Raw genomic sequence first — 72,089 nt, 5'->3', positions numbered from 1 at the left:
TTAAAAAGGTTACAATAGAAAGGGTAGATTAAAAAGGTTACAATAGAAAGGGTAGATTAAAAAGGTTACAATAGAAAGGGTAGATTAAAAAGGTTATAACAGAAAGGGTAGATTAAAAAGGTTATAATCGAAAGGGTAGATTAAAAAGGCTATAAGAGAAAGAGTAGATTAAAAAGGTTATAATACTTAGTAGAAAGGGTAGATTAAAAAGGTTATAATCGAAAGGGTAGATTAAAAAGGTTATAATCGGAAGGGTAGATTAAAAAGGTTATAATAGAAAGGGTAGATTAAAAAGGTTATAATAGAAAGGTTAAATTAAAAAGGTTGTAATAGAAAGGGTAGATTAAAAAGGTTATAATCGAAAGAGTAGATTTGGGCAGTATAATCGAATCAACTTGATATTTTCAAATCTGAGTTTACGTAAACGACATTGATGTTCCATTTATTTTAAAATTTCAAAAAACCCATGTGAGCTTTTGTAGTGTCTTGACAATTCGAATATTTCAATAGGTCTGTCATTGTACCCAAACAAGGCCCAATCAGGTTTAAATATTCGGCGGAGTTTTTCCAGATCTGCTGTACTCACAGTAGCGTAAGCTTCTATCAATGCCTCTCGTCTGTTAGATCTACGGTACGACCTGGAGCCGGAGGATTCGTAAGCTGTGACTAGGGCGGACATGAACTCCTCTTTTGTCACCGTGTCTGCTTCCTCCCGTGTGAACGGTACACTCATGTTTATACCAAGATACCCGCGTATTTGCAGGTTCCGCCATGTTCGTTGCATAGCCTCGTAGAAGCTTACACATTTTAAAATGTTTTGTTTGAAACGGTACAAACGCATATTGTGATCAAACAAGCTATCATAACCAGCATCTTTGATGTCCTCTATTGAAATATTGACATTTGACCTACTAGAGATGATTTTTAGCAAATACGCGGCATCTGTGCTGAACGTTTCCATGGTGCCGATAAAATCGAAAGTGTGATGACACGGGCTGCAGTGCTCGTACATTGGTATAAAATGCGGGTCTCTTTTCATTTGAATGCGTTGTGTGTGTATGAAATATTTAACAAATTCCGCAAAGGAAGCATCATGACCGCAAGCAGATGTGGCATTTCTATTCAAAAACAGTTTAACATGTTGTCCGATCTTATTCCAGTACATGGGATTGGGTGAAAAAAGCTTGTCAACCCAGCCAGAAAATAGGCGCTGGTATGGATTTCTTACAAACATGAATTTGATTGAACTGTCGAGGAGAGACAGTGCTCTGTCCCCGTATTTCTCTACATGAGGAGTCTTCATATCATGCCACTTCACAGCAAACAGAGATGTATAACTCCGCCGGCCTCCAGTGTATTCTAACACTCGTCGCCAGAATGTAGACCCCACCTTTTGAATGGGGCAAAATCCGACTTGAAGTTTATCGTCTAATATCATGTGCCAATTCCTTCGTTGCAGAATTGATTCATGTCTCACACACATATTGCGTATTTTTCTTAATCGCTCCTCAGATGTCTGTTCGACAGTAGCATTTACCTAGATAAATGAAAAAATGGCTAAAGTGAAAAAAAAGTACACGTGAATATAAAATGTTTTTAATGAAGTATTAGAGTGTGAGTTATCTAAAAATTGCTCTGATGGTTATCCCTACTAACTTTCCTCGTCATGTCAACCACTGATGACAACTCACTCCCAGGCGCAAGGTGTAACCTACACTCTGAACAAATATATTGGACAGACCCATCGAACCTATCTAACGAAATTGGCAAAACATATCGAGTCAAAATCACTACGATGGAATCTTCACTATTAGTTGTCATTGATTATGAAATTACAAAGCATCAAAATGCGAGATTCATACATTAAAAATCGATTTTAATTAAGTAACTTTTAAAAATAAATCTTTTCACGATGAAAATTACACAGGCACTCTTATCAAATGCATGCACGCAGTGACGCTTTATGACCGTTAATTAACAATAAGTTGTTGTAATATACTTTCTAAATCTGTGAGAAGAAACCAAGGTGATACTAATTAGCTAAATGAAATGTTGATATGCAAGATTATTCTTCCCTGCGGTATCTTTTTGTTTCATTGTCATCTTCGCGAAATTTCAGTTCAAATTCTATTTCAATCTATTCAACATTGATGTGGAAATGAACTCATTATAACACCAAACGCTTAATGAGAAATTTGAAATGCAGCTAATCTAATACAAAAACACAATTATAAATCGGGAGCTACCTAGCAAAAAACTATTCCTTCGTTCCATTCAAAATTGTGTTGCATTGTTTCTCTTTAGTTATGGATACTTACCTTTAAGGAAGATTTTGGTGCCATTTCATCTTGTCCAACGTAGCCTTGGATACCTCGTTTCCGGGTAGGCCAGGGGGCGTGAGTTGGTTTAACAACTACTGTAATGTCGTAAAAAATCATGGATATAGATAAATTATTTTACGATCAACCTATATTTAACATGCTGATTGTCAAAATAAAAAAAAATCAAGAAAATACCAACATGACAAAAAAATCATGAACCAAGTTCTAATTTTATAAAACAAGTGCAAAATAAAATAAATCAAGAATTAAAAAAGATAGAATTGAATAAATAATCACAACAACGGAACCAACAGGCAAGTTAACGAGCATAAAACACGCCCAGCTTCATACCACACAAATATAACGTTCGTCAATGAGATCGGTGACCATAAAACGCCCCCCTAATTTTCAACAACCTGCATCGTCATCATTTTGAACCTCTGTGATACGAATTTGTCCTTCAGTTGAAGACTTCTTGCACGAAAATCGTGATAACAGGAACAGATCCCTGAATATTGAATCAAATGTGACATGTAAATAGGATGGAGATCCAGGAAAATTGCTATCAAGAAATGGAAAATTCACAATAGGGAAATCGAAATCATCAGTTTTATCATACAGTTTGATGGAAAGTTGTCTATGTTGGTTTCGTTGTAGGAAAAGAATGAAATAAGCAGTTGTTGTAGAAAAGTCTATTGTGCTTTGATTTCTAACTCTGGTAGGTATATACAATAGACGTGGTTAATACATTTCTTGTTATTTAAAGATAAGACGTCATCAATATATCTGAAAGTGAAATTAAACGACATTGCACCTCTTACGAAACACGCAGTGAGATACAGCGGGGATATTCATCCAGATCCTCGCCTAAGTTAAACATAGATATGTTATACATATACATGTAATACATATCCTCCATATGATACTCGGGATACAGGGGAACCGCGACAAAAAAGTTGGTAGACCGTCGGGATACTCAACATCCGGTGAAGATTCGAGGTGTGGTGCTCGACTCCCCCAACCAATGGCGGATGTGTTTCTCAAAAAGCTGCGAAAAATGGACCGGTTTGTGCTCTTGTCGTTGTCTCTTTGAGCTAGATATTTCGCTTCAATTGCTCTGAATGGCTTTAGCCTTTCGTTTATTGATAAATAAAATGAGGTAGCCGTCATTACTATACACATGGAAATTCTAACAGGGATATACATCGTTCTAAAGATCTATATACAAGTGTGTGGCACATTTTGCCGTTAAAACAGCTGTGTTGATAAATAGTTTTACCGTAATCCGCCTCGCTAAGACAGCCTGTAGAAAACAGCTGGTGTTCATAGACAATCGCAATGACATATTATTATAAAAAGAGCATTATCTTCATCTTACTCGAACTGTCAAAGTCCTATATATACAATACTAAATGGATTACGATAAGCAACAGTACAACTATATTGTGTCTGTACTGTACACACAGTCATTGCTGAACAAAATATGCAAAGATCCCTAACAACCTCAGCTCAATGGGGATTAAGTGATTCAATCATCAATAGCAAACCATTGATATAGTATACTGTATTACATACATTTCCTACAGCCTGTAAAACCTGATGTTCGAAAGACAGTAACATGCGATAGAAAGGTCAGAATGCGGCCAAGCGTACATTTGGTGCTATATTGTGTTATAAGGACAAAAATCAATGAATTGGGAGGAGAATCCCTTTATAAGATATAGCTCGTTTAGAACTTGAACAAGACGTTGAACCCTGTGGGATTCATCTTATATCATCATCTGATATTCAGGGATGTCGCCGATTAGTTATGCCTTGGATTTTGATAGCTCATTATTTCCCCAATTTTGGACATCATTATTCGATTTCCGAAAAAAAAAACGTCCAGTGCAGTACCAGGAGTTTTTCATGTTTTTGTTAAAGATTGTGAATAGACATTGATCTGCCTCAGATAAGTCAAGCTAAACTGACAGATGTCAGACAAAGTAAAGTGAACTTAAAAATTAAAGTCAGTAAAGAGGTCAAAGGTAGATAAGCTGTATTCGTTCTCGAACAAAATTTTTTTTTTTTTTTTTTTTTCATTACAAAGAGAAAACAAAATATTTACACTGACAATTAGATAAATAATTCTGAAGATGACAAAAGGTCTTCATTCAAGTCAATTAAAACATTTAAAACGAAAAGCTAAATATTAGATGTATATTATTTTATATGTCATCAAATTTTATTTCAAATATCAAAATAAAATAATAAAGAAAAATCGAATTACAGGCATTCGAACCGAAATCCAATCCAGTCTAATCACGTAAGTGAGCTCTTAGCCTTTTACAATAGTCCTAGGAATTCATGCTTGAGAGCTGGAAAGGTTTTCACAAACAAAAAACAAAAACAAAAAGGAAATTACTAAAATTAAATATTCATCTTTTCATTACAGATAAATATATTTGTGTTGTTTCATGGGGATTCAAGTACTCCTAAAATCATATTCTCTGTATCTTTAATGGTCGAAAGAAACAAGCTGCTGTATACGAGTTTTAAAACATAATGCTAGTTATGCAACGTGAAGTGCTATCTCATTATCTTTTAACTATTTAATGCAATTAATGATTTCTTTCTGAAATAGAAATTTATCTTGTTACTAGTTATTGAAAACGTGTCATTATTAGGATTAACCTAAATTTATGTGACGACCATCGACGTCCGGGGAACTTGGCCTTAGTATATTTTGCAGTATTCTCCTCGTATGTCTTTCGGGCTCAAATTTGCCTTCGACATATTCACTTTTGTGTCAAAATTACGGTTTGTTTCAAGAAACGTATCAGTACATTAGAGCTGCATAATAATTATCATGAACATTTTGTTTACATCGATCTCGACACAATTTCAAATCATTACTCATGGGCAATAGGAAATTGGAAATGAAAAACACTTTTAGCAATAATGATAAGTAGTAAACAACTAAACCACACCCACTTCAAAACAGACGGTGAACATTTATAATGAGCTGTAACTCATTTTATGAAAGAAAGTCGCACTACTTTCTTTAAATTTTCATTAACATATATCTGATAAGAAGATGAAAATCAAACAAACAACGAATACTTACATTGAATTTCGATGAAAATAACAACAACGATACAACCAAAAAGGGTGAAAATAGCCGCTTTGAGGTTAAAGAACATCATGCTCAGAGTTGAAATCTAACTTATGTTTGAAGTATCCCCTTCAGGTGTATATAAACCTACGGTATATACTGCTATTAATTTCCCGATTTTATTATTCTTTTAAGGTTTTATTTTCCAATGAAATGAAAGATAAGGCAGTTTTTAGCTGAATATCGATAGTTTAGTAGAAACAGATGTTTTGTTACAAAGGAGAAGCAAAATGTAAAGCGCCTATTGAAATAATAATTGAAGGATTTGTGACTGCTGCCAACTAGTCTGCTTCCTGAACCGCCTGCTCTATAATCAGAACAGATATGACGGTACATATCAACACAACACTTACGTAGATGGTAAACATTCTTTGCTTTATTTGCTGGGATTGTTCATTTTCATGTTGGGTCACTTTGTGATGACCTCCTTAGCGAACAGCATATATGAAGTCCTTAGTATGTCGTCCTGAGCAATTAGGTCAAAAGGGTCTTGGCCATGGATACAACTAAGTCTACCTAGACCGGTCCAATTATCATTTTCCCGAGAGACATAAGCCACCATAGGTAAGGAACGCGGAATCAGGCACGTTGGATCTTCACCTAAGGGTGGACTAGTATGTCAACGGTCGAACCGACTGAGCGATCGCTGCTAATAAGAAGCCATAGAGACGCTACACACAATACTATTTTGAAAATATCATTCGTAATCGAATTTTGCACTTGCTGTGTTTCTTTTTACATATTTGTTGATTTAGAAATAGCAAGGCAACAGATGCCGCTGGATTACGTGATTTGGATGTGTAACTTCTGAGGATTAGCAGCAATTACTTCGTATGTAAAAGAAATTCTCTCGTGGCCATACGAAGTAATAAAAATAATATATTCCATGGTTACACAATTGTTCCAAACATCGTTCGATCAATAAAGATAATAAGATCAGTGACTACTTATAAAACAGCTGTTACTTATCGCTCTCGCTATAGTGTAACTTTGACGGTTTTTGTAACTCTATCTCATCTTTATAAAAGTTTCATGGCTGATTGATCGCCACATGTTGGTTCCTATTGTGCTGTTTGATTTTTGCTCATTAACGCATTCATAGAAAGTGTATGTAGTGTATAATAAGTCTCTAATAATAATGCAACAATTTCCACAGGTTTTCAGTTTTGTGTCTCACGATCAGCCTATTTTTTTCATTATAGAATAGATTTCTTAGTGAAAAGTAAGGATTAATTCGATAAATGACAAGACAATAGAATTTATTTCATAATATTAGAATAAATAATCTTTAATGTGAAGACAATTTTCAATCTACCTATCCAACAAGTCCGTCCAGTCTGCCATGGCATTTCCATGATTAAAGATTAAAGTACGGAGGACAGTTGATTTCAGCTCTGTTACGACTGCATTCATCAACGTTATGTACACGTTATGCAAAAGTTAACAGACTGCATTACTATTGATGCTTTTTCCCAATTACAACATCGTATGCTATACAATAATTATTTTTGTCAAAGATAAATCAATGTGTTTTCCATCTTTGAGATATTGTGACTCCTATGTAAAATAGAATAATTTATTAGCATAGCAAACCAAGCAGAACAGGGTTTCTAAAAACCATGATTAATATAAAAAGAAACCGACATCCACTTCAAGTATCTAATCGTAACCGTTGATAATCTTGTATGTATCGTATAGTAGTACATCAGTAGATAAAAAGGAGGGGGAACAAGTATGTTCCAATGAACAGTTCTGCACTGTGTTACTTAACCGAAAAAATAAAACATTTCTGTATAGAGAATACTATCCACACAAGAAAGGTACTGTATTAATGTTTATTCCCATCAGTAATGTTCAATATCTTATTTGAAATGAAGAAAAAGACGCCTTTTTACAGATGTACATACGTGAAGTGAAAAGTAATGAAAGGCATTACTGACGAATACAACGGTGATAAGGCCTTGAGTGTCACAATAGAATTTAAAAAGAATGCCACAATATGATTTATAAAGAATGCCACAATAAGATTTGTACAAAATGCCACAATAATATTTTAAAAGAACAGCAATTGTTAATTGTCATTCCATAAATCGAAGTAATTGAAGGAATTCGTCCCTCCAGATGTATCAGTACGATTAAAGATGTAGTCAGGTGAGACATCGTACCCGAACAGTTCACAATCAGGACGCACCACTTCCCTAAGTTTGATAAGGTCCTTCATTGGAACTTGTCCGTAAGCCTGTATCATTGCCTCTCTCTTCTGTTGACGGAGACCTGCTCGATCGGTGACTCCCTTGATAGCATTTGTTAAAGCGTCTATAAGTTGTGACCTGTCAACATTTACAGATTCTGATTCTGTAAACGGGAGACTGGCACTTTTCGGTAAAATACCTCGAATTTGTAAATCCCTCCATATTCGTTGCATACCAGAATAAAACGACATACATTTTTCGAGGTTTTCGCGCATGCTGTAAAGACGCCCAGTATGAGATACAGCTCTTTGTAAGGCCGTCTCGGCCTCGAAATCATCAAATGCGATATTAATACCGTATCTCTTGTTCCAAGCATTCAGCAGTATGAGTGAATCGTTCGCAAAGGTTTCCATCTTCCCTATAAAATCATATGGTATTTGACATGGTCGGCAGTGTTCATATATAGGAGTAAAGTGTCGGTCAGTATGCCGACCAGTTTTTTCTGACTCAATAACGTATTTTATAAATTGTGGAAATGTTATATCATGTCCACATGTGCTTGGAGATTTATTTCCATGATTCAAAATTTCATTTTTTATGTACGTTCCTGTAATTTTCCAGTAAAAAGTGTTTACCGTGAAAAGTTTATCTGTATATCCAGAAAAAAGTCTGCTGTACGGCTCGCGAACAAACATCATCTTAAAAGAGCTTGATAAAAAATAGTGAAATTGAGTAAGGTCTTGAGGTTCCTTTTTATTCACAGACTTCCATCGGTTGTCAATATTTTTCACTCCCTGACTGTTTACAATCTTCAAAAGACTCCTTAAAAAGGTTGAGCCAACTTTTTGAACGGCACAATAAACAAGGTGATGACGATGGTCGATGACTAATCTTTTTGCTACTGTAGATCCTTTCGACTTTCCATAGTAGCCGTGTTTGCTTTTGTCACACACCCGTTCAATAGTGTTCCTTCTCTTCACATGAATCTCACCTAAGTCATAATGTCTATCGAAATTCTGAAACAACATCATCAAAAAAAAGTCAAACAATTATTTTTATTTTAGTTTAGAAATTACTACAGAAAAAAATAAGAAAAAGAAAAAAAATGCAAGAAGAAGCGAAAAATTATACAATTATTTATGAATCTCTTCAGAACATAGTTTTTTCGGAAAGCATTCTCAGGAATCCAAGATGGTTCACCTCAGTATACTTTCCTACCCCTGACCATGACTGGCAGAAAATAACATGCTTATAGACAACACACATTTTCAACCAACCACTATGTTGAATGAATGTGCACACGTTTGATAATAACTGTAAACGTTGTTTTCTGATAGTCAAATACGGAAACAAGACAAGAACACGTTTACATGGAAGTTGTGTAACTGACTGCCTACTTACTTAATTATCCGCGTATTTTCGATATTATTTCGTCGTCAAAAATAACAAAAAAATATTGCCCCTCGAAAACTAACTAGCTTCCTGTATTCACTATCTTTCTTTGATCTTTCCATTTTGAATAACTTAACGTTTAATCATTTAACCAACAAAGCATAGACATTTTACAAATGTGGATCGGTCACTCTAACTTTTCTATAGGAACCAAATATGATTGGTTTTTTGTTTAAATATTTGTATAAATTCTCTATTTGTTGTTTGAGAGCTTAACGCCTTCACAACAGTTATATTGCTTTGTAGACAATGATCACTGGTGAGTGCAGCAATCGCTTTCATTTTCATTGCTCGATCACATGACAAATTCATGACACTTTGTCGATCAGAGGAACAACATAGAACAGTCATTCTCTTATCTTGCACAGGTTAATCCACGCTTTTTACCTTAGTAGTTTCTTTTTGGGACACTTCCAGTGTGGGTTAGATTCCACTGTCTTGCCGGGGTAAGACAGTTTGCACGTACATAACGTAAAAACACATGCTTAACTGGAAGTTATTGGTTTTAGACGCGAGGGACGTGACGGATTGATGTTGGCATTGTAAACTAAAAGTTAAATATTATTGCAAGACAGTATCAGATAATCTTTGTTTCATACAAATACAGTTTTGATTCATTACGGCATTGGTTTATCATTACGATTGTCTTTCTACAGTAAATAATGTAGTTTACCAATCGGTCAAAATAAAAAAAAAATAAAAGTCGTTATTTGCCTGATTTGTTTCCATAGTTGTCAGCATATGTTTGTCTCGTTATTTTATTACCAGTATGTTGGAGATAACGGTTAGAAAATGATCATTACCTAGTACTCTCGGATTAGAATCCCAACAGTAATCTTACACCTCTAAAATTGTTATTAATGGGAACCGGCAGTTAATAATTAAGACAAATTTTCAAGTTTGAAAAAAAAATAATAAACTCTTTTGTGTCCTGAAGCTGTTTTATAAGTTAATATTGACATATTCCACAAACCGTATTTCATATCTTAGATGTTTATGATAATGAATAAGAATGGTGCAGTTCGTTTATTCACGTGTACACGGACACAGTTATAAATACAGCATAGGAAACGAAACGAGTCTGATCTGATACCGGAATATGTCTAAGAATGTTTTGTTTGTATTTTTTAATGCGTCCAAGACTTAAAAGCTAGGAGAAATGCGAATGCGAACAGCTTTTCGATAAAGAGATATTAGGACAATATGATTCATAATTGAAAACTAAACATAGTCACATAAACGAAGAAGATTTGAACAAAAGTCCATAACATAAGAACATAAGACAAAATGCTAACATATGTACATACACAGAACGTTGATATAAACAGAATCCCGATTGACAATAGTTCTCACATGTAAACGAACACAATAGACAGATATACCACCATCATGTTTCCAATACGTTACAATATAAGCTATCCAGTACATGCATTGCTAATGACAAAATCAACACTGTCATCGCCGCTAATGATCAAGAGATATATCGATCTAGTCATTATCTTCCTTTATACACGTGGCTACTACAACTATAGTTGTAATAACACAATGGTAATGATGCATAGACTTACCCTTCTCAGAATCAATGCTGGCATAGTAGTTGTTGATGTAAATAGCTCGGTAGTTGTACTGGTGGTAACATCCTGTTGATCCCATTGTTCCCCGAATCCTCCAAGACCCGTCCATTGAGACACCTTTCTCAATATGGTTGGTTGTTCGATATTGTTACCTTAGTGAATGTGAAATTCATGTTTTGAAAAACATATTTAATGAACACGGATCTATTTATATAAAAACGGCTTTTAATTGTTGTTCCACATGAAAGTATTTGCCTATATGAATTCTCCCGTTGTACATTTGACAACGATGATGAAGAAAGAATTTGTGTTGTCCGCATCTTTTACATCTTTATCACGACCTCTTGCATATCAATTAACATAGATATCATCACCTCTTTTATATCAATTAACAGAGATTACACGACCTCTTGCATATCAATTAACATAGATATCATCACCTCTTTTATATCAATTAACAGAGATTACATGACCTCTTTCATATCAATTAACAGAGATATCATGACCTCTTTTATATCAATTAACATAGATTACATGACCTCTTTCATATCAATTAACATAGATATCATCACCTCTTTTATATCCATTAACAGAGATATCATGGCCATTTTTTATATCAATTAACATAGATATCATCACCTCTTTTATGTCAATTAACAGAGATATCATGGCTATTTTTTATATCAATTAACATAGATATCATGACTTTCTATATATCAATTAATATAGATATCACGACCTCTTTTATATCAATTAACATAGATTACATGACCTCTTTCATATCAATTAATATACACATCATGACCTTTTTCATATCAATTAACAAACATATCATCACCTCTTTTATATCAATTAACATAGATTACACGACCTCTTGCATATCAATTAACATAGATATCATCACCTCTTTTATATCAATTAACATAGATATCATAACCTCTTTTATATCAATTAACATACATATTATGACCTTTTTCATATCAATTAATATGGATAACACGACCTCTTGTATATCAATTAACACACATATCATGACCTCTTTTATATCAATTAACATAGATATCATGACCTCTTTTATATCAATTAACATAGATTACATGACCTCTTTCATATCAATTAACATAGATATCATGATCATTTTCATATTACTTGTATTCTGATTTGTAAACTGGTAAGTAGATTACACGGAAGACATAGAATTTATTAATATTGGTATATATGAATCTACAGCAAAGTAAGAAATATGTTACATTTAAAAAACATTTGCAAGTTATTTGAATAAATAAATCGTCTTAGCTTCAGACCAATTTCTGATGAGGTATGGATAAACTGATAAAAAGATCGAATAAATTAAGGAAAAACACTATTATTTCAAACATGCTGATACTTTTCAAAAGTAGAATCTCACCTTGATACACGAACGCAAATGTAAACAGAATTAAGATCAACACTGTTAATTGGAATATCGATTTGCTTGATTTTAGAAAATCTGCCATTGTATCCAGGCAACCAGAGTTAGCTCTATGCTAGTCAATGTCCATCAGTACTGTCTATTGGACGTGGCTGCCGAGTTTTTCTTCATGATGAACAACGCGTCGAATCTACATTATGTATCATGTCGATCGTAACAGATGGCGAAACAATGGATAAGCACGACGAAACCTAACACGATCAAGCAATGGTGTGTAGGTTTACAGCATACGGACTTGTTTACCTGTAAAATAAGTAACTTTTTATGACTTATGTACTTGTAGTGTAATAAACGTAGTCAATTACAAACACTCCAGATAACGTTAAAAGATTTACTGGGGTGTCTTGCTAACATTGTTTAAAATCATTGCTACTGGCAGAGATTCTTCTTGGTGGTTACTATATAGGAAATAGAATTCGTTAAAATTTGTTTATTGTGAACAACAAATATTGTGCATAAACATATGAATTATTCTAATAAATACTTTAAACAATTATGCTGATGAATACACTCTGGGTTATTTTAACAAAAATATTAAACGTTTTAAAGAGGTGTTAGAGAGAGAGAGAGAGAGGCAGCATTACTTATAGAATGGTTTGAAAGGAATGGCATGAAACGAACCAAGAAAAATTTCAGTCAATATGTTTAGGAAAGAAATCCCTCCATCACTTCACAATAGGCAATTCCGCCATAGTTTGTGACGATAGTGTTAAGAGCTGAGATAGATTTTTTATTGAAGTTTGATAAACATATCTCTTTTATTTGTAGACAAGCCTCCAAACAGTTAGCAGTTTTTTTATCTAAATCTGTTAAAATGTTAATTTACAAGAGTTTTGTATTGTCGAATTTTAATTACTGTCCCCTTATTTTGCATTTCTACAGCGTCTCGGCAACCAGGAAAATGGAAAAGGTGCAAGAAAGGGGCTTTGTTTTTAATGATTATACCTCTGACCTCAAAAAACTGCTAACAGATGCTAATACTTCTTTCTTGCATATTAATAGGATGAAGTTGATGACTTGTGAAGTTTTTGAATTTTTTAACAAGATTTCTCCTAACTACATTTGTAGTCTGATATTGAAACAAGAAACATTGTATACTTTCAGAGCAGAGGGTAAGGCACACATCCCAAGGGTAAACAATACCAGATATAGAAAGAATTCCTTCAGGTACGAGGCGTCCCGCATGTGGAACAGTCTCCCGAATGATCGACGTAAGGTAGAGAACCACAAAGAATTCAGGAGACTGCTCCGTTTGTGGGATGGCCCGGACTGTAAGTGTTCTATGTGTGCTCATATGTGAGTTACCTCCCTTTGTTCAGTGGTGTTACTACCTGTGTGCTTTTATCTTCTATTTTCATTTCAGTGCTTTATTCTAAGTGCTTTTGCTTATTTTGTTTGTCTTCTTGCTTTGGTTTATAATCTGATGTCGTATTTATTTACTATTTATAATCTTGACATTGACAAAATGTTCTCTTTTAATTTGCACTATAGTAGTAGCATAGTCTGTCAATTTTTTTTATTTTTTTGCTATATTAGCATATATGTATATTACATTTTCATTAAAGTGTTTTACTTCTTTTGCATCAAGAAATACCTGTATATATCAGATATACAGGTGTTAAATCTAAGCCTATTTAGTCTTATCTGATTACTTAATTTCTGTGATATATATAAAATGTGATAACTTCTTTTTGTTTATAATTTGTGTATAAATTGCTATTGACTGTGATACATATCCTCTGCTGCTTGTTGTTAATATCATTTTTTTAAAAATATTAATCAATTTTTCTAAGCAACGTACACATTGATTGCTATTGAACTGAAAGTCTTCTCTCCAAAAACCAGTACCTTGACAGGAACGACACACAAAACTGAAAATAACGCAGAAAAGCAGAAAAAGACTTTATATGTAATCTCTTGTGCTTAATCCGGTATGAAGTTTTAATCAAATTTGCCATCTCTAACTAAAATAAGTGATTATCTGGATAACAAACTAAACCACTGATATGTCAGAAAGGACCCGGAATTTTGTCTGAGCTTTAAGCGTAAATTTAACCATTCTAGTTACATTGTTAGTATACTTGGGGGCCTAAAAATTGTGTTAAATGTCTATGATGGTAGGTGACCTTCACAGCCTTCGCAGTTGACCTATTGACCCCTTAACTCAAAGATATGAGATTACATCAAGTTTCAATGCCATAGGTCAATCCTATCACAAGTTATATTTTGAAGCCACAGTATGATGTTAAAAGTCATCTTTAGACCCAAAACATAATCCCACTCTGTACTACCTCATAAGCTACCATTGTATCAGCTTTCAGCCAAATCAATAAATCCTTTCTGAAGTTATCATCTGGAAACCACAATTTGACAAAAATATATATTTTTAGCAATAGTGACCTTTGTAGCTGACCTTTCGACCCCAAACTCAATCCTATTCTGTATTACCTCATGAGCTAACAGTAAATGAAGTGTCAATCAAATGCATCCATCTTTTCTCAAGTTATTGTCTGGAAACGAACATCCGGACAGACTAACAAACGGACAGGCAGACAGAGAGAAACGCTATAGTCCCCTCCGGTTTCACCGGTAGGAGACTGATAACATCAGGTGTTCCGTTGGAGTACTCGTCTTCTACTTCATCGACGACACCTGCCATGTAAACCTTTGTTAATCCAATTAGGTAATGTCACGTTCTCAAATAAGAACAAGGTGTACAACAACGGAATATCTCTTAAGGAGATCACTATGACGACAGAAAAAATTCCCCATAATTTTCAACATCATCAAAACCTTTTCAAGACATTTTGTTTAAGAAAACCCATTTTAAATGAACTACCAATCTGCTGTTTACTTGCAACGCAGTTAACGGGGACAGAATTTAAATAAGCTGTATGATGTGAATTTATTTTATATTTTGTCATTGATGAAATTCCTGCTTCGGCATCCAGTGGTACTGGCGATATTATGAGGATTGTTCAAAATTTTACGATTAATGGAATATACGTCAATAGCTGATTGTTTCACTTACAACACATAGAAAAATGCAGCTGGTGATGAAGACTACCCGAAAGCATCATCCTCGCCCACTAGATCGTGTTGTGACAAATTATATTCCGTATGTGTTAGAGAGTTAAACGTGCTTGATTCCTTGTTGTTTTCTTGTTAAAAACTGGTTCTTATTTGAGAATGTGACATTATTTACTTGAGTTGATGTTAATTGACATGATGGGTTTAGTAGTCAAGTGGCACAGAACAAAGGCCTAACGCATCAAATTCGGGTAGCCAATTACATAACATCTATCCATGACGTCACAATATTTATTTATATTCAAAACAACATTTCATTAAAATTTGATAATGTTCAGCTCTGTCGCCCCCTTTTACTGATAGAGGAATCGACTAGTGCTGGCCCTGAGATATTAGTTATGATCGATATCTGTTAATATCACTTTATGGTGAAGTGATAAGCTTGACAGCCGAAGGCCTCAGGACCTTCCGTAATCGCTGCAAAAATCTAATCTCTCAAACAACCGTGCTGCGCGGTTACGTCACACCAGGGTTAAATGAATCTGCACAGCTTAGGTGTATTTGGATGACATCAAGAACATGTTCTTTGTTGTTCTCGAACACTGCAATCGTGTCTTTGATGCCCTTTCTAAAACCATATCACATACTACAACTAGGATTGATTAAAATAAGGCGTACGATATCCATAGCTAGGACAAAGAGAACAAAGAAAACAGCGCAATGATGAATTAAGCAGAACAGAATAATGTTTACTGTAGAAAGAACAGTTCACACAGTATCGTAAGTTTTAATTATTATGTCCATCACTTTTTTAGTATTAGTAGATAGTGTATTTTATATAGATTCTCATAAGCCGTACTAGTCTAGATGTCTGTTTTACTTATATGTTACACACTTAAAAAAATGTGCTTGTATCATGTATTTCATATTTTAAAAAATCGACCTGTGACACTTTAATAGATACATTGTGTTATTGTACTGATGTTAGGTATTCAGTTAACATCAAGGAAAGAGAAAATCATCGATTATTATAATTTCAAAGTTTGTATCAAATATAGCTACTAAGCAAACCACTTTCCAGCAGTTGTTCCCGTTTCCGGACACTTGAGCTTGAGTTGTCTATATCTTTTTCAAAATCTTCATGCTTTCATACTTTGCTCGTTCTCTTGCAAAATACTTAAAATATCAATAATGTCCATTATATATTTAGCCGAATATTTAGCAAAACTTCCATAAGTCACTTTCATAGGAAAATAATCCTGGTGTCCGGTACAGTTAGTGATAAGAGTCTGATATCAGTACTGAATAAGGAGATCCATTGTACCGAGATATACATATATATACAACTACTTCATACTTCACAACTCTTACTACAGAAAATTGTGTGTAATTGATCACATTCTACAACAGTTTACTGCACATCTAATCCCATTTCCTGAGTATTCTTGATTAAATGACAATGACACAGGTTGTGTGTAGTGGGTCATGGTAGTAAACCCGAAAGAAAAGGGGAGATAATAATAAGTAATTTTAATTATACAGCATATACCTTCATAACAATGCTGTTATAATTTCTTGGTTTTTAAACATTTCAAATAATTAACAGTTTAGAGTGTACAACATACAGTAGTTTCCACACTTATCTCAATTTCCGAAATTGGTTTCTCCCCAGTATCCGATAGTTTGTTTCTTCTTTGAGTCTGGAACTTGCGCTATCCATTTCATTTTGTGTTGAATTATCCATATTACATTAAGGTGATTTTAAAGACAAAACCCCACAAATCACCTTCATTGGAAATTAATTATTATGCCCATTATTATGGCTAATGACAAACTGATATCAATACTAAGCCAAGAGTTCCCTAATAACGAGAATTACTCACTCATACAAGTGGTTGAATGAAACTAGTAAAGAAACCGCGATGATTGATAGTTTTTGTATTAACAAACATATTTTTGTCTGAATTTAAAGTTAGTATTTTTTTCAATTGCAGGTACATGTCGTATTTCTGTTAGAGTTATCTCCCTTCTACTACTTTACCTCAAACGTTGCTATGATGCGTCAAGTGGTTGTGATTACATTCAATGGCACCAGAACATATGTTCTATTCATTTTTTTTTTTTTGTCAAAAATATACTTTGGTAATAGGTGCATAGTTAAAATAGCACCACCGCAAACAGAAATTGTCTGTCGTTTATTAACGCAGACGGAATCCATTTTAACTTATCATCAAACCAATCATGAAATTGAACTTCACATTTACATCAGTGCTGCTCAACTGTTTAGTTTTACGTCATGATAATAACAATGGGAATTGTTCTTTTTTTCTTTCCTGCACGCCTTGGCCCGTATTCATGAAACCATTCTCATGCTCAAGCACAGATTTTGTGTTCAATCAAACTTTTTTATAATTCACCTAAATCATATAAAATCATACAAATGTCAAATTTTAACCTTGAATATGGCTTTGACTTGAAGGCCTTTCAAACTTGTTTTTAAATATTCGGCAATATAAGCCTTGTTGGTTAATTCTAACTTAAGCAAGATATAAAGCTTGAGTATCAAATTGAAGCTTGAGCATGAGAATGGTTTCATGAATACGGGGCCTTGTCTTAATGTTTTTGAACATATTAAAGAGTCTCCATGTAACTTTTGCCCTTTTTAAATATCTTATCCCAGTGTCATGGAATATGAAGTAAGAATATGTTATCATGTCCGTTTTTATTTGCTGTTTTATTGGTTTTGTCAACAAATAAAATAACAATAGGGATTGATGACTTGCTTCAGTCCGATACTTTATTTTGATACTTATGAATTCATATGCAACAAGTTAGATTATTCTACGATTCTTCAGCTTTTGTCTTTGTCATACTGCTTGAGTTATATTACACTACGTACGTCACCACCAGGACGCTTCACACTGGTCATTTGTCTGATGAAGATGATCGTGTAGTCATCGAAACGTATCGCAATTGTAGCGGGGACCGATAACTGAAGTGGTCATAGGAGATTTACATAGATTTTCAGCGGTACAGGCAACTGGAACAGGTAGCATGTGTGTGTGTGTGTGTGTGTGTGTGTGTGTGTGTGTGTGTGTGTGTGTGTGTGTGTGTGTGTGTGTGTGTGTGTGTGTGTGTGTGTGTGTGTGTGTGTGTGTGTGTGTGCGTGTGCGTGTGCGTGTGCGTGTGTGTGTGTGTGTGTGCGTGAGCGTGTGCGTGTGCGTGCATCAACCCGATTATTAACAGAAGAAAGCATGGTCAGTGTGGTTCTGACATTTATTCTCATTTTACCAGAAACGCGAATCAGTATGTCATATAAAATGCCGTAATGAACTCTTATAATGGTTTATTTTTAGCTCTGCTATTGACTGACGGAATGCAATTCATTTAGAAGTTAAAAAAAATCTATCATTTACTTACTTTTGCTGATCATTATTTACTGTAAAAGTAGAATCCGACACATCCATTCAGCACGACCAAATAAACTGTAGCTCCACATTGTATCGTGTATTATCTTCCTGTCTTTGTCTGTCTTATATTAGTATTTCTTTGTTAACTTGATTACGTTGTAAGTGTAAATGCCTTATCTTATATATGTACGTCATTGTCTGTATAGTATGGCATGCATACGAATGTATTGTACTGTGGTATATCTATGGGGCGTAGGGCCCTCAGGATACAGTTAAATTGAATTAGTCCTTATCAGACAAGTCCTCAAATACAACGCAATGTGGCCTTAGGATATTTTTTGGCAATTCGAACGTGTACAGCTATTCGATGCCGGATCGCAAAGTGTTGTATTTCTTTAAATTATTACTTCTAACCAAGACTGAGTGAAGACGTCATTTTACAGGTAAGTCTGCCTTTATGATTTCTTTTCATCCTCAAAGTATTTTTTGGGGTTTTTCATACATATCTGGCCATATATTATAATTGCCTAGAACATGGATAATTCCAAATTGGGACATGTAAATGTTCTCGTTTATTACGCAGTTTAGCGAAGAAGAAAAAGACTGTCCCAGTCATTTGCAATGTAAGTAAAGAACGAGATACGCTGAAATGTAGAACAGTCAGTTGTATCTCTACATTGCGGATGCTTCTGGAACGAAAAGGCCAAAGGACAAAGGTCAGCAGCGGCGTAACCATTCTTGATAGTATTTCTGATATTACTGCTGTAGATCAAAATATGAATAAACTTATCATCAATTTCTTATGTCGTTAAGGGCGTTTAATTTTGTTTTATAAATGGACATAACCGTCACGTAAATTTAGATGGTAGGTGTATGTAAATGTTTGCAGTTAAGAAGTGTAGATCTTGTCGCAATATGAAGAAGAGACAAAGAGATTTGTACATATTGTAGCGCAATAGGACACAGACAGATCGCATGAATTCCGAACCCCACAGTTCATAAGTACTTATGTTTCTCTCTTCAGCTGACTTGCCAGAAAAAAAGTCATGACTAATTTAGAAATTTTTGCTTTCTGGCCTTTTATCTTTGGATATGGACTTGAAAAGTCATATATAGTCATATATTTTATATGAATTGTTTCATATATTTTCCAATGTGAAATGATTATTAAATTGATAATTCACCGCGCGAAGAGTTTTCGGTTGTTAATCTTAAAGTTTTAATTGCTACAGTAATAATCAATTGTTCTGTTCAAATGTATTTTCAAATTCTAGATCTTCGCCCAGTTTTATTTAGTGTAAACCAAATCCAGTGGTGTGTATATCATACGCCCCTTGACCAAATCAGATTATTATTCGGGATATTGACTGTAGAAATATGTTGGCCTGAATCGTAACACTGTGATATGTATAATAATCATTGAATGTGGTTATTTCTTGTTTGTGGTTTTGAGCATGGGTATTTGTGCTATTAGAAATAAGTCCGACATGTTATGTACCGTATACTTAGGGATTAGTAGATGTGTAACCTCTTTGTAGGCCACAACAGATACCTATATAACCATGGCTGCACGGATTTTCGAGTCCAAGTCTGATAAAATCACTCATTCCTGCGTGACCCTAATTCTACATTTCCGCTAACGTGCCTACGATTCAATAAGCGCTAAGGAGACATAACCCATGGTATCCCGTAGAAATAAATATGTAGTTGGAAATGGACTCAATAGCTTCAAAATCTCATCATATTTAAGTTTCTTCGTGAAAACATTACTACGTAATTTGTTATTTCAAACACAAATAACCTCTCGACGAGTTGGTTTTAATAGTTGAATTGAATTTTAAACGAACCTGTGCACTATGTATGCAAATGAATGTATACCCCACGAACGTCTTTATGGAACCCATATAAAAATACCCAAAAGGGGGATAGTGGGCGTGCCTCTCCCGTAAAAGGAAGCCTTCAAACGTCACTACTTTCTTAGATAAAAGAAACTTAGATACAGTAGGGCTAAATAATGAATTAAACTTCACCCTACAACAGCGTTGCCTTAGTCCTCTCGTCAGTGATATTAAGGGACTAACATTATAAAGATGAAACTAAGTCAAAGACACTGGACGATTGTCCCTAGTGTTAAACTTCCAATGTAAATAATAGACAGTAATGTGTGATAACATCGACATAATGGACAGTAGTTTGTGATAATATCGACATAATGGACACAAGCTTGTGATAACATCGACATAATGGACAGTAGTTTGTGATAATATCGACATAATGGACACAAGCTTGTGATAACATCGACATAATGGACAGTAGTTTGTGACAATATCGAAATAATGGACACAAGCTTGTGATAACATCGACATAATGGACAGTAGTTTGTGATAATATCGAAATAATGGACACAAGCTTGTGATAACATCGACATAATGGAGAGTAGTTTGTGATGATATCGAAATAATGGACACTAGCTTGTGATAACATCGACATAATGGACAGTAGTTTGTGATAATATCGAAATAATGGACACAAGCTTGTGATAACATCGACATAATGGACAGTAGTTTGTGATAATATCGACATAATGGACACAAGCTTGTGATAACATCGACATAATGGACAGTAGTTTGTGATAATATCGAAATAATGGACACAAGCTTGTGATAACATCGACATAATGGACAGTAGTTTGTGATAATATCGAAATAATGGACACTAGCTTGTGATAACATCGACATAATGGACAGTAGTTTGTGATAATATCGAAATAATGGACACTAGCTTGTGATAACATCGACATAATGGACAGTAGTTTGCGATAATATCGAAATAATGGACACAAGCTTGTGATAACATCGACATAATGGACAGTAGTTTTTTGATAATATCGAAATAATGGACACAAGCTTGTGATAACATCGACATAATGGACAGTTGTGTTAAACATAATTATATCTCAGAGAAATCCTACCTGTTGGTACCTGTTCATATTTATTTCATCAATTGTCTAAATTCAGACTCAACGCGTTCCGCTAATATAAATTCTTAGTAAGTATACAACGATTGTAAGTTCCAACATCAGACGACATAGGCAGCATATCTTAAGCATCTCCCGTATATTTGTATACTTGCTTACTTAAATTTTAAACACTATCTAAATTACGTAACACATATGACAACGAACCGATGGATATACATCTCAATAACAAAAAGCAATTTCAAATCATCATGTTGGTGAACAACACATCTTCAGAACTTTACCATCAACAGAGCTAAGAATTGTCATCATTACTGTTAATTTTTTTTTACCATCTTCTCGTTTTCAACCACTATATATTCCAGAGAGCTAAACTCATGTCAAACCCAAGCATACCGGTCAGTTACCACTAATTGTGAATTGTAGTTTTAATCATGCAACCGCAGGTAAAAGTCATTATATTAATCACGTTTACACCTTTGTATATTCAATTTCCTACACTATAAGTATGTATGTCAATGATAGATTTTACTTGATTGCAGATGTTTAACATTGTTTGTTTTTGTTCCATGCTCTTCTTTCGTCTGTCCACCTGATACAATCGCCACATCGTACATGTTTGCTTTCGTTAGGAGTGACGAACACAGCGCCCACATCTCAGAGACAATGGTGATGGGACTTCGTTATACATTGCATACTGTTTATTCTGGCACTCAAGATTTCGTAAAGAATTTTACACGAAAACCGATATTACTATTCATAGTGTTGGCCTTCATTCTGATCACATTTGCTGCCGTACATCGAGGTAAATATTTACTTTTCAAAAAGTATAAGAGAACAAGAAATCATAACGTTACTAAAATTCTTAGATGAATTTATTGCAATGGCTTTTAATAATACTTTTAGTAACTTCGACAAAAAATGTTTAACACATGTATCTTAATATCTAGTACCAAGTACTTTATCTGTCTTCATTAATATGATATTTTCAAACCCTGGGTTTCACATTCATCAAGGTAACGCTATCGAACATCTAGCCATTTTCAAAAATGTGTCTCAATGGACGAGACGTGCAGGATTCGGGGCACATGGGGCTCAAGATGAACTTACAAGTAGTGCAGCAACCGAGCAATCAACATCTACCGTGCCACCATTGATTCTGAGACGGGTAAGTCTACACATCATTTATATCGTTTTACCTGGTGGTTCCGCTGTTTTCTTTGTTCTCATTTGAGAACGTGGCATTACTTACTTGGATTGACCAAAAGTTACATGACTGCTATCAATGAAAAAATCAGAAGATGCTTAACCTTCCGGAACACCTGGTCTTATCACCCTTGTACTTTTTCACAAGTCTCCTTGTTTTTTTCTTTTGTTCGTATTTTTCATTGTTTCATTGAATTTGTGTTTGAATTTTTCTTGGTCATTACATTTGCACCTACATATACAGGCTAGATCGATTTCTCTCTTCTGCTTAATAGCAGATAAAATGTAAGCTGAGCGACGGTTAATTTGTTTGTCGTTCGCGGTGTACTGGGGGATTATGGGTCATATATTATAAATTATTTATAAACATGATCATGCCATATTTGTTCATATTTGCCCTTTTTATTTTGAGACTGATAGGGATAGAATGCATTCTATGCCGCCATCTTAGCTTTTGATTATGACAGACTGTTGTCGCTATTTCTAGAGAAGTACTGAATGGACCTTTCTCGAATTTATAGATTTCTCTGTTTTCCTTTTCCCCCTTTGTTGGAGCCCTTCCGATTCTTAGACTGATAAGACAAATACATTAGCTGAGAGGCGGCCATCTTGGATTTTGACAATGAAAGTTTGTTATCGCTTAGATTTCATAAGAATTTTCGAATGAATCTTCCACAAATTTAATATGAAGGTTTCCCCTTGGACCCTAATGCTGCTCTCAGTATTTTGCGACTGATAAGACAACCAAAATTGGCTGACAGGAAGTAATCTTTCTTTTCATCATTGTTTGATGGTTTTTGCTATTTCTCGAGAACTTGACTCGTTTTCTCAAATTTCAGTTTTAAGACTGATAAGAAATAATGATATTAATAAATGGCTGATATGCAGCCATCTTTAGTTGAAGTTGACCCATTATTTTTCTGTGAGACTCAGTTAAACTTTGTATCCCAATCTATCTTATTGTATATACTTCTACAAGAATTCCTGGGATAAAATACTAGATGTAGTTTACTTGAAATTCGTTTGCAGATATATTTTCCTTCAGTCTTGATCTAGATGAATATTACCGTATATCTTTGTTTCGTTTGTTTCAAAGAACTAACAGACAATGTAAAGCTGTCAACATCCCTCATAGATATCGTGTTCATGTCGATACAACGTTCTTGTTCAATGATTTTTGCTTTTTCGTCTCGTGGTATTAGATTACATATGTTGTTTCAGAATTTCCAGCGATATTATGACTTTGGTACGATTCACGAGAAGAGAAGAAAACATATAGAACGGGTATGTGACAAAAGTGAAGACCTATTTTATAGTAAGCCAAACCGACTTGTTGTGGGGAAAAGACTCTTGATGGACAGACGCCATCACCTTGTATATTGTGCCGTTCAAAAAACTGGTTCAACATTTCTAAAGACAATTTTACGTATTGTAAGCGAACAAGGGATGAAAAATGTTGACACACGATGGAAACCTGTTAATAACATAAACTTACTTGGAGACTTTACAAAACTTCACTATTTTTTAACAAGCTCATTTAAGATAATGTTTGTTCGTGAGCCTTACGGCAGACTTTTTTCTGGATATGTGGATAAACTTTTCACGGTAAACACTTTTTACTGGAAAATTACAGGAACGTACATAAAAAATGAAATTTTGAATCATGGAAATAAATCTCCAAGCACATGTGGACATGATATTACATTTCCCCAATTCATCAAATATGTTATTGAATCACAGAGAACTGGCAATCATGCTAATGGACACTTTACTCCTATATACGAACACTGTGGACCTTGTCAAATATCATACGACTTCATTGGAAAGATGGAAACCTTCGCGAACGATTCACTCATACTGCTGAATGCTTGGAACAAGAGATACGGTATCAATATCACATTTGATGATTTCGAGGCCGAGACGGCCTTACAGAGAGCTGTATCTCATACTGGTCGTCTTTACAGCATGCGCGAAAAACTCGAAAAATGTATGTCGTTTTATTCTGGTATGCAGCGAATATGGAGGGATTTACAAATTCGAGGTTTTTTACCGAAAAGTGCCAGTCTCCCGTTTACAGAATCAGAATCTGTAAATGTCGACATGTCACAACTTATAGACGCTTTAACAAAAGTTATGAAGGGAGTCACCGATCTAGCAGTTCTCCGTCAACAGAAGAGAGAGGCAATGATACAGGCTTACGGACAAGTTCCAATGAAGGACCTGATCAAACTTAGGGAAATTGTGCGTCCTGATTGTGAACTGTTCGGGTACGATGTCTCACCTGACTTCATCTTTAATCGTCGTCATAATTCTGGAAAGACGAATTCCTTCAATTATCTTTCGTAATTATCATCATATCATTAGGGGAAAAAGTGACTTGTTAATTCTGACACAGCTTACTCTAAAATAACACTATACTCAGTTTGTTTTTAGGAAGCAACAGTCAACCATATAGCCTATATTTGCATTACATACATTAATTAATAAAACACAAAAAAGAGAATGTGTTGCTGTTTTATTGATTAAAAAAGGGCGTTTGACTTCATCGACAGACAGAATATATGGTACAAAATGATAAAGGACGGCATTGTGGGTAAGATCCTAAATATATATTTTTATAAGATAATGTTAAGTTATGTGTATATATATCAATAATTGGTCTGATTTATTCACTTGTAATAATGCATTATTTTCAAGGTGAAATGTCATTGTTTTGTTTATATTTAGAGGACAATTTAATCAATCATATTTTTAATTCCAGTAGAATCGAAATTATACATATCCAGACGAAAATATTCGTGTATAAATGTATTTGATACGTTGCCAACGTTCGGTGTAATCAGTTTAATCTTTGGGAAAGTCCGTGCCAAATATAGCAGGAATCGTTATATGGCGCAAGGTGAGCCATCTATCATATTCTTGTATAACAATGATGGAACGAATTACTCGTTTTACTCGCTCCCGCTTCGGGTTGAACAAGCCACTTTTGTTGCCATTTTCGAGACGGGTTTGCGTTAGGCCAAAGTGTCCTTGTATTTACATATAAAATGTTGGTTGTTCTTGTAAGAATTCCTTACAATTGAACAACGGATGATTACTTCAGTTTAGTCAAACCAATTTGCAGCAACTGGAGCAGAACCCCTTTCACTGTCAGGTACACCGCCAAATCATTATCCGATATTATGCTGCTGTCGTTTTTGTTTTAATTACGCCGACGTATAAAATTTATCAAAATATCTCTGAAACTCTGACATACGCTGGATTATCGATCTTTATTTTGGAGGGGTAGGTAGGGGAGCGTATACTGCCAATACCTACCGTTTTATTAATCAGATAACCGTATATGTAATTGATCCAGAACAAACCTATAATAGATCTATATCTATACATGTACATAAATAATTGAAACCGACTTATATTGGTAAATACACAAATAACTGAACGTATTCTAGACGTCCACAGAACGTCCAGAAAGTGTATCTAAGCAGCCGTAAGTAGGCCTGTAATGTTATTTCAGAATATAAGCAATATATTCAGCAAGTGCAACTAGGGTCTGCAGTGATATTTCAGAATATTAACCATCTACTATGAACAATTAGGTATTGACCAGTGGCCAGTGGCATTCTGTCGTTGTTGATCTATTACACATGTACATGTATTAATTCATTCTCTGATTATATCAGTGATTACCTGAAGCCTATCTAAGCAGAGTATGAATTCAGTGTAACCTTATCTTGTTGTAAACAGCCGAATCTATTACCATTTATGTGTGCAAGTCCATGTCAATAACTGATGTATAAATCAATCAATGTTTACCTGTTACTAATGTGTATTGGTACTTCATCAGTTAATTAACATGGCTAGTTTAAAATACGACCACATTTCTAGCCAGTATGTATTGGTTCCTGAAGGGAAGACCGGAGGCCAGACAGGAGAGAGGCTAGTCTCCACAGGCGGGACCCTGCTCGTCCGGACTTTTACCCGAGCAAAACATCTCAACTCTAGTCTCAACTTATGAAAGTTAACACGTTTTTCATTTTAAAATGTTGTTTCAGAATATTAACCATAGTTTTAGCAGGTAGAACTAGGGCCTGTAATGTTCTTTCAGAATATTAACCGTAGTTTTAGCAGGTAGAACTAGGGCCTGTAATGTTATTTCAGAATATCTACCATAGATTCAGCAGATAGAACTAAGGCCTGTAATGTTCTTTCAGTATATCTACCATAGATTCAGCAGATAGAACTAGGGCCTGTAATGTTCTTTCAGAATATTAACCATAGTTTTAGCAGGTAGAACTAAGGCATGTAATGTTCTTTCAGTATATCTACCATAGATTTAGCAGGTAGAACTAGGGCCAGTAATGTTCTTTCAGAATATCTACCATAGATTCAGCAGATAGAACTAAGGCCTGTAATGTTATTTCAGAATATCTACCATAGATTCAGCAGATAGAACTAAGGCCTGTAATTTATTTCAGAATATCTACCATAGATTTAGCAGGTAGAACTAAGGCATGTAATGTTATTTCAGAATATCTACCATAGATTTAGCATGTAGAGCTAGGGCCTGTAATGTTATTTCAGAATATCTACCATAGATTCAGCAGGTAGAACTAGGGCCTGTAATGTTATTTCAGAATATCTACCATAGATTCAGCAGATAGAACTAGGGCCTGTAATGTTATTTCAGAATATCTACCATAGATTTAGCAGGTAGAACTAAGGCATGTAATGTTATTTCAGAATATCTACCATAGATTTAGCAGGTAGAACTAAGGCATGTAATGCTATTTCAGAATATCTACCATAGATTTAGCAGGTAGAACTAAGGCATGTAATGCTAGAATTTCAGAATATAGGGCTAATGTTAGAATAGAATATCTAACCATAGATTTAGCAGGTAGAACTAAGGCATGTAATGTTATTTCATAGATTCAGCAGATAGAACTAAGGCCTGTAATGTTATTTCAGAATATCTACCATAGATTTAGCATGTAGAGCTAGGGCCTGTAATGTTATTTCAGAATATTAACCATAGATTTAGCAGGTAGAACTAAGGCATGTAATGTTCTTTCAGAATATCTACCATAGATTTAGCAGGTAGAACTAGGGCCTGTAATATTATTTCATAATATCTACCATAGATTCAGCAGATAGAACTAAGGCCTGTAATGTTCTTTCAGAATATCTACCATAGATTTAGCAGGTAGAACTAAGGCATGTAATGCTATTTCAGAATATCTACCATAGATTCAGCAGATAGAACTAAGGCCTGTAATGTTCTTTCAGTATATCTACCATAGATTCAGCAGATAGAACTAGGGCCTGTAATGCTATTTCAGAATATCTACCATAGATTCAGCAGATAGAACTAAGGCCTGTAATGTTCTTTCAGTATATCTACCATAGATTCAGCAGATAGAACTAGGGCCTGTAATGTTATTTCAGAATATCTACCATAGATTTAGCAGGTAGAACTAGGGCCTGTAATGTTATTTCAGAATATCTACCATAGATTCAGCAGATAGAACTAAGGCCTGTAATGTTATTTCAGAATATCTACCATAGATTCAGCAGGTAGAACTAGGGCCTGTAATGTTATTTCAGAATATCTACCATAGATTTAGCAGGTAGAACTAAGTAATGATCTACCATAGATTTAGCAGGTAGAACTAAGGCATGTAATGCTATTTCAGAATATTAACCATAGATTTAGCAGGTAGAACTAAGGCATGTAATGTTATTTCAGAATATCTACCATAGATTTAGCAGGTAGAACTAAGGCATGTAATGGTATTTCAGAATATTAACCATAGATTTAGCAGGTAGAACTAAGGCATGTAATGCTATTTCAGAATATTAACCATAGATTTAGCAGGTAGTACTAAGACATGTAATGCTATTTCAGAATATCTACCATATATTTAGCAGGTAGAACTAAGGCCTGTAAGGTACGTAATTGCAGAGACGTATATAACATGTGATATATACGTCTCTGGTAATTGTTACAGGTTGCCTGCCATATATTCTGCCGGTCGGACTTTTTTCTTCCGTGAGGTATGAGTATGCTTCCCAACAATATCACCAAAAAGTTCAATACTTCTCCAAGGTTATCTTTGCCGTCGACGACATAAATATGGCCTGACACATCTAGTCTTGTTAGGCTAAACGTACTCAGTACGCATAGCCTATTGCGACGGCCTTTCAGACAAAATTTACCGATCCTGGCCTTCTCATTGGCTGAAATATCGAAAAGAGTTAGAGCTCTCTAGCGCCAATTTTCTGCGTAAATAATGCGGCGATTTTTCAAATCGCTATTTTAAAAGCATCCAAAATTAGTTTTATTTTTGATAAGAATACGATTACTATATATTTCAGTGTGGTTGAACTATTGATAAAATTTTAACAATATATTTTACGGAATTCTCGACATGACGTAAGCGTACAGAACACTGTACGTGCGAGTTGGCGCCATGATAAGAAGCTAGTCTGGGGGCTTGGTTTGAATTATCAACTAACATCACTTATAAACAAACAAAAATTACAAACAGAACATCAATTTTGCTTTAATCCTTGTCGTTGTGGCAAGATCGTCTTAATATATAACATCACTTTACCTCATTAGACGTCACAAAATTGGATCGTTCGTCCTACGCGCACACCCGCCGATATGACGCTTTTTCAGGATTTTCACATCACCGCCATGACACTTTCTAAAGATAAAAAGTTTGCGCTTCGTAGGCAAGGTACATTTGGTGCTCATGATTTATGAATGATATATTTTTAATACTTTACTGATCATGATGTTGACTTTGTTATAACTTATATGTTTTGCCTTTTAGTTTTATTTGATGAAGGTTGATTGTGCTGATTTTTCAATGTTTGTTAATGTGTATCAAAGTTCCTTGAAATGAAAATATTCCTTCAAACAAAGCGCGTATAAAAAACCCCAAAATATTCATGTTTATAATTATCAATTAACTGAAACGAAATATTTCCATAACATATTTATTCATTTAGCGTGTCATGGTGACATTATCTAATGCATTGGAGATCAGAAATAGTAGTAGCTATAGTGAAAATATTGTAAATTTTGTATATATATATGGAAGTCTGGTTTAATCTCATAGAACTATGCCTTTATAGACATAATTACTGGAAGAAAAGTCTAACCATGGTACTTCAAGGAAGATAGGCATGTAAATACATTTAATGTAATTACTTAAAATTTTATCTATCTGAAATGCTGTGTATACCTTATCTACTTTCCTCAACTACAAATATAATTATAATTAGTAAGGATTATTGCTTTGCAATACATTCAAAATAAAGAAGTAGATATAAAGTCCTTTCGATTTGTTTAAATCCTCATATTGATAGGATAGAAATTGCAACATCTTGGGTATTTCAAAGGTTTTATTTAGTCAACTTCATCATAGAGCTATTTATCATTTGACTTGTTGGCGATAAATATATGGTTGTGTGTATTTTGTTTTTGTTGTTTTTTTTTTACCTATTGTGATTTATTCACATTATTGTCGTCAAATTTGAAATAAGAATTAAAGAAAATATAAAATCGCTTAAAATTAAGAAAAATAGCCTCTGGTTCTCTTATTTTAGTAATTTTTGCATTCCAAAGTGTAGGAGTATGAGGGAAGTAATATAGCTTAGCGGTTATTTGTGAACATCTTTCAATATGTTTAGCCTCTCAGTACTTTCAGTACTTTGATTTTATAGTACATGATCGTATTTTTTTTATTTAAAAATGAAAGTAAAGTTCACCTGTATTGGGGACTGAGTCTTGTTTTCCATAATTCCAAAGTTTCTGTCATTCTCTTTATCAGTAATGTTGTTTTCAGTTTGAATCTAAATAAGGGATTTCTATTCTATTGGTTCCCTGTATGACTTTGTTATTTCTTGACGATCTTGACGATTAAAACTATTTACAGTGACTGTTTCTTTAAATTGTTTTTCCAGCGTGTGTAACGTCAGATTCCAGATGTCCATTATCTTTAATGTCCCTACATTTGCTTTCATTGCACTATTAGATTATTATTGTACCTTTTATTATACGAAGTTCGCTGACACTGAGAAGCAAAAATGTGGGACTTGGTGACCGTTTGGTCAATGTGTCTGACTGTCTTTACTGCTAGACCTCCACTTCTGGGCCAGTTGCCAAATACTGACCACTGATTTCATGCCGGTTTTTTTGGATTTCAATGACCCTGGCTATTAATACAAAGTAAAAAAATAGTGAAATAGCCAAGAATTGTTATAAGTATGTCATGATGTCTGATATCTATTTAACTAACTTGTAAATCTTTACATTGAATATTGTTACTTAATAAAATCTAAACTATCCTTATGTTTTATTCGTCTGTATCTAGCTGGAATATTCATAACATTAATTGAGTACATTTCTAATCTAGGTGGTCGAGTGGCACAGTGGTAACGCGCTCGTCTTTCACCTAGCCGTAAGGGGTTCGATTCCCGGAACGGACGTGAAAAGGTATGGAGTCACCTGCCCGATCACGTGGGTTTTTCCCCCGGATACTCTGGTTTCCTCCCTCAATAAAATCTCCCGCGCGCTTCCATTCCCCTAACCTCTTTTGGTCCGACCTTCTGTACTCATTTCACAATTCATAACTGCCTTAACGTCACAATAATTGAACCTTAATATAAATAAATGGAATTAGAATCAGACCGGGAGCGAGAATTAGTTGTTAAGTGTCACTAGAGATGTGTATATATAAGGATGTGTTATATATATGTACGTCTCTGGTATCACGGTCCTTAGCTTGGACGTTTCAATACTCTCTATGATTGTTACCCTAATAAGGAGATGAATGTCACTATATACTGGATTAAACACAGGATAATAACACAATCGATCTTCATGGAATGATCTTACACACTCATATAGTAAACTACAAGGTAAAACATTGCCTGAATAACGACCCTTGTTCATATCGCTAAAATCCCGTAATTTTTTTTTTTTTTTTTTTGAGGGGGGTGGGGGGGTGGTGGTATTTTATTACCATTATTATGCAAAAAACAAAGCCCTGAAAGAGCGTAGCATGTGCCAGCTTGCGCATGTATAATTACTGAACATATTAAAACAAGGCATAAACGAATCACTCACTACCTTAGTGATATTTTCTGTTAGAGTTACCTCCCTTACATGAACTCACCACTAACGTTGTCGTGAAACGACTAGATCTCTATTTTTATTTGATACATCGAGATAAGACTCTATTCTGAGATACAAGAATGTAATTCTGAGTTTCTTTTTGTTGAATAAATCGACATTATTTATACTTGTCCAAAACAGATAGCAATACGTTTCTTCATCTACATGCACAAGCAGTAGATATCAATAGCCACGTTTTACTGGATCGGGTTCTGACGTTTATCGACCCTAGACTAACAGTAAAAAGCGGACAAAACTTTGTGATAATTTCGACTTATAAATATACTTATCAAATTTAACATAGAAGGATTCTTATTGGATAATGATAAATATCAAGATTTATTATCTATCCATTATCACTACTTTTGTAGAACAAGTGGTCACCATGGTATTCGTCTTCTGAACATATCGTGAAATATTAACACTCTCGCGAACTTGAAGTGGTATTGAGTTGTCGTTCTTGACTACAACGCTAAGCATGATAGGAGCCCGCTCAAGCCGAATTCGTCGCCCGGACGGAGACACAGTTTCAAGTTATTCGTAAGTTCTTTCTTGTTTATTGTGAAGTAAGTGTACTGTTTTTATATCAAGAAATTATTCAAAACTCATATGCGCTCATATTTTAGCATGCGAAGCTTTGGATTTGTCGTGACAAATACCGGGGTAAGAAATTCCCTTTGTTGGAATTTCCCGACTCTAAATTAGATCGAAATGACGACATTTGCTTTATTCAAGCGATTCCATTGGTTGGTATAATAAGATGATGGATCCTCCTCCTACGTCATTTTAAAAGTGGCTGAGAAAAAGAAAAGTTATAAACGCGAAACCAGGGGAACCCCTGCAAGGCGTACTCTCGGTATACAGTCACGGACTATCTGCTGACTTCACGATAACCTTTTTTGACGGTGAAATTCCGTTTGCTTTTAAATTAGAAATTAATTGTACATTTTCATGAATACTTCAACTATAATTTGCCGAAAGTAATAGAGTTAATTTTTCATCGATAGCGAACAACGGACGGAAAACTCAATAAACTCTGGCTTTCATGCACAAGAAACTGTTCACTTGCCAAGAACAGTAACTCTGTATATATTTCAAAGGACAAGTATTTCCCGCTATGGGCCGAAAACCATTAAACCAAAACAATCACTACGGTATGTGTATGGAATTTAAGAAGGTTTTATTGATAAATTCCCTGATTTACCTCTGTTTTAACACTGTAAAATTAAATATTGAATTCGATTATTTCTCGTATATAACATTATCGAACATCAGTGGCATGTGTACACGCCAGGTGTTCGAATTAAAAAGAGTAAACAAGTTTTTTTTTCTGGAATAGAATTTAATATGAAAGTACTCAAAACTTAATATCCGGATACTGTATGAAATTGTGGAATCTCCGTACAGAAAAAAAAAGATAAAATGTCATTTATCCCGAAATAATATGAGGTTACGGATATGAACCTTCAATACAGTCGCGGAAACAATATTTTCTTTTCATTTGCTATATATATCACCATAAGATGGGGTTTTGCTGTCTCTAATGGGTCTTCGACGTCATCCGGTCGAATGAAAGAATATTTATTTGAGCGTTGTCGACATAACTTTAATTTAGCTTTTATTTCATGTTCTTTGTATGTGACATGTTAACTATTTTGTGTCTGGACAAGATATACATGTACTTATTTTGTCACCAACATAAACACGTGTTAGCCGGTAACTACTGCTAGATAAATCACGTGAACGTATTCTAGTTCGGACGGGAACACTGTCAAGTTGAGTATCAATTATACAGATATTTCCGACATACCATAACACCACTAGCTATCGGAAATCAATAACATTGTGACTCTTAATTAGAAATAAAACAAAACAAAAAAGACCGGAGAGACGAAATTGCATTGCGCATTCTAAACATCATTGAATGTAAGAATGCTAAATACTGACAGGGATTTAGTGATCTGTGGAATAACATTTGATATAGATATAGGAGATTAGATTCCATCAGTCCTGAACGTCAGAATGCACGTTTTAATCACTTTCATAAATAATTGACGTGTATTTTCAGTTTTGGCCTCGACCGTTGACGCTGCGTTATATATTTTTCTACGCACATCATTCAATCTATTCACAGGTTTGGGACCGTGCAAACACTGACGTTTTTACTCTTATTGCATGTCTAATACATGACCTGGGAGTTATCTGATAAGTCAACAAGTGTTTCTATATTTTCTTTTGATTTGCACGTGATTGATTCCACAAATGAAATAGCCAGCAATCTTGTTAGAAGAAAATTAGAATGCTTTATCAGATGGACCCCCTACCCCACAACGCACTCCATTCTCCGCTGCTCAGTGATTCACTATCTAATAGTCTCGTTTTCGTGATATCTATTACTGCCAAAGCGAGATACACAATCCTCCATCCATCGATCAACAAGTTAAACCTAATTAATTTATCGAGGAAATTCGATACTTTCCCGTTAAAGATCATATATATTTCACGAAAGTGTCAGAAAATAAATATTTTCAAGAATGCGAGTGTAAAAAAGAGTGTAAAATAAAAAAAAAATCTGTCATACTAGTAAAATATATATATATATATGTTTATCTAGATTTTTATATACAGTCATTGAACAAAGGCACTTAAATAACCTACTCAAAAATGAATTAATAAATATATGCAAAAAGGTGTGCAGGAAATATAATCACGTCCTTTGATGTCTGACAGTTTGACATTACGCTTGACAACAAGACGACACCATTTTGAACAGCCAGCTTAACACGGTAATCGACCATTTTATAATGTTATCAGGTAAAAATGGCTTACAAGAATGTTTTAAACACCAAATTACAGAAAACTCCGAATGAAGATTGTGCAACTTTCGCTTTATGTGCGCCCGAACATGAAAATCGGCGAATTTCAATGCGGTTGCTAGAAAGCTCCTCATTGCTAAAACGTGAATCGACTTCCATGTTAAATAATGCAATTTCTACTTTGTGTTTCCATGGCCTTGCACACAATCGAAGTGAGATTGACTGGCCTGTAATTTCCAGCGAGTGACTTAGTTCCCTTCCTGTAAATTGTGTATATCATAGCCTACTCCCAGACAGTATTCACACTAATATTACCCTCAACATGATCGTTACGTCAAATTGTCTTTCTATGGTATGGCGACTCATTGTGACCCTTTTATAAAGAACACACACGCAAAATCTGAACCACATGACTATTGACAGCGGAACCAAGTCTACCCTTGAATCAGTTTTGGAACAAAGATAACGATTACCATACATATCCACCAAACCAATATATCTCTTGTTAAGTGCTAATACAATCTATGTAAGCTTGTTACATTTGCATCTTCATTAAGGCTTACCCTGATATATCAAGTATTCTGCTAATAGAAATTAAATCTTGTAACATGTTCACATGTTTTGAGGTCTATTGCAGCTAGCGATGCTATTTTCAAATATATCAAACTACAGTGTCGTTATAATGCACATAACATATTATTGAACTTGGAAATATCCTGACATGTATATCTATTTCCTTGTGTGATAAACAGGTGGATGTATCTGATACTCGTTAGTATGTTATGTGATCCCGCTGTTGTTTACCTTGTTTTCATTTGGGAATGTGATAAAACTTATTTGGATTGACCTAGATATACAGTCTTTGATAAAGCAGACGACTCTTACCCTTCCGGAACACATGTTTTACTCTCCTTATACTTTTTCAAGTGCCAAGACATCTTAAAGGAAAACATGTGGCCCGTTCTTGCATTGCTTTTTTTATTTCATGATGATCACCACCTAACCAAGTCAACACATAAATATGTGGTAGGAAACCATATTAACTGACTAAGCTGGTCAGTCAGCTTAGTTACGAGGCTTAGGTTTAACTGAAAATGCATGGATTCTGATCGAAAGAAAACTTCAGTCACGCGCTGGGGAGATAATTTGATCGAGTAAATTCAGTGTATTTGTACGGGAATTACGACAGCTTACACCATCAACGTATATGACCAATTCCTCAAACGAATTCATTGTGTAATCAGACTATAAGCACATTCCACTGTATTAAATTATAAGCAGTTGTTTATTTTTGCTTCTAAGGTCTTTGAATTGAAATTTTAGTCAATTGTCAATGTAAACACGACGCCATTTTGACTATTTTTATAATGTCTAATGGTAGTTTCGGTTTAAACTGACTTTTTACACATTTGTGTGTCTTTGGTATACCGTTGTGGTACTGAATTATATCTTAATATCTGACATCTGCCAACATTTTGCCTTCACTTCCAACTTGTGAGCGTGTATAATTTTACCGATAATTTCATCTTAGCGCCTTTCTCCTGCTCAGGATATTACGGTAAAAATATTATTACGTTATTTGCAGTTGTTGTATGACAATGATATAACAATTATCGCCAATGTGTGGATACATCATACTTTCTTCAAAACCGGTATTGTAATAAAATTTAATTGCGCTAAAATGAGAATGTTTACAGTAATAATTGCAATAACTCTTGAGGAAGGAATACCCACACACTTTATTGTTTACGCACCGTTATACATGACATTTGTTCACACATGTCCAATTCCCATGGGATTTATTTGCACGTAAAAATGCCGATTAAATTTTCGTCTTTTTGCCCTGGCAAACATCATTTTCGGATCAATTTGTTTGATATAATAAGAATTGTGATTAGTACCAGAGTGCATTGATAGGTCATTACTTAAATCTAGATTGCTGCATGAAGCAATCGACACTTTGTAACAGGCTTCGTATGCTCCTGAGAATACTAGAACAGATTTTAATTTCTCTTGAAATGTCGAGGACGTGCCAGTGTGCTGTTTGATCCGTCTGATTTAAAACAGCGGTACTGGTTATAGAATAAATAGGTTGTAAATGGGACGACTTTCATCAAAGCTAATTTACTCTGGTCTTATTCTCCTTGTATCTTTTCAGATTTTTCTTTTGTTAGTATTTCATCCTAGCTTTATCGAATTTCATTTTGAATTAATATTCTATTGGCCTCCCTGTTCTTAACCGGTATTGCTATATATGTGATATCTTATCCCTCTAACCTTAGTAAAACTTGTGTTTGAATTTCAAAAATATTTCGAAATTCATTCAACATTTAAATCGGTATACGGGTTACATGGTTCGTTTCTCTCCATCGACTTCCATTGTTCTGATCACAGTGACGATAACGAGTTCAAATCACGATAATATCATAATTATATGTTAGATATCCATAAAGAGGACAATTTCGACTCATGAAGTCCAAAAACATGTTAGAAATCTTTATCATCACGTGTTCAAAAATGATATTTAAATTCAAAATGAAGTTGCAATTTGTCAACTCACCAAAATGTTGGTCAGATAATTATTACGAAATCAGATACTTAATCAAGATGTAATTATCCGTCACCAAGCTCAGCATTTGCAATTGCAAATAGCGACATTATGTAAGTAACGAAACCTGTTGATTTTGCAACTTGAATTTGTTTTACCATGCAAGCAGTAAATTTGAATTTTTAACGGCTACAATACTGGGTCAATTGTTATCCTTGTCTACAATTTACATTTCGATCGCTTTGACTTACATCACATGTTTGTTCCATCATTACGATGGTTCAGGTGTCGAGTACTTACCACGGATTAGAAATAATAGACTGTTAATGACATGTGTGCCCTGTGTTGTTATCAACTGAAAGTTGTCTTCCCGTACCCATGTTCTACTGCTTTAGAATGATACAGAATTGCTCTTTAGCTGATATTCTATGTCAAGAACCTAACAGTCCACTGGTGTGAATGTACTCGGATATGTCATATTTATTATTTGTATAGCTTGAGAGATTGCAGATAGCAGGCAGTGCTGGTGGACTTTTAGTCCCCGAGATTTGCTTTAATCTGTATGCACGTTAAACTTCGAAATATATTTAATAATGAGGCTAGTGTACTAGATCAGAAACGGTAGGCACTGCTGGTGGACCTTTAGTCCATGAGATTCGTTGTTATATGCATGTCACATTTCAATGACGAAATATATTTAATAATGAAGCTAGTGTACTAGATTAGAGATGGTAGGCACTGCTGGTGGACTATGTTTGCTGTAATCTGCATGCTACGTTTCAGTGACGAAACATGTTTAATAATGAGGCTTCTATACTTGTGTGGCTTTTTTTACAATCTCGAGAGATTGCGGATGGTAGGCACTGTTGGTGAACTGTAATCTGCGTGCCACGTTTTAATTACGAAATCTATTTAAATAAAAGGCCTGTGCACTTCCCCATCTAGATTTTGACATTAATTTAAATTAGTTTGCTTTGTTCTCAGACGCTGTGCAGTTTATTATTATTATTCAATCTTGTACTTTTTTTGTACAATCCTAGCAATCATTTTCAGTATGTTTGAAAAAAATGTAGCAAGCGATATGTATTCTTTATAGTTTGAAGTACAGCATCTCGTGAATACATATAATGAATAATGTCCATGGAAATGAATCCATAATTCATCCGGAATGGTTTATATGTGCAGTTTCCGCAACATCGTGTTTACGCAATAACTGAGATAATGAAAGTGAAATAAAAATATGATCGATCGATAAAAATCAAATTCAATAGAATTTATATAAGTTACCAGAGCAAGAAGAATTGGAAGTGCCAACCCATTAAATAAATCCCTCAAACCAATTTCCGATAATGAACTAATGTGAAAACAACTCTATAAAGTACAGAGTTGTATATTGTTTTATATGCTTGTCTTGTCACGAGATACATCTATAACATCGCCAATACTGATGCAGGATAAAATGAAAGGTGTTATTGTGAGTATATTGCGCAATCTTGTCGAGAGACTAATAAAAAGCGCTGAATATATCCCACTCCAATCCAACTCGAGTGTTGAAGGAAGATGACAAAAGAATATACATCTATAACATATAAGTATATTAGCATGTATAAACCCGACTGATTTCGGTTATTTCAACTAACATCATGGCTAACCAGCGGCGTGATATAATGTAACAGGTCAATTTCTTCCAAAATGCTTTATTGCTGTCGTACTTAATTGCTTTGTTATAAACGATAAAATTCTATTCTTCATTGAATCAAGATTTAAATAATTCGTGTAATACATTTAAAATGTTTCATTGACATCCATTAAACCTTAATTAAGTAAAGATATCCTTGGAATTATATTACAGTGTAGTTTGTAATTCGCTTGATTTCCGAACCATATCAGTAAAGCTATAAAGAATATAGATTTAACATACAAATAGCAATTTCCCTTTGCGGACATTTACAGTTCGAATAAAATAGCATGTGCGTTTCAAGTAGAATTTCGATCGATGGTTCTGACGCTGAATGGACCCATGCATGTGTATTTGACTAATGTTTTTTTTATAATGATTGTTCTGCCTTTCCAAATATTTACCAGTATAACACTTACCCTTATAACACATTGATGAAACAGTCATTGTGTTGAACCATTCATTCGCCCTGATTGTGATTTTAATCAATATTGCTTCTTTAAATACACAAGGCAACAGAACTGCTATTCTCGGGAGAAGTATTGTAGAACAGAATTGTTTATCGATGAAGACGCCCAAGAGATTGACTATCAAATAAATGTACGTCAATTTGATTTATTGGTTGTTGCTCATTATTAAAAATTGTCCTTGATTTTATCAAGTCCTTCGAATATTGAATGTGATGTATAAATCATTACTTGTATATGATTATTACATTTCATGAAGCAAAGAAATAAAATTCAAAATTTAAATCAGAAAAAATGGCAAATCTTCTCGTTAAAATAGGACAAAATCAAACTGATGTATTTTGTTGCTCCATACTAAATAATTGACGTAATCACATTAACTTATATATGTTACTTTATAATGCATAGCACACTGAACCAAGACTGTAAAATCATGTATTTGATCGGTTCAAATTTTGCAGCTTTCCATAAAAATAGATTTTCATTGACATTTGATTTTGAATATAAATGTCAAAGATAATGTTAATCTTTAGTGATTATCATTTCATGGACATATGAATTCATGGATTAACAATACACGTGGAAAATAAATTCCTCACGAAAATTAATAATTTTACAGTACTTTGAAACATACCCTTTTCTTTTCTATAAATGACACGTACTTGGTGTATGATTAAAAATCGATATTTTTCCAAGTACTTTATTTTACTCTGATTTATATATAATGTACCAAGTTTAAAAAACTCAACTCATCATCAAACAGATCAAACTTAACATTTCTTATTCAAGAAGTCTGCATCAAGAATACCAAAATCAGATACTTGAACGGAGGGAACGACATTGCAAGCGCAAACGACCGTCCGAGGGAAAGATAGATTCAATCGTTGTTTGCCTATATGAGAAATAGAATCATATACGAGTCCCAACCGAGACTCGGTTGATATTGCTTAATCTTTAAAATCTTCAAAATGATTCATTCTCTCTCATCTCTGACCTAGGAATCGATTTCATTACGAAATATCAACGCATAAGAAATATTTTTTCTCTGCAGTGTAAATGAATGATAAATATGTTAAAAACACAAAACAGAAGTTTAGACAACATGTATTTGCAGATTTCCATTGGAAGCTCTTTTTCAATTGCCATTTGTGTACAGCACCTTGACGATAAACCATCTTCTATCGATAGTTTATTTGCTTGGATTGTTATGAATTCTGATATTGACGAATTTGAAGAATTACAGCTTCCGACAAGATTTTTTTCAGCCCAAAATGAATGTATGTGTTAGCTGCCATTGAAAAAAAAATTAAAAATCATGTATGTTTTCCCATTTTACTAACGATGTATAAGTGTATCCACACTTTTACTACCATGCGATTTTCTTTAGATTTAGAATGAGCAATTCCTTTGCAACATATTGAAAAAGGGGATTTCCCAGAAATAATCATTGTACGCTGCCATTATAGCGTTTGGTAAGTCAATGTCACTATTTCAACAATACTATACATTAGGGTAACGACTCCATTACAAATATAAAAAGGTGAATGAAATGCTACCATTCACCTCTCTGCATGTAATACAGTGGGATACACCTTTGAACAGAATCAAAAGTTATTAAACAAATGTGGAGGATAATATGTTCTTTCTTGCCGTTTTGGTTGACACAAGGGATATATCTTTAAGTGTTGAGATACACTATGTCATTAATGAAAGCATGAAGGATAATTTTGATAGTTTTCTCAATGCCTGGCCATGTTGGCGTAACGTCATTGCTTTTCACTTTTAATATTCCTGTCTCAACCTTAGAGTGCAACAAAACAAGGAGAAATTCCTCCCATATAAAAGCACATCTCATCTTATAATCAATAAAATCAAAGAAATGCTTCTCCTTTCTCTGTATAAATATAAATTCATGCATTTACTGTTCAGACAAAAGAGGTTGTAAGAAATCATATATCAAAATAAATAAGAAAACAAAGCAGCATCATGCAAACAATACCATGTTATTTAATGCAATGAATTAGAAGACACATACCCTTTTGAACAAATCGTCTTATTATTCTTTTTTTTCTTCTTCTTCTCTGTGTTATTGCCATGATTTACACCTCTGAAAGTAATATAGCATCACTGAGGGGTCCCAGAAGGACGAATCAGCTATATAATACAGTTTAATATTTGTCTCTTCTTCTCCTAATGCTAAATTTGTGTTTAATGTTCTATTCACTTTTTCCCTGTGGAAGTCTTTCCTATGTTATTGTATTTCCTTTGATTAGGGGTAAAAGCCATTCGTAACAGAGAAAGTAATTTACATTTCTATATGCCCTAGTATAAATTGCTGAAAGTCAAAACAATTGGATGAAGTGATGAATAATATTTCGCTAAAAGTCCTCACGTATTCACATACTTACAGCTATTATCAACTATTGCCTGTTATTTACTCAAATTCTATTGTAACGTAGTATTGATTGTCACTTTAATAATCCGCTAAATATTTTCTTAAAAAATTAAAAAAATATTCATACAACAAAAAAAAAATTGACCAAACAGTTTCAAAATTATATTTTTTACAGAAGTTAACATACATGACCGTCATCACAGCATAGATAAAATAATTCTACCACGCCATCAGGTGTTACGACGCTTTCCACTGACAGATAATTCGATCAAAGTGAAGCAGACGCTTCATTGCTGAGTTAAGTGGGCGATTGAGAAGCGCATAAAGAACAGGATTTATTGCTATTACGGAACTGCCAAGTGTAGCTAATGCTACTAATATACAAAACATGGAATATGAAAGCACTATGTTACCAGTTATGCTTTTACTAACAACGTAAACGGGAAGTGGAATGAAACAGCATGTAAATGTTCCAAATAAAATGGCGATTTTCTTTGAAGCTTTTAATTCCACTCTTCTACGTCCATTTTCTCTGTTCTTATTGTTCATAAGACACACAGCGCCCACGACGGTCTCGTCGTTGCGTTTTGCCATTTTCACGGTACCATCCATTTCCACAACTTGTATTGTACTGTCCTGTAAGGACGAAGACGTACTTATTGCTTTAGATGTTGACATTTGATCATGCACAGTAGTTTCCTTTGTTCTATTAGTGTTTGTGTTGCTTTTCCCTGGAACATTTAATGTCATTGAGGTAGGTGTCGGATTTTTTGAATCCGTTGAATCTTTCTGATCGCTCCCATTTTGTGACGACACGTTGAACATCTGAGAGCTGCCTGTACTTCCTTTCATATTATTATTTCCTACAAATGACACGCTGGCGTTTTCGCTGTTTATATTAAGTTGATCCGGTGCGACCTTTCTTTTATTTTTATGCCGGGACATCTTTACAGAATGTTTGAACAGAGTTTTTAGGATTAGAGCATAAAATACTATAATCACACACAGTAACGTCATACCTAGAGGAAATATCAAATACTGGTCATATTCCGTCCAATTAGGAGCACCGTCTAAAAAATAACAAGGAACATAAAGAGAACTATCGATGAACATTATTGCCGAGAAGACACCTAAAGACACTGCAAACGTCCATGATGTTATTACTAAAACTGTCGACCTTTTTCGAAGACCTACTTTTTTGAATGGATTAGCAACGGCCTGGTAACGTTCAAAACTAGCCATAGCAAGCATAAAAAACTGCATGGTATCCACAAATGTTCGGAAGAATGTTCCGATTCCGCACATAATCTGAACAGAGGAAAACATGGTATAGCCTGTGTATAGCTGTATTCGAATTGGAAGCAGGCAGGTGCACCCAATTATGTTAGCAACACAGGAACTCACCAAATTAATGTTGATGTACGTCCGGAGGTGTTTATTTTTCCATATACACACACATATACAAACATTTCCTACCAGTCCTACAATGATTGTTAATGCCATGACTACATCACAAACAACTATGATCACTTTTGATGAAAGTATATAGTGTTCGTACCGAGAACGAAATTCGTGTTCAACGTCGGGTTCACTGGTAACCATTTCAAATATATGTATCCCGTATATATTTTTGGTTACAACAATTTCGATGAAAACAAAAATACATGTAAACGTCACTTAGCATTAGTAATAACACTCACCAGTTCAAAGTTATTACACATCCTTGTTTATGTTCTTCCTCGAAAGATACTTTCATACATCTCCGAATATCCATTATAAGTAGAATTGCCCGGTATTTGATTTTCCAAAACGTTTTACCTGTTACACAATCTAGAAGTTTAGAGTTTTCCGGACCACCTACATATACTTAATCAAAGGCACATATCATGTCAGACTGACATATATAACAGATTAATTTAAACGAAAAAAAAATATCTACATGTATATTTGATATCACAGTATCGTTTCGTAATATTTCGTTCTATGCAGTCGTAATCCATTGTCTTACTCCAAGTTTGTTTCCCACCTTCGTAGAACTATTTTTGAAAATGAATGTCTCCCTTTCATCATCTCCATAAGTGGTTGCTGCGAAGTCTATATCGCTGACTGTTTAAGTTAACTCCTTTTACAAGGTAATAACACGGAACTTTTAATCAAACGTTAACTAAGCACCAATATTTATACAACAAGTTATTAAATGTCCTGTCCATCAACAGTTGCGTTGAAGGTATGTATTGGAAAATGAAATTCTACACCGAAAAATCTATTTCATTAGCAGCAGACATCGATCGCAAGGAAATTGAACACAAGACCAACTGGAGCTTCGTAAACACTATATGAAGAGATGCAATCATAGACAAATAGACGTCACTTTCTACACAAGGTTGGTGGTGGGCGTGTTATACCTGGATGGATGTGTTATACATAGCAGATCTCTTCCATAAATATTGTTGGTGTTCGTAAGATATATATTCCGTGTTAAATATAAAGTATATTTACAACATATCGAAATTCCTGTCTTAAATCATATTAAATTTGATTTCGATTTATACGGCATGGTATAGGCCCGAAGTTATTTAGCTGATGGGATGTAATGTGATATGATCCTATGCTCGGATATCAGATTCACACATTAAAGTGCTGGTTGTTTTGCTTCACTGTACAATCCACAATTATGCTTTAATAAGCCCGTTAATTGCTTTGTTTTGAACATATATCAATCTAAACAGGGACAGGATTTATACACGAATCCGCTAAATTGTTGCCACTTATGTTTTTTTTTTTTCAAAAAGTGAAAATTATTCGACAATCCTTTGACTTATTCGTAATCAAATAAACATGTTCTAAATAATTACATTCTCTAGTTCAATTGTCCTCAAGTGTCATCGACATTGAGTTGGAGTTAGGATTATGTTGACACATCGGCATTTTATTATTTATTATTGCATTGACAGGTGTGTCTTTTGTACAATAATTCGACCATACCGATAGACATTGCATTGAACCAATTTATTGTTAAAGCTATTTTCATTTCCAAAACTTCAACGGTTTTAGTCACCCTGGTCGAAAACATTGTATGTACTGGAATAAGTTTTTAGCAATTTTACTGGGCATTTAATTCTTCGAACACTAATTTCCTGTGTCAATATTGAATTGTGATTCAATCAATCAAATGGGTCGTATTTCTATGATCAACTGATGAAACCCGACAGTTATTTGAATGGAAAATTTAAATTAATAAAGTAACTTATCAAATGAAAAGCTGTTCATGCAAATGAATTAACTAAATTTATTCAACAATGTCAACGCCGATTCTTTAAAACATGTTTAAACCCGTTACTCTATCTTGTTATGAAGTTATATCTATAGAAGACAAGATGTTTACTTCAAGAAGTCGACAGCTGAAACCTTGAAAACAAAAACGTTAATGAATCTTGTCTCCTGATATGTCTTGTGTTAGATTCAACTTTCACCAAGGCCAAATAATGTGTTTGTGTGGAAACGACGCAGTTGTGATTTTTTCTTCAAACAGGATAGTGCCTGAGATTTATGTTTAACGAGCAAATCCTTAATCTACACTCAACTACAAAGGCAATTGAATGATACAAGATGTATCAGGTATTGGAACATACAGATATCAAAATTGTTTTATGAACCTGTCCCACCTAATCATTTTCCAGTAGTGTTATTTTGATAAAAGAAATAGAAAACATGTAATACTTGATTTATCAATAATAACGAACTCTCCTACTGCAGCCACTAACATCGATATTTACATACATAACGTAACAAATACAGGCAGCTTTACCACATAGCTTGATTGGTAATTTGAAATTCTTACTTACGGATTTTCGATTTAAAAACTGTGACATTTTCTTTTGCTTCCATGCTAGCTTGTTGATATTTTGAAGAAGATTAAATGCTTAATAACGTGTTTCCGAAATTGATTTGAATGAGGTCGATGCTTGTTTGTACGCCTAATGGTTTGTTGTTATTACCACGATTCTCTTTTTGAAAACCCACTGCCAATGGAAGTGACTTTTTGTACATTAAAGGTGTCGCTTCCCTTTCGGATCACCTTTGAACGTCATTATGTGTCTTTAAGATTCCGATGTATTTTCACAAGATTTTCTTCTCGTTTCATCGATTTGGATTACAGAAGTCTTAACTTGCACAGATAATAATAAACAAATCCAACATTATCCAAGTAAATCTGTGATTAATTCTAAAAGGACAAAACAGCTGTATGGTGCCATGATATTCATTATTGTGCTTGTGCTAGACTTATAACTAACAGAAGACGCTTACTCCTCTGAAACACCTGGTCGTTATTCTCCATGTAGTTATTCAAAAATCTAAATATAAGTCTGCCGTTTGTTCATTTTTTCTTAATTTGAATGAACATGACGTTTGATTATAATTATGTTGACATATTGGTATTTTTGTTTTTGTTTTTTTTTTAACAAAAGACAATAAATATGAATATCAGGAGGCAGTAGACATTTAAGTTTGCATTTTGCTTTAATTTCTATCAGAATGCTAATTCCTTTCTACAAATATTTTATAGAATGATGAAATTTTCGCATTGATATACAATGACAGTTCTTTTTACTACTACTAATGATGGTCAAATCATGTATGATAGGGACACAGATTTCTCTAGGTAAGCTTACTTTACCATTTTGAATTTTCCAAACGATATGATAACGTCTCTTCAACTCAATTTACATATGAAGTACACACAAAGAGGTTCAAAGACACACTTTCTCACACAAATTACAGTATATGTTAATTTATCGATCCCCCCTTTTTTATTTATTTATTTATTTTTTTTACATTTGTTTTATTAATTTTTATCAGTACTTTCCTTAAGTGTAGCTTCTTCAAAATAAACAGTTGTATCTGAAGTTAATTGAAATATATAGTATTTAGTATTTTATTGAAATAAGTAAAACATGAATTACACGGCCTTGACGGCTTTATTACTTCAGTCCGTAATAAAAGACGAGTCTGACTAGCCTAAGATGTACACGGTACAATTATGAAGAGGACGCTTACTCTTCCGAATTGCTTGGTCTTATTTTCTTTACGTGAAAACTCGTTTCATCGATTTTGAGTTTCACTCAAAATTCTGTTGACACATAAGACATTTCTTGTTGTTTTCAAACTCATTCCTGAAAGGGTACCAATTGAGGGACCTTGATATCAGCATCGTAATTACCATCACAGTTACGGCGTTTGGTGTGCTTAAAGTTTTGTACTATATCACTAGTTCATATCGAGTGAACAAAATTCAATTATATCACACAACAATCGGTTAATGAATTTACAAAAAAACACACAGATATCGATGTTTACACATATCATCTAAGTAAACATTCTGGTTAACAGTTGACTGTAGAAATAAAATATATGAGAGGGATTTTCGATTATAATTTTAAGAATGAAACAATTGACATACGCATTGCGCAATAAAATTTATATCTAATGCAACTGATGACGTGTATGGGCCCGAATGCCAACGTAAGTATAATATCGTCATTTTTTTTGTGTTGTGTCTTTGCGCAAGACTATTTTCCCTAATTGCTGTTGATAGAACTCGACAGTCCTCTCGCTGTTTAATTGCTAGAAGGCGACTCAAACTGACAATGACCCTGGTTATTCACGGGCCTTTATACCCAACCGAATAAGATTTTAGCAGATTTTTTTAGTCAATCAATATCATTGTGTCTCTCTGAAGCTTTTAGATAACCATCGATCTGTTTCAGTCTACAGCTTCCAGTCTGTAATTAGGTATGACCTAGTAGAATTAACTAAGCCTACACTGATCACAGGATGCAAAAAATCATATAAATTAATTATCAGTATAATTTGAACCGACTGAGATTTTCTCATATTTCGAGGACTCTGCCACTAAAATCAAGATTAAATCACTCGTTTTTCAACGTATTTACGACAAAATTCGTCAAACTAGTTACTATGGCGATAATTTTTTTTTTATTTCATTACCTTATTTCTTTATCGATTTTTATTTAGAATCAATATTTTTTCTTTAGAAATCTTTATCATCTTTTTTATCATGCCTCTATTATATTAATACTAATTCTTAGATCATGTTCAAATAACATCGATTATATATACATGTTCCGAATCAGTACCATTATTAGTAAGAGTTTAGATGTTTCCTGTAGTTACGATCAACAAAGCATAACAGTCAGCAACATCAAAAAATTGTACATAAGACACACATGACAATAACATTCCAATAAAAGGAAGTCAATTGATACATTACAGCATGGTCAATTAATGAATTACAGCATAGTCAATGAATGAATTACAGCATAGTCAATGAATAAATCAAAGCAAAGTCAATTAATGAAATACAGCATATCCAATTAATGAATGACAGTATAGTCAATAAAGGAATTACAGCATATCCAGTTAATGAAAGACAGCATAGTCAATAAAGGAATTACAGCATATCCAGTTAATGAAAGACAGCATAGTCAATAAAGGAATTACAGCATAGCCAATTAATGAATAACAGCTTAGTCAATTAATGAATTACAGCATAGCCAGTAGATGAATTACAATGTAGCCAATTAATGAATTACAGCCTATTCAATAAATTATTTTTTTTCCATTGGCTGTTCCACTCAGAAATCAATTGTGATGTAGCAATACGGATACTGACGGTACATCTTAAAAAAGTCAATTCCGTGCAAAAAAGTATTTTCGCAACCGGAATTAAAATTTTCGAACTGGTGAGAACACTCAAAGTTACGGAAATCCGTTCACTCACTTCCGAGAACTTCCGCCAGTGAGTTTTTCGGACTACCTGCGTCCATCTTGAAAATATCCCTCTACCTTTTAGGAATTACAAAGATGTAAATCTGTGTGTATGTTGTCAGTGATGCTAATCCCCCACCCCCTCAAAAAATAAAAAAATAAATAAATAGAAAAAGAGAGAGAGAAAATTTAAACGATTCAAATTTTGAATGAATTTGAGCGTAAATTTTATTGCCAATAAGAGGATTTATATCTATGGAATTACAATTGACAGATACCGATTTTTATTTTAAGGTTTGAAGTAAACTGGAAAAATGTGACCTCGATCAGCAAGGTTACTGTAAACTATACTGAAGACCAACTCACAGAAATAAGATAGCAACTAGAACTATTACGTAGAGAAAACACCTGCTTTAAAATCCGCCCACAGAAAACTGAACGAATTCTTTAGGTTTCTTCCCCCTTGTTTTATAATAACATATGGTGATCATCTGAGCGGCTTCTCTGGGCTTCTTTGTTGCTCTACAAACTGCCACACGAATACATATCGATTACTTCGTATCGATCGCCAAATGAAAATATTTTGTACCATGTCGTCCGCAGATAGTCAGTAAGTCTCCTAACTCTTGATCATCAGGGTGACTTAATTAGTGCTTATATAAGCAGATCAACATACAGATACCATAGTTACCCATCAAAATTGTACCAGCCGATTTTCCGCGTCTTTTTCCATTCTTAATTTAACACTATATTCTGGGTAATTGTAGAGTGTTGATATTGTTATGAAAAAAATGGCAAGGAATGTTCTCTCTGATTTTATTTGACTGCAGCCATTTTTCATTCTAAGTTTCATGATTTAGTTGAACACGGTAAGTTACAATGGCGTTAGTGACAATACGTTTCACATAGGACGGAATGCGTGATGTAAATGTTCATATTTGACGGATTCGATATCAAATGATCGTCTAGTTGACTTTTCCAGATTCATTCACGCCCCAATTAACTAATAAGTAACATGTAATGTTTGGTCTCAAATTTAAGATTTAATGTTTTTACAAATATTTCACGGTCGGCCTTACTTGATAAACGACGGCTCTCGCAATGTTCATTGAAGGAAGCAATGAACAGCAAGTCGCAACACATTTCACAGTTCACAAATCGACTAGAAGTGGGTTAGCTTTACGTCTCAATGCCACAGGGAGAGTTGATGACCGACCGAGATTTAGATGTCCACATGTAACGTCGCAACGTCAAGATCGGTTTATTAGGCTTGGCTACTTGCGTGACAGGAGAGTAACGGTAGCTGAAACGGCACGAAATGAAACCCGTCGAATCCACCTATAAACTGTAAGAAATTATGGTTTGCGGAGGAATATTCCATGGTTTAAAGACACATTTAATGATCATTGATAGGAATTTAACGGCTGCACGCAGTCGAGATGAGATCCTGAGACCTCTTGTTGTGACTTTCATTAAAAGGCACCATTTGACATTTCAGCAAGATAACGCAAGGCCAAACATTGCAAAAGTTTGTAAGGACCTTTTTGCAACCCAGAACATCGTCCCTTCTGATTTGCATCCATATTGTCCCTATTTGTCCATGAAACTTGTGGAATGAATCAGACAGAAGAGTTCGGAATCGCGGAAACACAAATAACCCCCGCCTATTGCCCTACACACATACCCAGGAATGGAATACCATTCCTTTACGGACAGAAAAGTTCTTATACACTCCATACCACACCTAATTAGAGACGCTAAAACTGTTCGGGGAGGGATACGCGCTATTTGGGATCGGTCTGACGTTATTTCAATTCACTGCGATTTGATGAATTCCTCATTTGTCAAAAATGTCTGAAAATTTGAAGACGGATGGTCTTATATTCGAAGTTAAGTATTGCATTGCACATTTATTTATATTGTTCATATAGTATTTTTAACACAATGCAGAATAGATTCCAGATTTAACAAAAAAAAATCATAATTACTGTGTTAGTAATAAGCATCGAGAGATCATGCCATGTATTTGGAATGTCCTGTTTTGCTTAAAATTTTACGTGAACCATCTACAGATATCTTAATCTGCCAATGGATACGAGCGCCTGAATTTGCATAAAGAGGATAACGATTTTTTAAAAATGTATGAAGTAAGCTTTTTCAGTGAATTTTTAAAGTATCCTTGTCACTTGGTGACATCCAGTAATGATAAGAATTATAGTCTTAGTGAAAAAATTTTATGAAGTTTATTCACTGTTCGATGTACTGGTTGACAACTGCAGTGATGCGACTCCGCTAGCCGGCGGGAACCTGTTCGTACGTGTGTGTACATATCTACATCGATCCGAAGTGAACTCGGCCACTATACACAGGTGAGGGATCAAGAAAGTACCGTACTCGTGTATTGGCAAAGAGTATATCTTCATTCAGACGACAGAAGTGACGACGTTATATGCAACAAACACAGAAACTAGTTCTCTAATTTCATATGCGTTTTATTTGTTGCATTTTTCTTCAATATTTCATTTTTACGATATTTCTCAGCAACAGTTGGTAGGATTTCCTTGAAAAAGTCCGAATTACAACGCACACAAAAATTGTACCAAATGGCACTTAAAATTTCATAGTCTTAGGAAAATCATAAATGGGGTATTTCTCAATGACATCATTATTACAATACACTAGGATAAACATATTTCTAACGTTCATTTTGTCTAAAGCTTCAAAGCATTTAATTCGTATTCATTGTTGATCTCTTAATTACCTTTCGTAACAAATCACATAAGGCTATGAATATCAACTACTTTTATTAGAAATAAGTGTAATGTATATATTATACCTTCCATGATTACACATCACCTATATTATCTATGATAAAGCCATGCTGGTATACGTACAATTAATACTATCATACCAAGTATTGTATGAAGATTATTGACATATTTCATCAAACATTCAAAGGAACATTAGTTAATATTTAATTAAATTTGTGACAACAATGGGCTTAATTTGTATCAAATTGCCAACCATGCAACATACTAAGTAAATAATAACATATAAATTTAAAATTCATTACTTTTTTTCTGATAAATATCTTAATACAACATCAATGTTTAAATGTATTGTTTAAAGAGTAAATTTGTCAGTTTTGATTGGTCAATATAGTTCAATTGATTACGTTATAAATCTAAATTATCCAAGACTCATAAATCATTTTATTAGAATGTCTACCATTAATTAGAATAGTAAATTGTAAAAAGCATACATTGAAACAAACATCGGAACATATATGAAAGGCTTATAGTGGGATATTAACCAGAAGATTAAATCTGGATTTCTACACGGACAAAACATTTAAATAACACTGAAAATAGTTTTAGATCAATATCATATATTCTTCTTACATAATTCGGTCAAATATGCAGTTTATTAAAAAATGCAAACATTGAAGCGGCAGATTGTAGTGCAGATGTACACAGTAATACGTATTGCAAACAGTAATCGTAAGTTTTATAGACTGACTATCGACTTGCAGATCGGTTGGAATTCACTTTATGTCTTTTTAAATGACTTTAATAATAACAGTTTTAGGTTGATCGCAAGATTTGTTTATGATATTTTCAATTTCTCTCTGTTCTGGTTTTGGTTAGTTACATTTCTTCAACGAGGCATTTACAAATAACAATTTTTAAAATTTGCTTTTATTTTCGTGTCTGTTTTTGTTTTGTTTATTTTTTTCTAGAGTTTTTCAGTTGTTTTATCTGGTGTCTCCTTTTTAAGACAAGGTTTTGCACCTATGCTGCACCTCCTCGACAAAAGATTTCTACAAGTGGCGTCGCTAAAACTATATCAAAGTAGTTCGACAGTGAAACGGCCTTTAACTTTTTGTTTTATCTTTGCAGTATATTGCAGCATCTAACTGTACAACAGACACACAACTGAACAGCACGTTTCATTACAAAATTTGGAATTTATCTACAAGCATCATGCAGCTGTTTCGTTCTGCTAGGACCCGTCCGTGTTAAAATTTAGGACCTAAGTGGTTTGGACCTAGGAGGCGAACAAGAAAATTCAAATGGTTCGAAATGAATATTAATTATCAATAATGATATTAATAACTTTTTATAGAAAATAAAGCTATATTATACTAAATGTTTATCAAGGTTATGTTATTTTACTAATTAGTTCAGGTATTTCATGCATTTTGCAAATTATATCGGAACTGTTTGAGCCAGTTAGTTACACACTAATTCAGCAATACAAAACAATGTTCATTATACAAATGTAAAAGCTGATCAAATAGTGTATCAGCGCTAAGCAATACATAATAACAGCATATTTACACAACAAACTAACGTGCTTTTTACACAAAAAATACAATATATATCAAAACCAGCCGGAAGTCGGTTATAAAAAGTACTTAATTTCCAATATTATGCAACAGTTGTGGTTTTCAGCTGTTTTTGTTCATTCTTTTATATACCTTTCAATTTTTTTAGTATCAAGGAATAGATTCTTACAGCCTTTTGTGTTTTCTGTCCATATTGTTCAGTTGTTTACTATTGAAGATTGATACTGAGGGATGATTCGCTACATGTGCAGTCCTTTATCAACTGCACCAAGTATCCACAGTTGTCTAAAGAAGGGAAGTTTGACCAACTTGTATGATTTTATTTTAATTGTTTTACATGGATGTCTGCAGCTATATTGATGTATATCATCATTCACACACCATATTACTGATGAGACACATTGCAACCTTCTCAAAATCGTGTCAATTAAAATCACATTTAAATCATTTCGAAAACGTGAAACCAAAATCCTCGAAGAAACAGATTTAGTACGATTTGGACATTTCTGAATAAGGAAATTGTTGTAATTTTAATTTGATGTTTCGAATGAAGTCAAAACCTGTTATCACACTGTGATTACTGGCTTAGCAACAGACTCAAAACCGTATTTGAAGCCAGTCGTGATGTTTATCCGAAGATTGTCATTGATGATACAACATCACACATATTGCTTTTTTGTAATTCATAAATATTCACGAATTTCAGCATAATCAAACAAACAGTATTGTGCAGATATTAATCAATGGAGAAATTCGTTGATGAACTGCAATTTCTTTCTTTGTTTGTATATTGGGTTTATCAACACGTGAGTAGCGAAGTCATATTGAGAAGTAGACTTCCTGCGAAAGCGAATGGCTTCTTCACTGAACAACATACGGAAGGTCCGCCTCATCCTGTCCAGAGTAATTAGGATAAGTATGCTATTATAATAATCTATAATGCTTACTTGATACATTTGATATATGTACAATGTAACATAAATTATGGTAAGAATATGACGTAATTGTTGTATATGGTGTAATGCACAATATGTTGTAAAATACATACTTTCGTGAGGCTAAAATTTCGTGGTTAAAAAAAAAAAAAAAAAACCTTTTCGCTGGCACTCGATTTCGTGGATATATCTTGTTCAAGATATCAATTAGTAATATAATCCACGAATACAACGAAAAACACCCCACAAAAAATAAGGGTGGATACTATGTAATAATCATCACTATCGCAGCTAAATATAAAAATTGAAATGTTTAGTTTCACTAAATAGTACAAACTATTTCTGATTTTGAATTAGTTATATAAAATATTATATATAAGGTTTGATATAATATGTTATAATATTTATATTCAATGTACTGGGTAATAGGTGATATGTGTACAGAGTACTTAACATTCATCGTTCTATAAACAATCAATTAACCATAGCTATTAATTGGCGATATATCATAATACAATGTAATAGATATTTTTTTAATAAATTTGTCATTGTAATGTTATATACAGATAACTAATCCCTTTATCATGATGTAATGTATATATCTAAGCCTAGATGTTGGTAGCTGAATATCAGTGAGATTGCACAAAGCCGAGGGTAATATGGAAAATGAAATAACTCACAACTAAGTCCTGTTTCATTTAGACGCATTTGTCAGCCATTCATTGGCCACATAAGCTCATGGAACAATGCTTTACTTGCGAATCTCTCTTTCAAGGAACAACAGTGACAGTTTAACAACAATATGTAGTGGTAAACAACACTATTCTACATCAAAACAAAACTATTATTCATAAAATTACTATACAGCATTAAAAAGCATTATCTCCTCATTATGACATCCATGCATGGTAGGCAAGTGACGTTTATCACGACGAGTAAACTAGCATTAAAGCCTGGCGACATTATCGCCATACGTGTTTACTACAGAATAAGGTGGGGGCGCTCCTAGTCCCGTAGGGAGTTGTACATCAGGTCGGAACAGATTCTTCATTTTCTGAAAACATCATCGAAAGGTAACATACTTTAAAAGACTGTTATTATGAGTAATAAACAATGTTAACAAAATATATATGCATGAACAAATAAGAAGATATTAATATAATAAAAAAATAAATGATTATTTAAAAAAAAGTATGTACATAAAGATACAAAAATGTATATATATAATGAACGTATGTGACTAGCCCAGTCGGATAGCTAACAATATCAAAATGTAGTCGAAATACAGTAAGAAAATGTTTTTACGTGGAAACACTTCATTGCTAACAGTATAACTACTGCTTAATAGTATGAAAATGATATGATATAAAAAAAATATCACAAACAAATAAAACACAATCGTTTGAATGGGCAAAAGCTGTATCTTAATCAAGCTCTTGTGTCATCATGACTATTAAATATAACTTTAAATATCACAAAAGCAACTTACATCTCTGAAAGAATTTCCGGAGGTAACATAGGTCTTGTAAAGCATATATAACGGAATGACCATCACAGACGACAGAGCCATTAGAGCGCCTATAGCATGTGCCCATGTAGGATATTCATAGTCCATATACTTCACTGCTTTCAACTTTATAAGTCGGAACAGCAAAACACCCTGTAAAAAACATATTGCTGTAGCTGTTAGATGTGCACCTTCAAGTTTTTTTTATTTCTACATATTCTCGAACATCGTCCTACAAATTTCCATCAAAGCACATTGTAATTTCAGAAGAACAATGATTGTGAATTTTAAAATGTGACTTAACGCCTTGTGGTGTCCACAATGTCTATATCTATCATCTTATTTTCCACAAAAGATCAGAATTGATTTTGATAAGATGAACTTGTCACCTACATGAGGGAATCGTGATTTTTTTGTTGCATTTAAAAATGTAAGATCTTACTTACTACCATTGAAATATGTATAAAAGTTTCAAGTAAATAACAGAGAAGGTTTTATGACAATCTCAAGAAATAAAATAAATTGTTTTGTTAAAAGACTTGAAAAAACTTCACACGAAGTGAATAAGATAAAGATCACGAAAAAACATATTCATCGCCGTAGATCTAGTACTTTAATTTGTAGATTGCAAAAGTGTTGAATACTCACAAGGCATATAGCAGGTGTCATAAAAGCCCAACAGAACTTGAAGAATCTGTTTGGATAAAATCCAAACATACTGCGGAGGTTTTCATAGTACCGATTCACGCCTAAAATAATATATTCACCCTTTATCACAATTTATATATTATCTACACTATAAAACTTATAATTTGATATTTTATCATGCTACCATTTTCTGGTATCAAACTGTTTATGAATGGAATATGCGATAATTATTTGAAATACTAATTAAAATTTGTCGTATCTAAACAATATTCGCATTAAATCGATATCATATTTAAAGAATTTTCTGGATATACGATATAATGTGTTGAGTAGCTGAAGGAATATAAGTACAATGTTAATACTTTATACCTACATATATCTATATCTTACCGTAGCCCCAGGAAACAGCAATGCACTCAAAGAATATCAGGCAAAGGAGACAAAGACCACTAGCGGAGTAATGATTGAAGAGTTCAAACACGTAAATCCCTCCCTACAACAGGCGTAAATAGCTCAGGATTAAATGTAGGGTATAGCTTAATTCATTCATTAATTTCATCGTGTAAATAACGAAAAACTCAAAATTTAAGAGATAAAGAAAAATCATGGTTAAGATAAAATCGTTTAACAGTGGTTGAAATGATATCATCCCATTGATAAGTTAATGAATAAGCGACATTTTCTCTCCGATTTCCAATTAATTACTAATCAAGAAGTCTAATCTTCTATGAAACAAGCATTTTCATTGGTTTATTTTAAACCTCTTTAACGTAAAATATTGAAGTCATTTTGTAACTCCTCGTTTGATTTTCCAATATGGAGGTATAATAAATTATAAAGTAAAAGTGTCTATAAAGAATGTCAAAACGATTTGAAATTGTGATTTAATATTATATATTCTAGTAAATTTTCGTCAATTTATCATCAAAAGAACATGTAATTTTTATTCTTATTTATTTCATATATGACAATGTTTACTTTACAAGCATGACAAGCTCAAGATGGTTTTTTATTGGCCTCATTGCAATTTCTGAATTTTCCTCTAAATTTGAAGATACGTTGATAGAGTCAAGACCCATTGCATACCTCCGTCACCATCGATAAACCAACGAGATAGGACAGAAAGCACACAACAGCGATGAAAATTTCTCTGTTCTTCCGCAGATAGCGTGGCCACTCGTCTATCAGGGCCGTGAAGAATCCTTCCATGGTACAGAACTGTAAGAAAGACATATGTTACAATCGGCACTTCAATCACGTCATTATACAATGTATGTTAGAAGATGATAAATGATAGGCATATAGTGTGTTTAGCAAAGCAACACATGTTTACTATTAGATGGTTATATTATAATTAGAGGTTATCATGAGTTGTAATATAGCTAAGTTCGTCATGAGCGTCACGATCTTGTTAACACTGTAATTCTTCATGTGATGTGTGATATATATAGTAATAAGTTTCCATAAACATTCTGTTATAGCGTCAGCCAACTGTCCCTTATATCAAATACGTTTTCAAGTAGATTTAACAGTAACAGAACCGGTCTAAAAATACGGTTATAGGTGTATATATACGAGAATACAACAAAAAAGTATACCTGGCTGTCAAGACCTAGCATAAGGACCATTAAAAAGAAAAGCACAGCCCAAAGAGGCGAGATCGGAAGCTTGACAACAGCACTCGGGTAGACAAGAAACGCCAGACCGGGACCTACAAATAATTACAATCAACGCTTTACAATACATTTCATATTAAACACATTCAATTCAGAAAATATATATGCATTAAAACTACTCAACTAGTGTAAAAAGTTCAAACGATATAATTTATCTCTCATTTCAAAACATTGCATTTCAAAGGACTTACGTGATAAAGGAATTAGCTAGCAGACAAAGCCAACAAGAACCCTCTCCTTATTACACTGCATACGAATACAAGCAACAAACCATGCATGTAGTGCAATAGGAACTCTTAGAATTTAAACATTAATGAACAGGTATATACCGACTAAAATTGACTGAATGGACACAAGTAACATATAATTGATTCTATTAAATTAAGTATCAGTCTATTTGTAGTTTTCGAAAGGAGGCCAACATATAAATTGTCCAAAATTCAAGATTCTATACCTGAACCAGGCAGTGAACAAATGCATTGACGTTTCAACCAATTTGTGTAAGAAAAAATGTGATTTTTTTTTTATAGAAATTAGTCTAGTATCTAGTTTTGTTAAGGGCAGCTGTAGGAAGATTGTATTCGTATCAATATCAAAAGCATTGAATTTAGGCATTCGGCCTTACAGAGAGGAATATGTATTCACAGGAATATAATAACCGAGAGCGGAGTGAAATTTAAGAGTGGTTGCCTTTGGTTAATAAAGAGACGGCAATAAGTGAGCAGCATAACCTCACATAGGCAGGGCTACCAAATAGGTCGAAGTTGAATATATCTTAATCAAGATAACTGGCAAAGGATCATATCAACACCGAAATACTCTAAGATTGGATAGCAATCTAATTTTTTAGATAATACAATGGAATGTTATATATCAAATTAATTCAATAAAGAAATCAGTGTGTTCAAGCCAGAAAGATAAAGTCATCAAAATAGACCTTTTCATGGGAAGATATTTTTCCCATTAATCTTCTTCCAAAAATGGCCCCAACAGATCAGTCATTTATTCATCGAAATTCGTTATTCGGTTTCTTGTCCATTGAAAATGAGATGTTTCCGATCAAATTTGGTAGATGTTCCAGGAAAATGGGACGTCAGACGATATTACTGGATGACGTGAGAATTCTTCATTCAAACCTGTTTGATCCATACAGGATATTTTTAAAATTGACTTATTATAACACATGAGTCATCTAAATGTTGACTTAATTGTCGAATCTGAATTATTTCTATAACTGGTTGTGTTCTTGACTAAATTTTGTTTTCGATCTCGAATTTGTATGAAACTAACGTGTGCACTCGTGATATTATCATGTGTATTTGTGTCCTTTTCCCCAGCGTCATGTTGACAATAGGTTTATAGGTGAGAAGTGGAGGAAAATTGTTGTTCGCTACATACAAAATACGAGATCTACACCGCCACACGAACTCGTGGGCTATATGTAAATGCATGCTGTTTGTTAAGTCTAATGATGCCTTGCACTTGGAACCAACAAAGCCAGCGATCCATTATCTATCAGACACTTCCCAGAATTGAAACTGACCCTTCAGACTAACATGGCTATTCCACTATGATTTACAGTTTAAAACGCAATTATTCATGGTTAAGGGCTATGATTTCATGGTGACTTTAATCTTGTTGTCTGTCAATATTAGAGACTAATTTTATGTTTATTTGTAGGAGTTATTTCCCTTCCCTCATGGATTCTAAGAGTTATGACCCTTATCTATAACTATTTGTATGAAGATCCTAGACCCTACAGCTTAAGCACACATCTTAAATATTTATCAGATCTCTTATATAACAGTGACACCCACTGCAACCCTTTTGAAAAAAAAAATAAATGTTTTATTTCTTGCTTGTATACTTTTGGTCTGCTAAACTCAGTAAATATATAGAGAGTTTATGATAGGTTGTGAGTAGTACATAGTCTTATCCTATAATCGAAATTTCTAAATATTTTGGGGATAAATATTTTGTCACTCTCTGTGGGAATAGCCATTTTTACTCGCCTTTTTTGTTGAGATATTTCTTGTCAGTGAAAATGAGTTACTATCCCCATAGCTATGAAGTAAAGTTATATAAATAGTTGTTTTGGGGCAAAACTAAGGATGATATATAGAGTATTTTTGATAGTTTCCCGCTTAATATCATCTATATTTCTCAAGTATGACAGATTATCTAAAAATTTCACGAATGATATTGTGAAAAGAGTGAAATATATATGATATTAAACGGGAAACATTAAATTATCTTTTTCTTTCATTTTAAAAGAAAATAAACGAAAAAAAGGCCTATCCAAACGTAAAATAAAGCGAAATTCGGGAAATATTAGTGCGTTGTTTGACATGAAAGCAACGATTTGGTTGGTCAAAAATATCATTGTCATATCATCACTGGAAAAGTCATGTCATTACCAGTGATGATATAAGCTTTCTACTATATTTACTATATTTCATTGGCAAAAATGTAATGATAACCTTTAGTTTGTTATTTGCTGTACTATGCATCGTTCAGACCATAGTATTCTAACATGGAATGTAAATGGGAAATGAGTGTTCATATTATATAACAACATCAAGAGTCTAGTAAGTAAAAGATTCTGAAACTGTTAAAGTGATTAATCTTACTACCTCTACCTATTACATTTTCTTGTATCTTTTAAGAAGGATCGTATATGACAGAAATATTTCAGTATTGTTTTATTTAACCCGGAGCTACTTAAAGTATCCTTTTTGCGCTTCAGATAAGGGTAAATTACCGGAGACTGCTACATCAGCAACCGCCATCTGCTGTTCCTTGGCCATAAATCCTATGACAGAAAATATGACGAAGCCGGCAAACATACTAGTGGCGCTGTTGAGGACGGAGATGAGTACAGCGTCCCTAAAGATAAAAGGTAGGTTGTTACTGGTGTACCTGTATATCGCGTCATCATCGATCTAGGTAAAGTGTTCCAGACTAATAAATAGTCAACCAGCCACTAGTGTGATTATGCTGGTGCAATATAGATCATGTTTATAGTATTTTTTCATTGTGAACAATAACATTTGTGATGTGATTTGTTATGTAGATATAGAGATATCAAATTGATCAGTAATATACTTTCATATTTCGAATTAGCATGCAGATCGTTTTATGGTCTTCCATCAATAATTATGTGATAAGGACTGCTGTTTTATAGCAAAATACTGTAAAATTACTCATTTTTGTGGGGGATTTATTTTCCATGACCTGTCAAAATAATTATAAGTTAATGTATTATGTTATATCTATGCGCGAAATCAATTGTTAATGAAAAAGTGTATTTTTTAAAATCTACGAAAATAGAGCCCAACAAAAATATGTGATTTAAGTTGAATATGGTGGACACAAATTTAGCTTTATAATCAATTAGTAAAGTTTACATTAAAAAATAAACACCGTGATAAACACACGATGTCAGCTGATTATTTGCTCATAAAACAGAACACGATTTCGTGTTGTAGACTTTAGACAGGAAAAACTATTTCATGAGGTTTTTATTGTATTTGCCTTGCTAGCTATCGTGAATGATCGGAATTTCCATCACAGCACTGTAACAGTGTTAACGTAATGTAGAATGTCAGGTGTTATATTTGTAGATACACGCCTAGAACATATTTAGTGTTTAATTCACAGGACATAGACTCACAGCGTTGATTTACATATATATTATATATACATATCACGAAATGAAAATCATTTGACTCATTAACCATGTGCAGAATGAGATATGAGAAATTGCTCTCTTCAAAACTTGGAAGTTATCTTTGTCTATTATTCCTCTGTCATTCTGATATCCTGAAACATACCTACTATATGACCATGCTCATATTTTTGCAATGAAAAAAAAAAAAAAGAAAAACAAATGACTTTGATTTTTTGTATTTTGAGATGGCTGTGGTGAGTGTCAACAATGGTGCAGGGTGTTAGGACATAGCCGAAATGGACAGTGATAAGAAAATACTTACTTATAGACGTTGTTGTTGTACTTGTTATAACTGCCCAATGCAATGAGCGAGCCCAGACCAAGGCCATAGGAAAAGAATATCTGAGTCACGGCGTCCAGCCAAACCTACAACATCAATGAGAAAATACAGCCTCATCACATATCCGATTGCGTTAATGTTAAATCTCTAAACATTTCAAAATTATTTACAGATGTTTTCCAAAAATTGATAATGATTTTTTATTCAATCTTTATTTAGATGTTAATATTGTTTTTAGGTCAGTAATAGCAAAAAGTATTGTATTTGACGATGTTTACTTATCAATACTTTCACTTATATATTTCACTAATATTATTAATTTAATTTATTCATTAATACATTATTTATTAATTCATTTAACTTGTTAATTTACCAGTCATCATATGTTTAAAAGTCTGATTATCTTCACTGAGTTTTTAATGAGCGATTTACCCCTGACTCAGCCAGTTTCGAAACATCTGGATATATGTAATACCGGATACCGTCCCATGCCCCTGGAAGTGTAACACCTCTGATGAGGAGTATTGTCAACAGGATATAGGGGAAGATGGCGGTAAAGTAGACAACCTGGAATAAAGATAAAAAAAGATAACCGACAAAAGTGATCATACATATATATTTATCCAAAGTAATTATTTCGTAGTTTTATCATAATATTATTAATATTTGATTTGCTTTTCTGTTTTCGGTCGTCTAATCAATCACATGGAAATTAATGTACTGGTAGTTATTAATTAAAGTAGCATGATATTTCTATATATCAAACATATGAAATATACATAGGCGCGGTACCTACCTTTCCTGTCCAACCGATACCCTTCCAGATGCAGAAGTAACACAACACCCAAGCAAGGAGAAGACAAAGAGCTAATTGCCAGCGCACAGGACCTGGCTCGTCAACTCCAGGGCTAACCTGGAGAACATGTCGTCTAAAAAGATAGACAACGGTCGTTGTTCAAATAATACATACTTTACATCTTTTTAAACCCCAGATTGAGCAAAAATGTTAAATTCTTTATGCGACAGTGATCCGTGATCCTCGTTCTCGGCAAGACACAAAAGCTGTCGTCTTAAATGCACATTATGAGTATTTAAGTGAGGAACAGCTGTTATTACAGAGATGCCCTTATGATTGTACGTGCATGTTAAACTGTTTTGATAAAACAGATTATTATACACATTAAGCAGGTTCATACTATTTTAAACCAGCATGATAGACAGGAAACAAGCAAAACATACATATGTGATTTAAACATTCTCCTTATTTACATAAACCATCGGTTATAGAATGAGTCTTTATTGTCACAGATATGATATTGAACTCACTCCCAGTATTCTCGAACAGGGGATGTAAATGGCATGGCGCTACAGTTAAACCCCGGATGCGATAATTCCATAGCAGTTACATTTCCGTTTACAGTTGTATTGGCTTCAGTCCAAAACGTCCCATTGGTACAGTTGTAGAATGACCACTGGCGATCGTACTCGGACTTGCAGAAGTCACTGTTCCACCAGTTGTCGCACGTAGACCAGGGAAGGATGTTCGTAAAGGAGTTGAACAGATAGTAGAGTGCCCAGGCCAGAAGCACAACATAAAAGATGTTTAGCCATGCGGCCATAACGGCGGCGGCATACCCAACACCTGAAAAGGAGCTATATCATTAGTCTCTCCAAACCATATATAATGTCATCAGAACCGTTTTTCCATTGGAGATTTACATAGAAGGTTTCCTCGATGAATCTGAAGACGCTTGCTCTTCCTGAACACCTGATCTTATTCTCCTCGAACCTTTTCTCGGAGTTACCGTGTAAGTCTTTATTTCGTTTATATTTTGTACTAGTTGTATTGAATTTCTATTTGGAATATAACGTTCATGTGTTGTTATTTACTTGTTGTTTCAATTTACCTGTTGTATGAGTGTATAAAAGGTATTCCGCGGGCAGAGAGTGAAGACATCTACATCGTAAAGACCATGCTTTTGCTTGCTTTTAAAGAGTGTTCTAGAAGTAATTCCCATAATAATATAGAATTATGGTAAACATAAGTCAGCACAACATATGATTCTGATCTTTCCTTTCTTAAATTAATAACTGTGTAAAAAAAAAAAAGGTAATAAAAACCATGCGCGGTATAATGATGGTTGGTCAGCGTTTGACCATTCTTGTTTATTTGAAGTTAACTCTTCCGAAAGTATGAATTATATAAATAGGTACAGAGCAGAAAAGTAATGCAAGCTATTTGTTATGTATTTTCGTCATGTTCAAATTAAAATATTCATATGACAATATGAGAGTCATGGTTGGGGAGATATGATTCCTCAAATACTTCATCTTGTATTGTATAAGATGGTTACTCTACATTCAGTCGTCAAAAGTTCAAATGGATTAGTAGTAGATATTGAGATTGATCGAAATAATGTATCTTACGACAGTTAAACACTTCTTAATAAAACTGGTGAGAAGATCTATATCAACTTGTGTATATTATGTAATCTATCCAATAGCTTCTTTATTTCCAACTTAATAACATGCGTGTATAAAATTTGTGCAAAATCAAAATTATTAGTTTGAAATTGATTAGTGCATTGCCTTGTTTATAAATCCTTCTTACGGAGTGGGTTTAATACTGATTTATTACCTTACCTTTGAATATAGGAGAAATTTTCCAGACACCAAGGCCCCCAGTACTTTGCCATTGTCCCAATGACAACTCCAAGAAGTACATAGGTATTCCAGCGAATACAGAAGTCAGGAGGTAAGGTATCAAGAAGGCACCTGTTCAAAAAGGAAGAAACTTTAATTATCTATAAAAAAAAGGAGAAACTTCATTTTTTTCTATCACTAGATAAGCAGCTGAAAACAAAATATTAAGCTGTACATACTGCTTTACTTTTTAATTGAAGCAAAATTAATTTAAAATATACTTTTCATGGAAATTGGATTATTTATACCATGAAGAAAACAGATCACAAAGTTTCTGCCAATACGTGAAAGTGACAATTCATAATACAAATTTAGTACGTAATTACATCATACTTTGTCAGAAAACTTTCAATGTACAAGTATTCAGCACCACTACCTGGAGTTCTTACAATAAGCCACATATGAATGCACCTGTATTGGAACGTAAAGGAACATTAACTTCTAACTAATTGTTCAGAATTTTTTTTATGTTCTAGATTTTTATTTATTTGAAGTAATTTCAGTTTTAAAAATACCGCTTGTATTAAAAGATGATATATCGTCTTTTCACAGTGACAGGACGTAACACCGATACATTGTCATGCATTGGAATAATGCAAACATGATTCCGCCTTTTTAGCGACCCGGTGTAAGGTTTAAATTTGAACCGCGGTGATGACACAGCCTTTGAAAATGGACCCTGGAAAAAGTCAATTTGTCACAGGTAGTCCGGTGAAAGTTTGCCATGGAAAATGTACCCAATCGGGGTCAGATCGGGGGGGATTTGTTTTGATAATAGTAATTTGACATTTCACATTTGACATAACTTCACATAATAATAAGATGTCCAAATGCATGCACTTTTAATTGATATATATTTCCTATTTGACCTAAAACCTTTAGGGTGCTATACAAGCATCGACCTTCGGCATAGCATATGAAAAATATACAATGTTGATTTATATTGAAAAATGTTTAAGTTAACAAACACACTGATTGTGGTAGTCTTGCCGCCTATTACTTACAACAAAAGCATTGATGTGGAAAAAGCACGACGATATCAGCATGTCTGGATATCGAAACAAATTTAGATCAACATGAAATCGGCACTGCCTAAAAATGAGCGCATGTTGATCAACATTTTAAACTGCATGATTCATGATATCACTGAACCCTGTTTTTGTTCTTGTTTTTTATTTTATTTTTTGTTTTAATTTTAACAAGACAGACGCCGACATATCTACATACACCTTTGTGTTACCACGGACATAGATATATCTCCGTGGTGTCATCACCGTCATCTTCTTTAACTAGACGCTATTGCATTCATCATCAGGCAGTGGTCAGGTGGCGCTGTGGTACCACACTCTTCTTTCTCCTTGCCGACCGGGCTATGATTCCCTGAACGGATTTGGGTTTTCTCTGTTTTTTTCAAACAGTGAGACCTCTCGCTCGCTTACAAGAAGAGTGATTAGTATAAGTTGATGTTGATATAAATAAAGTTTATATACGGAGCGAGTATACAAAAGTGGACGACAAAATTAGAAAGGGTATTTGAGGAGGGGGGTATTTAAGAATAGGAGGGAAGAGGGGAATAAGGTATTTCATAAAAAGTGCGCTTATGCACGACGATCATGTTAGAGACTGGAAACTGATGTAATGAAAATTACAACTTTATGAATTATGTCTTATTTGTTTTCATTGCATATTGTATGTTAAATATAAATAGGATGCGTTATTCTGTTATTTTTTATCGATTTTCCCAATTTCTTCAGTTCCGTTCACATTTTTTTCGTAAGCGTCTCCTCTTTACAACAAGTATGGACTTTACGATGATCATGCATGGAACATCTAAATTAACGAATTATATTTATCAGCTTATGTACGTTGAGTGCAGACACTGATTTGTATGCATAATAACCTGATTGTCAACTTTTTCACACCTCCTGAAATGTTGAAAAAGGCGAAAAGGTTAATAGCGGACGATAAACCTGTTAAATAAATGAATAAATAAAGCTAACTTTATATATTGGAGTGTTGTTATCACTGATCTTTACAAAATTGGATGTTTGTTTATTTAATGAAAAAATGGGTGATTGAAAGCTGACGCTTGTTGGTTTAGAATTGCCACACACAATACGCTGAACTCGCAAATAAAAGTTGGTCCCACTAGTTGATGTTACTCAAACTTCAGAAAGCCGGCACGAAAACAATGAACATTGGGCATATGGAGCAGGTAAGTTTACATGTAGAGTTCGATATCGCAAGTGCTGCATCCTTCTATGCTGTCGTCATATCACACGTAGAATACAAGTATATAATAAATCGAGGACTCGCTGTATAGTTTGAATAGGGCGTACATTATATTGTAAATGTGTCAACTCACCGATATCGATAAAAATAGATTATTTTCCCCTGCAATCGTTTAGCAAAGTTGTGAATATTGGGGCTTTAACGCATGACAAGCACATACCAAAGTTTGTAAACTTTTGATAAAAGAAACAGTTATAACAAACTCTTATTATCAAAATCCTAGAAGGCCACCTGTTAGTCCCGAAACATGGCAGAGCAAGACTAAAGACCACAGGGAAACCTAGATATAAAATCTGAAAAAGATTCAGTGGGTGGTTCTCAAGGAAACGTGATAACATCAGTAGTTTACGGGCAGACGGACGACAAACCACTCTCCACAATAAAAACAAAAATTGATATGATTCACTACATGACAACAACAAATTGGCTATGTGTAAAAAAATCTCTAATAAAAAGGTACAAACAAGAAAGTTAGAGTTAATTATGTGACCACGATCTTGGAACTGGCTACGCGGCGTTTAAAAGGTTTTATCAGGTAACAAAGGTTATGCAAAAACATTTTGTAGTTGTAAATGAAGATCATTCCTATTTTTGTCTAAACAGCAAGTTGAGAAATCCTGTCATAGAAACAATTAGATTAAATACTAATATATCAGAGGCCAAAATCGGAGGATTGGTCATTCATATACCCTTCTTGCTTATTAACAAAGCAGTCATTAGAACTGAGGACAGATAACTCACTAATATATGATCCAAGTATATTCTTATAATCACGTATATTTAATGTTTCTTATCTAAATTTGTCGTAAAAGTTATCTTTAGGTACTCTGTGATTATGAAAGATACAATTTTAAATTCAAAATCATTTCAAATTTTTTATAGGTTGATATTACCACTCAACTGATGTAGAAATTGTGTACAACATATATTAAAGCTGGTCAGTCATGGTCATTTTAAGCATTTGAATATAACTAGATATATGATAAAGCTGAATTACACAATGATGATATTTTGATACCAGCTTTCAAATATAGTCAGCAAGTTATCCAGAACTATACACAACCTTTAATGAGAAAATGGGAGCACAAACGTAGATCGCAAAGCCATGATAAAACTGCATGTTGACTTTATAATGCATTTATTTATTTGACATGTGTCCGTTAATAATATAGAGTTTTTAAAAAATAATGTAGCTCAGTTTATCTATCATTTGCTATAACTTGGATGAGAAATTATCCAAATAGGATTGGATTTTGAAAATCGTCTTTTAAAAAGCGCACTTTTTTAACACATGACATTCCTACTACTGGCATGTATTCTTGATACATTCACAAATATCAAGGATAATACATCAAATAAAAGTAAAAATTGTTTATAGATTGCCTTCAAATAATTATTTTTGGTGGGGCTATATTTTCTGTTAATTCGTGGATGATCTAAAGCCGTGAATTCATTCGTCCATAAATAAAAGTTAAAAGTAGTTATAGAACTAGTGGGTTTTATGTACAATATTTATCTACGAAATACAGCGTCAAGGAAAACTTTTGGAAAAGACTTAACTTACTATGAATGGTGGCAATAACGTGTTTGTAAATCAAATCACTATTGTTTCTTCCTGTCATGTTTTGAAATAAGAAAAAAATATCAGTACAAAACATAAGGAGTTGTGTATTTATATAAGAGAGAGAGCTTGATATCTGAAACATAAACATGTCCCGATGAACAATATTGAAATAACTAATGTGGAGATAAGTAGGGATTTGTACTGTAATCCTCATTCTGTGCAGGGCTAAATATATCAAATACATACAATAGTTTAACTACATGCACTTCTTTTCAGAAATTAGAATTTGTGGTTATGTATACAAAATATTTTTATCAGCAAGCAAAGTTTCAGTAAGTGAATTAATGGTAGTATTTAAGGCAAACTGGTTATTCTTCCATGATTTTCCATCCTTTGATAATACAGCGATGAGATATACACAAAAGACAGAACCTACGACAGCTCATTACTTTTAACATTTACATTTATCCCTGCATCTATCGTCTGGAGTAGTGAATTGACGTGTTATAGATGAATAACAATATTCTTATTTCGCTAACTTTATCAAAGGTTTTCAAAAAATTGTTTTTCATATACCCATAAGCGCTTTCGACGTAAGCCACTGATATGAGTCACAATGTTCTGGTTTCAATTTTCAACTTTGAACATACAACCTGTAAACTTGATTAACATAAAAGAAAACAGAAGCATATTTTTGCGGGGTCCATTTCAACATTGAATATGGAACTAAATACATTGTCGCTTTATATATAAGACAAGGGAAATACGCATTGATATTCCAGAGTTGCTTTTCAACAATGAATATAGACCCGTTGTGAACATGATTAAATCAACATGATGGATCACATCATGTTCTGAAGCACATTTTAAAAACTGTTATATTGAAACAAGTCCATTTTAATGGGAAAACAAGGAAAGTACGTCATTTCACTGTTATGTTCCCTTTCAAAGATAAATATTGAGATGTTTAGCACTGGATTAATTCAATAGGCAATACAGTTATAATATTCCTCTGTCTATTTTCAAAGGTGAATTTCGAACAGGGTCGAATTATTCTGAGGTCCATTCTTTAAATGTTGAATATGGAACAGGGGTTACAAGTCTTTACAGACGTAACAGCTGTATGATGCAGTTTGGTTCGTTGTTTAGCTCTAGTTCTAATTTTGTGTTAAAAGGTATTATTCACTTTTAATGTGCGTCTTATTGCATATTGTACAATTTTCAACATTACCTATGAAATTTTAACAAGGATGAATTTCACAAGAAACAGACGTCACTATAATCGTGTGGTCCGCTTAAATATAAAATATAGAACCGTTGTGAACTTAATTAACTCAACATGAGATAGCGTCATAATATTTGGAAATCCACTTTCCATATTGTATATAAAACCGACGGATTTCAATGAGTTACAGAGTGGGGGTATCCACTGTTTGTTTTCTCATGGCACAGCCAAGACCACCACAGGTCATTAATTCACTAGCATTATACAAATATAGGTAAAGAAAGAGTAAGGATCTCAACTGTTTCTATACACAGACCCCCTCTCTAGGATTTCAGCTGATTCTGAAGAAACGTAATATTTACTAGCCCACATATATGGTGGGTCATTAAAACGCCCCTTCTTTCGTGGTTTGTAGTCTGGACCTGTGATCCATACGTTCTGATGTCCGTTCAAATTCTTTCGATATACTGGATAGCTGATTTTTATAGACTGGGAAAATTTTATATTGTTTCTAGTATTTGACAATGACACCCGGACCTTCATAATGATGACTTAACTGGCGACGGACTGACATTAGACATTGCGATATTTTGTTACCTATCTGGAGATCTACAATCTGATTATTACCATCAGTTACATTCTCAATATCTTCATCGACAATGTATACGTAAGCAAGTTATTCATCAGCTGACCTTTGTTCTTATAAACAAAACGCAAACTAAGCAGCAAGGTACACAGGGCTCATTTGTTTGTGTGAGTTCCCGAATAAAGTGAAACAACATCGGAAAGATATTTTGTTTAAACCCCTATGTCTTCCATTATGAACATAATAATACATTGTATACATGTATTATTGGAATGTTCGGTAATTGCACACCTGTGAAGAAATTGTATAGCACGCGTAAATGGAGATTGAGTTTATTCTTTTTCATGTAGGTAATGCCAGAGTGTCTATTGATACTTGATACTTCTCAGCCGGCTTGTTAACAGTCAAATTAGTTTTTCATTGGTATAAAAACTGAAATATTAATAATGAAAAAAAAAGATTGCTCCTTTACATATGCTTTTCTATGTCTCAATTTATGCCTCCATGTACCTGGAAATTGACTGAAGTTTGACTTAATATCTGAATAAGATCTACAGACTCTGTTTCGGGCTTGGGGAATGAAGGAGTGGAGTTAGCATACCTTTTTATAGGACTTTCTTATACAACATTTCAATATTTATCAACAATTCAAAGGAAACGATATCTTCATTGCGTTAAATCGATATTACAAATATAATAGTGAGAAGCAATGAGTTGCGGTGTTGTCGATTTCTTGTCGAAACCATATTCACCTTTGGAAAATTTATCTGGCATTTATGTATGATTCGATGGGGAGGCTCGTATTATATAGTCACGTTTATACGTAACATTTTAAATATAGGTCATCACGTTTTGATGTATTTGTTAACTTACTTCATGATATTGAATAAGTCATAATTATTAACGGGAAAATGAATTCGTGACGATACATGCCAATAACTAGTAATTACCTTCATTTCGTTTATTTTTTATTTAATGTTAATATCAACAGTTTCAGTTTTTCAATATCCCTGATTTGTACCTTTTTCTTATTTTAAGTTGTATAAACATGATATCTTATTAGACAAGTTCAGTCATAAATTTTGAGGATTCAGTAAATTAATCTTGGAAATTGTTTAGCAGTTGTATTGTAACCATAGATTTCCTTCTTTCTAATTACATATTTTATGTAAGTGGTTTAAAACATGTCATGAATCAAGTTATTGAGGAGTATCTTACTTCAGAAGTACAATCGAATGTATATTAACAATGATTTCAAATATATTGTTATGAATACATTGACAAATCCGTTACTAATATTTCATTTGATGGATTTAAATACCTACCCCCTCCGTTACGGTAGCAAAGATACGGAAACCTCCATACATTGCCCAATCCAACACAGTAACCCACACAGGCTAATACGAACTCTACTTTCCCGGCCCATGCCTCTCGCTTGTCCTTATCCCCAGTGTTAGACACAGTTTCCACCACTAACTCGTTGTCATTAATAGTCAACCTCTCTACCTCGTGAGGTTGATTCATTTTTACGTTCATGTCTATGTTACTGTCGTTTAGGTAAGGAGCAGTCTACTGTACGCTGGCTGGTTGAGTGGGATGTTTTAACATTGTATTTCAAACTGGAACGTGTGAATGACTTGAGTGGTTTTTCAAATGAAAAATTAGTGACATTTAGGTTCACTCCAATGGAAAGTAATTCGCGATATAATTTTGGTGTTTTAGTAATTCATTTCTAAACATAGATTAATAAATTCGACTATCTATAATCCCACACTTTGACATAGTTCGAATAATATCACTGCATTGCCTTGTTATAGAGAATGCAATGACACCAATTTGCCTAAATTATGACAAATCACACTTGTCGCATGAATATATTACACGGACTTAACGGCCTGTCCTTACACACGTAGTCTGCATGGTTA

General features: G+C 33.9%; 5 protein-coding genes across 5 annotated transcripts; 1 reads left to right on the top strand and 4 right to left on the bottom strand.

The window, feature by feature from the left end:
- Positions 1-442: 442 nt before the first annotated feature.
- On the bottom strand, positions 443-2,438 carry LOC132556477 (carbohydrate sulfotransferase 9-like). The gene is made up of 2 exons (XM_060220887.1): positions 2,319-2,438; positions 443-1,537 (listed from the first exon to the last, which is right to left on the bottom strand). Exons 1-2 carry the CDS (start codon positions 2,436-2,438, stop codon positions 443-445), a joined length of 1,215 nt encoding a protein of 404 aa, XP_060076870.1.
- A 5,108-nt stretch (positions 2,439-7,546) lies between these two features.
- LOC132556476 (carbohydrate sulfotransferase 11-like) lies at positions 7,547-12,189 on the bottom strand. The gene is made up of 3 exons (XM_060220886.1): positions 12,102-12,189; positions 10,688-10,845; positions 7,547-8,683 (listed from the first exon to the last, which is right to left on the bottom strand). The coding sequence occupies exons 1-3, from the start codon at positions 12,187-12,189 to the stop codon at positions 7,547-7,549; spliced, it is 1,383 nt and encodes a 460-aa protein (XP_060076869.1).
- A 10,371-nt stretch (positions 12,190-22,560) lies between these two features.
- Positions 22,561-25,133, top strand: LOC132556475 (carbohydrate sulfotransferase 11-like). The gene is made up of 2 exons (XM_060220885.1): positions 22,561-22,749; positions 24,009-25,133. The coding sequence occupies exons 1-2, from the start codon at positions 22,561-22,563 to the stop codon at positions 25,131-25,133; spliced, it is 1,314 nt and encodes a 437-aa protein (XP_060076868.1).
- A 16,985-nt stretch (positions 25,134-42,118) lies between these two features.
- Positions 42,119-43,483, bottom strand: LOC132556493 (muscarinic acetylcholine receptor M2-like). The gene has a single exon (XM_060220902.1). It carries the CDS (start codon positions 43,481-43,483, stop codon positions 42,119-42,121), a length of 1,365 nt encoding a protein of 454 aa, XP_060076885.1.
- An 11,416-nt stretch (positions 43,484-54,899) lies between these two features.
- Positions 54,900-71,688, bottom strand: LOC132556474 (sodium- and chloride-dependent GABA transporter 1-like). Its single transcript, XM_060220884.1, has 13 exons — positions 71,490-71,688; positions 64,438-64,569; positions 63,121-63,436; positions 62,591-62,723; positions 62,227-62,361; positions 61,777-61,880; positions 60,546-60,670; positions 57,707-57,819; positions 57,195-57,326; positions 56,499-56,601; positions 56,109-56,209; positions 55,443-55,613; positions 54,900-55,007 (listed from the first exon to the last, which is right to left on the bottom strand). The coding sequence occupies exons 1-13, from the start codon at positions 71,686-71,688 to the stop codon at positions 54,900-54,902; spliced, it is 1,872 nt and encodes a 623-aa protein (XP_060076867.1).
- Between the last annotated feature and the right edge of the window lie 401 nt (positions 71,689-72,089).

The sequence above is a fragment of the Ylistrum balloti genome, unplaced genomic scaffold, assembly GCF_031769215.1.
Source record: "Ylistrum balloti isolate Yb309-2 unplaced genomic scaffold, AGI_CSIRO_Ybal_v1 Utg370572, whole genome shotgun sequence".
Lineage (NCBI taxonomy): Eukaryota > Metazoa > Mollusca > Bivalvia > Pectinida > Pectinidae > Ylistrum > Ylistrum balloti.
Note: the sequence above shows the minus strand (reverse complement) of the source record. Positions and strands in the feature narration are given on the sequence as shown.

Coding starts and splice junctions, on each gene's coding strand:
- LOC132556477 (XM_060220887.1), bottom strand. CDS start 2,438: ATGATTTTTTACGACATTACAGTAGTTGTTAAACCAACTCACGCCCCC. Junction 1,538..2,318: donor CACCAAAATCTTCCTTAAAG/GTAAGTATCCAT, acceptor TCATTTATCTAG/GTAAATGCTACTGTCGAACA.
- LOC132556476 (XM_060220886.1), bottom strand. CDS start 12,189: ATGGCAGATTTTCTAAAATCAAGCAAATCGATATTCCAATTAACAGTG. Junction 10,846..12,101: donor ATTTGCGTTCGTGTATCAAG/GTGAGATTCTAC, acceptor ACATTCACTAAG/GTAACAATATCGAACAACCA. Junction 8,684..10,687: donor CAGCATTGATTCTGAGAAGG/GTAAGTCTATGC, acceptor ATGTTGTTTCAG/AATTTCGATAGACATTATGA.
- LOC132556475 (XM_060220885.1), top strand. CDS start 22,561: ATGATATTTTCAAACCCTGGGTTTCACATTCATCAAGGTAACGCTATC. Junction 22,750..24,008: donor CACCATTGATTCTGAGACGG/GTAAGTCTACAC, acceptor ATGTTGTTTCAG/AATTTCCAGCGATATTATGA.
- LOC132556493 (XM_060220902.1), bottom strand. CDS start 43,483: ATGGTTACCAGTGAACCCGACGTTGAACACGAATTTCGTTCTCGGTAC.
- LOC132556474 (XM_060220884.1), bottom strand. CDS start 71,688: ATGAATCAACCTCACGAGGTAGAGAGGTTGACTATTAATGACAACGAG. Junction 60,671..61,776: donor TACAACAACAACGTCTATAA/GTAAGTATTTTC, acceptor TTTTATCTTTAG/GGACGCTGTACTCATCTCCG. Junction 56,210..56,498: donor TGCTGTTTCCTGGGGCTACG/GTAAGATATAGA, acceptor ATATTATTTTAG/GCGTGAATCGGTACTATGAA.